The sequence below is a fragment of the Helianthus annuus genome, chromosome 16 (assembly GCF_002127325.2).
Source record: "Helianthus annuus cultivar XRQ/B chromosome 16, HanXRQr2.0-SUNRISE, whole genome shotgun sequence".
Classification (NCBI taxonomy): Eukaryota; Viridiplantae; Streptophyta; class Magnoliopsida; order Asterales; family Asteraceae; genus Helianthus; species Helianthus annuus.
The window spans coordinates 100,561,009-100,633,097 of NC_035448.2; the positions used below are offsets into that span (position 1 = coordinate 100,561,009).

Sequence of the window (72,089 nt, forward strand, 5' to 3'; positions counted from 1 at the left end):
CACATCTTCAGCCAAAAGGAGTTGCATATGCGCCAACACCGATGGGTGGAACTTCTCAACGATTACGACTGTGTGATTCGTTATCACCCTGTCAAAGCAAATGTTGTTTCCGATACTCTAAGCAGACGAATCTATTTGCATAGCGTTCGTAATATCCAAGCGCAGCACCATCTCGAAACTCTTATCCGTGACGCTCAGCATGCTTGTTTCACTGAGCACACCTTGAAAAAGGAAAGGATTTATCATAACGGAGAGCAGTTAGTGAATAAATCGAATGGGATATTCCATTATCTGGACTGAATTTGGATTCCCAAGCATACCAACTTGCGACAAATTCTGTTGGATGAAGCCCACAAGTCCAGATATTCTATTCATCCTGGTGCCGACAAAATGTACCATGACCTCTGTCAACGGTATTGGTGGCCTGGAATGAAGAAGAATATCGCTATCTATGTTTCGAAGTGCCTGACTTGCTCGAAGGTCAAGGCCGAACAACAAAGACCCTCTGGCTTGCTTGTGCAACCCGAGATCCCGATGTGGAAATGGGAAAGCATAGCTATGGACTTTATCACGAAACACCCACGTACAACCTCAGGTCACGAAAGCATTTGGGTTATCGTTGACCGTCTGACTAAATCTGCTCATTTCCTGCCGATACGAGAAGACTTCAAGGTAGAAAAATTAGCCCGAATCTACACCGACGAAATTATCTGTCGACACGATACACCTCGTGACATCATCTCTGACCGCGATGGTCGGTTTACTTCGCGTCTTTGGGAAACGTTTCAATCTACTCTCGGTACTACGCTTAATCTAAGTACCGTTTTCCATCCCCAAACCGACGGTCAGACTGAAAGAACGATTCGTACTCTTGAAGACATGCTTCGCTCGTGTGTCATAGATTTCGGTGGTAATTGGGACGCGCACTTACCTCTGGTCGAATTCTCGTATAATAACAGTAATCATTCTAGCATACAAATGGCACCATTTGAGGCATTATACGGAAGAAAAATGTCGATCGCCGATTGTGTGGCACGAGATCGGAGATGCACAACTAACCGGTCCTGAGCTACTGCAAGAAACGACTAACAAGATCCTCCAAATTCAAGACAATTTACTGAAAGCTCGGTGTCGTCAGAAAAGTTACGCCGATAGACGCCGCAAGCCCCTTGAATTTGATGTTGGCGATCACGTACTCCTAAAGGTATCACCTTGGAAGGGTGTGATCAGATTCGGCAAGAAAGGAAAGCTCGCGCCTCGATATGTTGGACCCTTTAAAATTCTAGAAAGGATTGGAAAAGTGGCCTACAAACTCAAACTATCGGAGGAACTTAGCAATGTCCACCTGACTTTCCATGTTTCGAACCTCAAAAAGTGTCTAGCTGAGCAGGATTTACACGTTCCACTCGAGGATCTGTAAGTGAACGAAACATTACACTTCGTGGAGAAGCCTGTCGAGATCATGTACCGACAAACCAAGAAGCTCAGACGCTCACGCATTCCCATTTTCAACCTAAATCTTGTACTTCTATGATCTACACACACTTCTTCGTCATTTTCACCTTTGAATCTTAACTTTTAACCGTGAAATCAACGGATTTGAGGTGTTCTAGGGTGATGTCATCATGGAGTTCTTATGAACTTCAATTTTTGACCTCATTCCACCAAGAATAACTCAGATCTAAAGGATTTCCACATGATTTCACAACGATTCTGCATAGATCTAAACATTTCAAGGTTAAAAGGATTGAAAGAAACTTTTTCAACTTTCTTTCAACTCTTTTACTCTCAATGCACTCAAAACCGATAGAATCGGAGCTCATGCAGGCCTTCTACTCTTCTCTAGTGATGTGTCGGTTTGAGATCTGGATCCTATCAACGAGACAACCGGTTTCGGGATAAACATGAACAACCGACAAGGAACAGTCAACTGATCAGAGTAGGGTAATTCCTGTTCGATCGAACGACTTGGGACTTGCCGAGGTTCCGTTGCTTAGAACGTTGTCATACCGTCTCAAACCGCAAAACTTTCAAAGTAATCAAGTTCAAGACGATCAGATTCGTTGGGACGGATTGTTGTCCGATCGGATAGCCATCCGATCAAACTGCAATCCGATCGGATTGTACTTGGTTCCACACTTAAACTTTTCTTCAAACCTTGCAAAGCTCTGAACGTCGAGCGGATAGCCATTCGATCGGATAGCCATCCAATCGAACGACCATCCGATCAGTGACATGTGGAACTTCGACCCTTAATCATTTTCATAATTTTCAAAGAACATCAGTTTCCAACGGATTGCCACCCGATCGGATAGCTATCCGATCGAGTAACCATCCTGTTGTGAACTTGTTCTCACTAACTGTCCAGCCAATCGGATCGCTATCCGATCGAGCGACCGTTCGATCGACGACCTGAAAGGTAGAGATACTTCTCTGTTTTCAAAATGCTACAACGAAAACATCAAAGCCATCATACACAAACACATCCTTACCAAACGAATGTCAATCCGACCGAATGGCCATCCGATCGGATGACCATTCGACACTTGGTCACTTTTCATCGTTTTACGCGTCGTTCTTCGCTTATGTTATCGTTAACTGTTTAGGCTAATCTCTCAGCGCTCCCTTCAATCCAAGAGAGTGTTTATTAACTTAAACACAATCTGTGTGTATACTCGAACCCTTTTTTTGCTTTATGCATTTTTGGGTGTTACATACGTTACTTATTCTAAAAATCATGATCGACACACAAGGCAAACACTATTTATACATTGACCATTATTGCATGCTACGTGTTATTCGATGAATGCTTGTATGTTATGTTAACACAGTGATTGTTGCCTGACACCTTAGCAACGATAGTACTAAAGTTTGGACTCAGCACCTGTCGTGGACAGGGGTTGTTAAAGGCTTTACTTCACGTGTCCCAGTGGGGATATGTGTTGTGCATTCTACGACTCGCAGTCACGTCTGTGCATATTTCTCTGTCGATAACCTACTTGCCTTCACTTTGTATATGTTACATGCTGGTTATGCGTAAACGATTTCGAACTCTATTATAGTATCAAACTTGTATGCTCACCTTTATACTATGTGTATTGACCTATGTGTATTGACCTCTATTTTAACACATGTGACAGGTGTTTGAGATGCTAGGATGTTGTTTGCTTTTCACGGAATCAAGTAGGAGAGTCTAGAAACAAAGACAATTTATTATTTGAATCTGAGTTGTCTGAACAATGTTTTGTTTTGAGATATCTATGTCTGTAATAATTGGTTACTTGATGGGTTATGGTATGGAATATAATATTAACTATCCGATAATTTAGTTGTTATGGAATTTCTCTTGACAATCTGTTTCGCTCAGTGCCATGCCCCGATGTTTCCGTCATTGTTTGGGGTGTGACACCAAGAATAACTGCAATATTTTATAATTTCAGCTTGACTATATCTAACTGCAATATCCATTTATTGCAACATTGTAACACCCCAAAAACGTAAACCCGTATATTATAAAGTTCAAGGAATTAATAAACAAGAAATTACCAATTAAGAACTTAACCTAGTTAAGTTCTAGTCTAGAAATAACTCATATTATGGTTAAAATACTTGAAACTAGAGAAAATGGTAGTCAAGGGACTAAACTTGTCAAAAATGAAACTCTTATTACTAATAGTAACAAAATCAAAACCAAACACACCAAAAATTGGTGGTCTGGTCGACAGAAGCAGAGAAAAGGGGCGAACCCCATATCCAAAACCCTAACATCACCATTTCTTGCAAATTGAAGGCTCAAATCCTAACCAAAACAAAATCCGAGCTTAGAATCGTGTTCCTCATCGCGAGAGGGTCTAGAGGTATGTAAAATTTTGTGAGAATTCACTACTTGAAATTCTCATGAATCTAGCAAAATCTGAAATTTATTTGATGCATGATAGTAATTAGTTAGATTAAAGATGAAATAGTGTCTAGGGTTAAAACCTAGACAACTATAGGTGAAATCATGCCCTAATTCAAGAAAATTCCATGAATCCATAAATGTTAAGTTATGGGTTTTGTATGTTGATGATGAATATTAGGATTTTGAGTGTAATCCTAGTATAAATTTCATTATAAGAAGTAATTTCAGTGATATTGATACTAATTGTATGCAAAATTGCTATTATAGTGAAATTTGATGGCAGATCTTAAAGTCACGAACTTGTTTATGAAGGTGGAAAAATCTGACCCGCTAGGTGTTTGTAGAAATGCCTAAGTGAGGACTTAAATGTTAAAATTTGGATAAAAACGCAGATTTGATAATGGTCCATAATGATGTGATTATGGTCATGAAAAGAGTTCTAAACATGTTGTGAAAACTGAATTTTCTAGGCAAAGAGTCCGGTTCCTCTAGCGGACAAGCCGAGGGGAAATCACGAGGAAAAGGCGCGCTCTAAAGGTACGAAATTTATCGTTTCGTTACATTATACCTTATTGTTAGTTTTATGTAGTCAATTTTGAAACACGACGACCAAGATTTACCAATACGTCACGAATATGATTAGTGCCTTAAACAAGTAAATGGGTCAAAACCAGTGAAAATGCATGAAATCTTACATATCCGAAATGGTGTGTAAGTTTAACACCCAAACGGGTCAAACAAGTTATGGTAATAAGCATGAAGCATGACCTTATTACACAATGCGTGAATTACATGATAAGTATGCCGTGTAACGAACACCATACCCAAATTAAGAAATCTTGTTCTTAATATAGGAGCTAAGGTGTATATCCGATGCATGAAAATAGTATAAACAACCAAATATTATGTCTTGTAATCTAGGGTGTAAGTTGATTTCGTAAGCATGCCCGCTCAAGAATAGTTGAGTAATGTTATAAACCAAAACAAGTATGAAGTACTAGCCCAGCCGCGCATCAATTTATGCGAATTTGTGTTGTTTCGACTCATAGCGAATCAGCAAGAAAACTGCATTTTAAACAAGGAAGAGATGTGCAGAGTCTACCGTAAATTACGGTAGTACCGTAATTTACGGTGGCCTGAAATTATTTACGGTGAGTCTCTACTGTGTTACGGTAGATCCCAAATGACCAGAAGCCACCGTAATTTACGGTGACACCGTAAATTACGGTGGAGCCCTGTTTGACAAAAGTTGTTTTGATCATTTTCTCGAATCCGTGTTCGGACCTGATTCGAATACGTAATTACCAAGAGTGTTAGTACTAATGCTTGTTTTAAATGTTAGTTCTCAGGTACCAAGAAAAAGGATGAAGATCAAGCAAATGAATCGAACCGAACACACACATTTTTAGAACGCTTCCGCATCCAAACTTTGTGTTAGAAACTATGTAAATTAATGGTAGTTACTGTCTTGTATGTGGTTTGTAACAACAATACACGAAGGTTGTGTTAATTTTGGGTTAAACTATGAAAGTTTTTGTAAAGTCGTCATTTTGGCGTTAAATGCAAGGTTTTTAGGTTATTAAATTTAGTAAAATAAGCTGGGTCTTACAAGTTGGTAATCAGAGCTTAAGGTTGCCAATAAGTGTTCGGTTCAAGCTTGATCAACATCCGGTAAGAGTTATTGCTTAAGTAGAATTTAGAAGTATAGAAATAATTCACAAACGAATATACATGGAAAAGAGTGTGTAAGCACACTCAAACACGAGAAAAGCATGAAACAAGAATAATAGAATCAAGAGTGTGTAAGCACACTCAAACACGAGAAAAGCATGAAACAAGAATAATAGAATCAAGAGTGTGTAAGCACACTCAAACACGAGAAAAGCATGAAACAAGAATAATAGAATCAAGAGTGTGTAAGCACACTCAAACACGAGAAAAGCATGAGACAAGAATGATTGAGTCAAGTTGCGAACTTGATCAAATCAAAACAAGTAAAACATGTATTACAAATGAAATGTTTAACGATATATGTAAACATTTCAGTATCAAAGATGGCAAGCGGAGGTGACGGAGATGCGGTGCCAAGAGTCACCGAACAGATGAGAATAGTGATTGCCGAAGAAGTTGGAAAGGCGATCGAAAACAGCTTGTCGAATTTCATTGATAAAATCCAAAATACGGTTTTATCAGTGGTAGAAGAAAGAATCAAGAAGCTGGAAGATAATTCAAATCTAGCAAAGGAAAAATCCGGGGAACGAAAACCTTGTTCATACAAGGAATTCATAGCTTGTAAACCGCCTATCTATAATGGGGAAGTTGATCCAATCGTGTGTCAGCGATGGATAGGCGATATCGAGGGAGTGTTCGAGAGAACACATTGTGATGAAAATGACTACGTAGCTTATGGTACGGGTCAATTAAGAGGTCAAGCGAAGGATTGGTGGGATAACAAGAAGAAAGAGATTGGAAACGAAGCGGCTAAGGCCATGACGTGGGAGGAGTTTAAGACGCCGTTCCTTAAACACCATAGCCCCAAAGCGGTTATAAACAAGACTAAGGAAGAGTTCATGCAACTCAGACACAAGGGTGAATCCATAGACAAGATCACGGGGGTGTTTATGGACAAAATGAAGTTCTGTGATGATCTGATCACGAACGAAGAACAGAAAGTCTATTACTACCATAACATGCTGAGCGCTGAATATAGGGAGTTCATAACCCCTTCAAAGTATGAGACCCTTACCGAGATTGTCAATGCTGCTCGGGAAAGGGAGATTGAGTTGAAGAAGAGTATAGAGCGGGGTGAACGAAGGGCACAGGATATAAATCCAAGCCCTACCAAGAAGGCAAGAACGAATGAAACATCAAAGAAATCAGACGCAAAGAGCGGTACGCCAAGTTGCAAAATCTGCGGCAAGAATCACAAAGGTGAATGTCGCTTCAAGGATAAGCCATGTCCTATATGTCGAAAAACGGGACATATGGCTATATCATGCCCGGAAAAAGTGACCGTTTGTTATAACTGTTACCGAACGGGTCACAAAAGATCAGAGTGCCCAGAATTGGCGGGAAAGAATGAAGGGCAAGATTCAAAAGGTGAAGCCGCAAAAGCCAAAGCAAGATCCTTTCAATTGACCGCTGCTGAAGCAAAGGTCGAACCTGACGTGGTCTCAGGTATATTCACTATAAATTCAATTCCCGCACGTGTGTTATTTGATACTGGTGCGAATAAATCCTTTGTTTCATATGGGTTTATTCGACACCCCTCATTTGTTCTAACAAAATTGCCTATGCCTTTAGAGGTAGAGATAGGTAATAATAAAAGCTTTATTGTCTGTGATGTATGTAAAAACTACACGATGAATATTGATGACGAGGAATATGCAATAGACTTGATCCCGATGTCGATGGGAGAATTCCAAGTGGTAGTGGGAATGGATTGGCTATCCCGTTACCACGCAAAAGTGGTTTGTTTCCGAAAGGAAATAAAACTAACTTCTCCTAGCGGAAAGCAAGTTACAATATATGGAGAAAAGGGAGGTAACCCGGTGATATGCTCAATGCTAGAAGCTCGCAAACTCATGAAACATGGATGCAAGGCCTTTATGGTATATGCGAGCGAAACGGAAAAGGAACTCCTCAAAATTGGGGATGTACCAGTCGTGCGAGATTATGAAGACGTGTTTCCGGAAGAACTACCGGGGATACCGCCAGAACGGGAGGTAGAGTTCGGAATCGAGTTGATTCCGGGCGCGAAACCCGTGGCCAAGGCGCCATACCGACTTGCACCGTCGGAGTTACAAGAATTGATGTCTCAAATTCAGGAATTTCTTGACAAGGGATTTATCCGACCGAGTGTGTCTCCGTGGGGCGCACCAGTCTTATTCGTGAAAAAGAAAGATGGCAGTATGCGCATGTGTATCGATTACCGGGAGTTAAACAAACTCACGGTGAAGAATCGATACCCACTTCCAAGAATCGACGATTTATTCGACCAACTGCAAGGAGCAAGTTGGTTTTCCAAAATTGATCTCTGATCCGGTTATCACCAATTGAAAGTCAAGGAGGAGGACGTACCCAAAACGGCTTTCCGTACGAGGTACGGGCATTATGAATTCCTCGTAATGCCTTTCGGATTGACCAATGCGCCCGCGGCTTTCATGGACCTCATGAACCGGGTTTGCAAACCCATGCTAGATAAGTCGGTAATTGTATTTATCGACGACATTCTGGTATATTCAAAGAGTGAAGCCGAGCACGTGTGTCATTTGCGGGAGATATTAGACACACTTAGATGAGAGAAGCTGTATGCAAAATTCACGAAGTGTGCTTTCTGGTTACGGGAAGTACAGTTTCTTGGGCATCTTATTAGTGCTGATGGAGTACTAGTAGATCCGTCAAAGATAGAAGCTGTGACAAAATGGAGCCCTCCAAGAAATCCCTCGGAAATCCGAAGCTTTTTAGGGCTTGCGGGATATTATCGGAGATTCATACAGGATTTCTCCAAAATTGCCTTACCCTTGACCAAATTAACTCGTAAGGAGGAAAAGTTTGTGTGGGGCATTAAGCAAGAGGAAGCTTTCCAAACACTCAAGGAAAAGTTGACCCACGCTCCGGTACTGACCTTACCGGAAGGGACTGAAGACATGGTGGTTTACTCGGACGCTTCTCAATTGGGGCTCGGATGCGTGTTAATGCAACGAGGCAAGGTTATCGCCTATGCCTCGAGGCAATTGAAGATTCATGAAAATAAATATCCGGTTCACGACTTAGAATTGGCGGCGGTGGTGTTTGCCTTAAAGATATGGAGACATTACTTGTACGGAGTAAAGTTTACAATCTTTACCGACCATAAAAGCTTGAAATATTTCTTCGACCAGAAGGAATTAAACATGCGGCAAAGGCGGTGGTTAGAAACCGTCAAGGACTATGACTGCGAAATACATTACCACCCCGGTAAGGCCAATGTAGTTGCCGATGCGCTGAGTCGCAAAACAGATTATGCCCCGATACGGGTACGATCAATGCAACTGGTTGTGACTTCAAGTTTACTAGAACGAATTCGAGAAGCACAAGATGAAGCTGTAAAGGCGGAAAACTGGAAAAAGGAAAGAATTATTGGTCAAGTTAAAGACCTTGAAGTGGGCAGTCACGGCCTAAGAACTCGTTTTAATAGAATCTGGGTCCCCAACACATGTGGTGTTAAGAAGCTTCTCCTTGATGAAGCTCATAAATCCCGTTATTCCATTCACCCGGGGGCGACCAAAATGTATCATGACTTGAAGCAAAACTATTGGTGGCCCGGAATGAAGCGAGACACTGTGAAATATGTGGAAAAATGCTTGACATGCCTACAAGTCAAAGCGGAACACCAAAAGCCGTATGGTAAGCTCCAACCGTTAGAAATTCCGGTTTGGAAATGGGAGCAAATCACGATGGACCTATTGACTAAACTACCTAAAACAAGTCGTGGTTTTGACGCTATTTGGGTGGTCGTGGATAGGTTAACTAAAAGCGCCCACTTTATTCCGATTCGTGAAACCTATACATCTGAGAAAATGTCGGAGGTATACACCAATGAAATCATAGCAAGGCATGGGGTACCGATATCCATTGTATCAGACAGAGATACTCGGTTTACCTCGAAATTCTGGCGTGAATTCCAAGAACAGATGGGAACCAAATTGTTCCTTAGCACTGCTTACCATCCACAAACGGATGGGCAGAGAGAAAGAACAATACAAACATTGGGTGATATGCTACGGGCTTGCATTATTGACTTTGGGGGTAGTTGGGATGTCCATTTACCCTTGGTCGAATTCGCGTATAATAATAGCTATCACGCGAGCATTAAAATGGCCCCGTATGAGCTATTATATGGCAGAAAGTGTCGGACTCCGGTATGTTGGGGAGAGGTGGGCCCGCGAGGGCTAGCACCAACTGACGTAATCCGAGCTACAAATGCGAAAATTGACATAGTTCGGACACATTTAAAGGCGGCTCAAGACCGACAAAAGGCATACGCAGACAAAAGAAATAGGCCAATCGAGTTCCAAGTTGGCGAAATGGTCATGCTAAAGGTTTCCCCATGGAAGGGTATTATTAGATTCCGAAAAAGGGGAAAGTTAAGCCCGAGATTCATTGGGCCATTTAGAATCATTGAACGAGTTGGTAAGGTAGCTTATCGACTTGAATTACCCGAAGAATTGAGTGGGATTCATAACACATTTCACGTATCACATCTCCGGAAATGTTTGGCCGACGAGACCACTCATGTCCACTACGATGATATCGAGGTGGATAACAGTCTCAACTATGCAGTGAAACCGATTGTGATTTTAGATCGTAAAGAGAAAAGCTTGAGGAACAAAGTGATAAATCAAGTCAAGGTTAAGTGGGACCACAGAAAAGGGTCAGACACTACTTGGGAATCCGAAGAGGAGATGCGGCGTCTCTACCCTACATTATTTGGTACGTAATTCGGTTTCGGGGACGAAACCCCTTTTAAGGGGGGGTGGACTTGTAACACCCCAAAAACGTAAACCCGTATATTATAAAGTTCAAGGAATTAATAAACAAGAAATTACCAATTAAGAACTTAACCTAGTTAAGTTCTAGTCTAGAAATAACTCATATTATGGTTAAAATACTTGAAACTGGAGAAAATGGTAGTCAAGGGACTAAACTTGTCAAAAATGAAACTCTTATTACTAATAGTAACAAAATCAAAACCAAACACACCAAAAATTGGTGGTCTGGTCGACAGAAGCAGAGAAAAGGGGCGAACCCCATATCCAAAACCCTAACATCACCATTTCTTGCAAATTGAAGGCTCAAATCCTAACCAAAACAAAATCCGAGCTTAGAATCGTGTTCCTCATCGCGAGAGGGTCTAGAGGTATGTAAAATTTTGTGAGAATTCACTACTTGAAATTCTCATGAATCTAGCAAAATCTGAAATTTATTTGATGCATGATAGTAATTAGTTAGATTAAAGATGAAATAGTGTCTAGGGTTAAAACCTAGACAACTATAGGTGAAATCATGCCCTAATTCAAGAAAATTCCATGAATCCATAAATGTTAAGTTATGGGTTTTGTATGTTGATGATGAATATTAGGATTTTGAGTGTAATCCTAGTATAAATTTCATTATAAGAAGTAATTTCAGTGATATTGATACTAATTGTATGCAAAATTGCTATTATAGTGAAATTTGATGGCAGATCTTAAAGTCACGAACTTGTTTATGAAGGTGGAAAAATCTGACCCGCTAGGTGTTTGTAGAAATGCCTAAGTGAGGACTTAAATGTTAAAATTTGGATAAAAACGCAGATTTGATAATGGTCCATAATGATGTGATTATGGTCATGAAAAGAGTTCTAAACATGTTGTGAAAACTGAATTTTCTAGGCAAAGAGTCCGGTTCCTCTAGCGGACAAGCCGAGGGGAAATCACGAGGAAAAGGCGCGCTCTAAAGGTACGAAATTTATCGTTTCGTTACATTATACCTTATTGTTAGTTTTATGTAGTCAATTTTGAAACACGACGACCAAGATTTACCAATACGTCACGAATATGATTAGTGCCTTAAACAAGTAAATGGGTCAAAACCAGTGAAAATGCATGAAATCTTACATATCCGAAATGGTGTGTAAGTTTAACACCCAAACGGGTCAAACAAGTTATGGTAATAAGCATGAAGCATGACCTTATTACACAATGCGTGAATTACATGATAAGTATGCCGTGTAACGAACACCATACCCAAATTAAGAAATCTTGTTCTTAATATAGGAGCTAAGGTGTATATCCGATGCATGAAAATAGTATAAACAACCAAATATTATGTCTTGTAATCTAGGGTGTAAGTTGATTTCGTAAGCATGCCCGCTCAAGAATAGTTGAGTAATGTTATAAACCAAAACAAGTATGAAGTACTAGCCCAGCCGCGCATCAATTTATGCGAATTTGTGTTGTTTCGACTCATAGCGAATCAGCAAGAAAACTGCATTTTAAACAAGGAAGAGATGTGCAGAGTCTACCGTAAATTACGGTAGTACCGTAATTTACGGTGGCCTGAAATTATTTACGGTGAGTCTCTACTGTGTTACGGTAGATCCCAAATGACCAGAAGCCACCGTAATTTACGGTGACACCGTAAATTACGGTGGAGCCCTGTTTGACAAAAGTTGTTTTGATCATTTTCTCGAATCCGTGTTCGGACCTGATTCGAATACGTAATTACCAAGAGTGTTAGTACTAATGCTTGTTTTAAATGTTAGTTCTCAGGTACCAAGAAAAAGGATGAAGATCAAGCAAATGAATCGAACCGAACACACACATTTTTAGAACGCTTCCGCATCCAAACTTTGTGTTAGAAACTATGTAAATTAATGGTAGTTACTGTCTTGTATGTGGTTTGTAACAAAAATACACGAAGGTTGTGTTAATTTTGGGTTAAACTATGAAAGTTTTTGTAAAGTCGTCATTTTGGCGTTAAATGCAAGGTTTTTAGGTTATTAAATTTAGTAAAATAAGCTGGGTCTTACAAACATTAGGATATTAACTTATATAAGTTCAGTTGACTTGTAAATTTATGATACCAGCTTTATTTTGAACTTTATTAATATGGTCAATAAATGCATTATATTAACACAAAAAATAAAGTTCAAATATAAAATAAACTTTATTAATACGTCTAGATCAAACATAACAACTGAAAATGAAAAAAAAACATAAAAATACTTGATATATTTCATATAGGCTGCATGAATATGTTCCGCTTCTGAATTGACACTCGAGGTATTTTTAATCCGATTTTCTGGTTTGTGCTTGAATCGGCAGTATCTTCTAATTCCTCTTCTTTGTCATTGTCCTCGGAATCGTCTAAATTAATAACCTCACTCCATTTCCATTAACAGAGTCTCTTGGATCTCTCCCTTTGAGTCTCAAACTTCTAATCCTTAAAAAGGACAAAAATTGAATACAAAAGTTAGAAAAGATTAAATAAACCTTAAAATTACCTCTTCACTAAATTCACATTGAAGATTAGACTTTTATGGACTAAACATTGTACCATAAGAAATAATATCAACACTTTTATCACCATCATCTTGCAATAAAACACACATATAATAACATAACAAACATGTTAATATGAAAGATATACGCAAAAATAATACTTAAAAACCAGCAAAATCAATACCTTAGAAGTTTGTTTGACAACTGGGTTGTTTAAATTGGCATGTTCATCTTGCAACTGAATTTGAAAAATCAAATAAGTTAACATTCACATAAAAGTAAATAAAAGAAAACAATTATTCACTTGCAACTGAATTTGAAAAATCAAACAAGTTAACATTCACATAAAAGTAAATAAAAGAAAACAATTATTCACTGCTACGATATAACAGAACTGACCTTAGAATTTTCAATCTCGCATGCTTGGTTTTTCGCAACAATTGAATTCAGAAGTGAATCCATTTTTTAACTTTGTTTAGCAATAGATATAGGGGTGTCCTGCTATGTATTTATAGTAGTAGCTATAAAAGTGTATTAGGGTTTAATTTTAGATTTGGCACCCTTTTATTTAGGAAGTTTGTTTTGGTTAGTTTTAAGTTTTTATAAGATATATCTAAGTATAGATATTAGTCAGTTTTAATAAAATAAAATGTGACACACAATATCTTCATTTTATGTTACGGTACTTTTAATGCTTTTTGTTTGAATAGATGGAGCCATCTTTGTAGATTAGGCGCATTAGATCATAAGTATTAATTACTTGTACATTAAAGCATTATGGACTTGTGTCTTTTAATCTGTGCGTTGATATTGGACAAGACAGCTACCGAAACGTTGACAAAAATGTGTAGGCCGTCATGCTATCTTTGGATTTTTTTTTTTTTTTTTTTTGTGAACAGTATAGTTTATAAGATATGTCAAGAACACGTAAAACAATTACAAGTTTGTTGCGGAGGGGTGAATTGTAACTAATTATTTATAATTTTGTTAAAACCTCAAGGATTTAAGTGTAATAAGTTTAGGGGCTAAAAAATAAATAGTGTTTAAAGGACCAAACTACCCTTATTTTAGGGGTCTTTCTATAAATAAAGGGGGGAGGGGGATTTCTTATTTTTTTTGGTATCTTAAAATACCACTCCCTCATTCATTATAATATAGTATAGATAAAAGTTAATAAGTTATTTTTGTAGTGTTTGGATTAACTTATTTAAGAAGGTTTTGTATTTTAAAAAGTTATTTTTGAGTCTAACTTCTCACTTATGACTTATATAAGTTAATAAGTCCTTATTGAGAAGGAATCCCAAACACCCCCTTATTGGCATAGACTACTCTTTTCATCTATGCATTTTAGTATATTCTATATACATTTTGTTATTTTATTTATGTACATTGTGGTTATTTGGTATATTTTTATAGTGATAATGTTAAATTTAGTTGATTAGTCCTTACTAGATAGATACCCATCAGGTTTTGGTTAGGTATGCCTCACGGGTAATATTTTTTTTAATTTAATGAGTTTATTTGAAACCCGCGGGCAATTACCCAATAGAAACTCCACGGGTTTTGGGATGGGTTTGGGACAAGCTTATCTCTTTGGGTTTGGGGTTGGATTGCCTAAACCTGTCTGAAACCCGACCCGTTGCCATCCCTAATTCTTACTTATTACACTATTTGTTGGTGATTTTACTTTAATTATAATATAGAATATGTATTGATGATCACACTACATATGTATTCTTAATATAGCGTATGTATTGATAATAACACGACATGTTTTGCTGAATACTTTGGTGTATTCGTTAATTCAGGGCCAGCCCGTATGGGGTGAGGGGTGAACGACGGCACAAGGCCCAAATTCTCCTAGGGTCCAAATCTTTTTAGTTTTGTATAGAATTCGCATTGTATAAGATAGAATATATATATGCACTGAATATATATAAGATAGAATATATATGCACTGAATCGAGAGATAACACAAATGAGCTCTTGTACTAGTGGTTACTGTCTTGCTTAAACAACAAGGAGACATGGGTTCTAATCCTTGCGTCTCCAAATTCTTTATTTTAGCTTATTTTTTTGTTTTTTAGTGACATTTAAATAACTATTTAAATTACATCAACATAAATTTTAGAGATTGATAAGTTTATATTAAATTGAGATTTTCGAATTGGACCCAATTTTTTTTATCTCGCATAGGGCTAAATTTGTTTTTAGGGAATATTACACTTTTCGTCCTTTATGTTTGTGTCGGATTGCAATGGATAGCCTTTAACTTCAATAATTACAGTCACAATCCTTTATTTGTAAAACTCGTTACACCTTAGGTCCTTTGACCCTAACCTAGTTAAATTTTTTAGTTAAATATATGATGTGCTTTGCACATGAGGGTAGATTGGTAATTCTCCCTATTTGTTTACAAAATTATAAAACCTTATCTCTTCTTCCGCTTTCTCCCCCAATCTCTGTCTCTCTCCCTCTACATATTTGTGATTTGGTGTTAGGGTCAAATTTGGTATCTGACGATCTGAGATTCGGTAGTGGGTCAGATGTGGCCGGACTTGTGGTTAGACAACGGCGGTGGTGATTTCCCCTAAATGGCTCAGACTGTCGTGCTCGTTAGGGTTTATCTTTCTCCCAAATTACACCTATTCAATAAAGACAACAATGGTAGAAGTAGGTGGGTTTAAGTTTCAGACATACACCACCATGACAAAAGAGAGATGGTGGTAATGATTGTTGGGGGTGGTTTGGAATCGGAGGTTTTTTACGCAATAATGATGGCGATGGTTTAAAATTGGAGGTGATTAGCTTATTTAATAGTGATTCACAGACTGAATTTTGTTTTTTAAGTAGATTGAATTTCGTAATTAATTTTTTTTTGTTTAAGTCAATTAAGTTTTTTGTAGTTTAAGTCGAGATCAGTTTTTTTTTAGTTTCAGTCGACCAAATTTTGTAGTTCCTAATGATTGAATCTTGTTGTTTAAGTGGATTGATTTTTTTTGTAGTTTATGTCGGTTGAATCTTGTTATTTAAGTCGATTAGAGGGTTGGGTTGCTACACAAGTGGTGGGTGGTGATGGTGGCTGGTGGTTGTTATTTAAGTCGATTAGTGTTAAAAAATATAAACCAAGTTCCAATTTAATTTTCTTTATTATTAATTCTTTGTTTGATTGTTGTGGTTGTTTTATATTTGGTAATGTGCTGGGCTGCGGATACATGTTTGGGCTTGTCAAGATTCTTCTACATGTGCTGGGCTGGTACATACATGTTTGGGCTTCGACTGGACATCAGTTGCTGTTTGGGCTTGGAAGTGGGCCTCTTGTGGACACTAGCAGACATCAAGTGGGGCTGATAAAAGAACGCCTGTGTTGACATCAGAAGTAGTTGCACGCACCTAATTTTCTTCTCTCTTAGGGTTTGCTAGGTCTTGTTGTTCTAGTGATCTTGTGTTAAGATCATCGTTTGTAGTATAGATCAGAGTGTGCAGGTCATCGTGTTGATGATCTGTGTGTGAGTTGAGAAGTTATTTTTCGTGTATCTCTTCAGTACATTTCTTGTTCTTTGTATTGAAGTTGTAGAGAGAAATATAAAGTTACTGGTTATGAATTCATGTTCTTTTGACATGGTATCAGAGCCATAAGAGTGCTCGTGGGGTTATTTATTGAAGATCTAGGTTCTTTTCTGGTCTTCGTTCACTGTGTCGTTGAAGATCTGTTGGAGATCTAGGGTTTCTCTGGTCTTCTTTCCGCTGGGTTCTTTGTAGATCTGTTTCAAATCTATTTTAGTTGTGTAGATTTGAATCAACACCGACGCTATCCGCAACATCGATCAACGATACACGCCCTAATTTCTTAATATCTCAATACAATCTCTTTTCGTAATTGTTCCGGAGTGATGTATTCTTTGCCGGAAACGGTGTGAAGAAGAACCCGTAAACGTCTGCCACCGGTGGTCAACGCATGGCCGGTTTTCAGTGGGCTTTTCCGGTTCTTGAAAGGCCCAATTGTTATGCTGAGACAAGAGTACCCTAAATTGGGGAGTGTGTTTACACTTAATCTGTTGAACAAGAACATTACGTTCTTGATTGGGCCGGAGGTTTCAGCCCATTTCTTTAAGGCTTCTGAATCGGATCTGAGTCAGCAGTAGGTGTATCAATTTAATGTGCCTACTTTTAGGCCTGGGGTTGTGTTTGATGTGGATTATTCGGTTAGGCAGGAGCTGTTTAGGTTTTTTACTGAGGCTCTTGGGTTAATAAGCTTAAAGGGCATGTGGATCTGATGGTGTTTGGAGCTCAGGAATATTTCTCCAAATGGGGTGACAGTGGTGAAATGGATCTAAACAAGAACTAGAAAGGTTAATCATTCTTACAGCCAGTAGATGTCTACTGGGCGAAGAAGTCCGCAACAAGCTGTTTGATGACGTGTCAGCTCTCTTCCATGATCTTGATAACGGCATGTAACCCGTCAGTCCGCAACAAGCTGTTTGATGTGGAGATGCTGCAGCTTTTGGACCAATTCGATGACGTTTCGTTCGGATAATCGGATGCTTGATTTGGCATGTTGAGCGGATTTGATTGGCGTTGAAGTTCGAGGAGTTTTTTTCTGATCTGATCTTTGTAACCCTTAAAGGTTACAGGATTGATCTTGCTTGGAGCCTACTCTGTGAGTTTGTTCCGATCTGTTTTCTCCTTTATTTTTGTATTGTTATTGGTGTAGTTGTTGATGCCGGGGTAGTGAGGACCGGTTATTGATATTGGGGATACAGAGAGGGTTCACTCTGTGAGTCTGTGCTTGTTTGAGTATTGATTGTCTTCTGGCGGTTTTGTAACTGTTACTTCAAGAAGCATAGCCAATCTGTTTGTTTTATTCAGGATGTTTGTGGTGAAGGTTTCCTGTCATCAATCTTCTCATAACCTGTTTTACATGTAGTTTTTTTGTAAATGACGGTTTTTAGTTGAAAGTTTCTTCTTGAACCATCTTTCTTAAAAAAATTGTAAAATAAATGTCATGTAATTTGGTTTTGATGGTCATTGTGGATATCCTGTTGGATCTTTTGCATGTTTAGGTTTAAGGTTGTTTTTTCTTGACTTTTGTGCTGTAATGTCTATGCTCTTGTTTCTTGGATAGTTGAACCGTGGTGTTCATATATAGGAACCTGTATTGTTGACTAGGATATCTTGTTTCAATCATTGTGATTGTTGGTTAGGAGTTCTTATCTGATATAGCATGTTTTAACCTATTTGCTATCAGTTTTATGTCTTGAACTGTGCTATTCTGTTTTGTTTAAACTGGTATATTGTTTTACATCACGTGACATCATCCTTAGTGTATAGGCTATATGCTGCTTTGTTTGTTTTGACTGTGATTTAAGTTTGTAACTCATCTTCATATTTCAGATATTCCTCTCGGTTTGGTGTTTTTTCTCATAAATTTATTTCAAGTATCCCTAAGTTCTTGTCAGATTTTTTATCCGATTGCAAGCTTATTTGTAGGTCTTGTAGGATGCTGTTGTCCTGATGATAGTTTGATTAGGAGATGTGTATACTTGGATGTTTGAGAGGTTTTGTCCAGTTGGGATAGTGTTATAGAATCTTGTGATTCTTTGTTAAACATTCAGATTGGTTTCAATATTTGTTGCTGATATATTTTGGGTGTTTAGTTTAAACTTGTTAGTAGAATTGTGCGGTTCGTTTTCATGTTGAAAGATTTATTTTTTGTCTTATGATATGTTCTCTTAAAAATTTATCATTATAGGATTAGTTGAGGTGATAACGTTTGTATAGCAATTTGTGAGTGTTGAGTTGGGTTATACATTGTGAGCTTCTTGTTGTCACTTTGTTATAGTGCAGAGGTTCATTATTGTGTTAATGCACAAGTTGTTTCACAAAACGTGATGAATCAAAGTGGTATATATTTGATGGCACATGGTCTTTGACATTGAATGTCGATTTAAAGCCTATAACAGGTTCTTTATGTGATTGAATTGGTTTTATTAAAACTACTGTATACTTCTTGAAAAATACGTTTCCATGGTTCGGATAGTTTTCTGTGATAAAGGAGTAGTTAGTGAGATGGGATGTAAAATTTTTCAATCAATTAGGTTATATGGTTCAGGTGTTCTTAGTCTCATGTGACTGTTTTTTGTTGTTATCAGTTTGATTGTGCTGCAGGATCGTGTGGTTCTGTCTTTCTAAGTCTGTTGTTAGACTTGTATGTCTTGTGACATATTGTTTGCCTTAAAGTTGTGTGGCTTTTCGGTGTGATCACATGTGTGGCTTTTGTGACAGTCATGTATTCCTTTGGTTATTGGAATCGTTGTATGATTGTGTTTCTTGTAAAGGTTATGCTTTCTTGAAGATGTATTCTTCAACAGTGTTTGCCTTTATCTCACTGGTCTTGGGGTTTTCATGTTTTGAGTCCGACCGTGGTGAGGTTATGTAGGATCCCGGTGTTGTGGTCTTATGTGTTTGTTGTTTATCGCCGATCGTAGTGATATTAGGTCATTGGTCTAGGTGATGTTTGTTTTCTTCCACACTGGTCTAGGGTAGTTTCTTGATTCTTCGTTTTGTTGAGTCTTGTCCCGATTAGATCGTAGTGTTGGTTTCTATCTGTTCTTCGTATTGTTTAAAATCTTCTTATTTGGTTAGTCGAACTGTGTGGTTCATGTGTCTTAACCAGTAATGTTGTGAAGATTATTCTCGGATATGTGTTACAGCCCTGTTTGTTTCTCTGGTTGGTGGGATGTTTTTTTTTTTGGTTGAAAACGTTCTTTGTTTTTATTCTACCGAGTGTTTTTAGCTGTAATTTGTTATCTGATGTGTAGAATCGTGTGATTCTAGGTTTCGCCAAAAGGTTCAGACTTGGTTCTGATTTAAAAAAGGGTCATGTGACTTTTCATGGTGTTGAATCATGTGATTCAAGTTTTCAGACATTGTTCTGAGTTGTATAGAGTTTTGTAACTCTTGGTTTTTTATCAGATATGTGTTATATATGGTTGTTTCTGAATCATATGTTTTTGTCTTAATTAGAACGTTTTTCTCAGATTTTTGTCTGTGATGTTATAGTTACTTAGTGAGTTTCATGACTTGTTAGTGAGTTTAAAGTCAATTTGCTATATTTGAATTCATGTGACTTTATCATATGTTGTTGATATATGGTACGGTGCTTGTGATTATATGAGTTAGCTGTTTATGTTTCTTTCTATTGCTACATCAAATTTGGTGGCCCATGCAGGTCTCGAACCTGTGTTTTTCTGGAGCTAAGAATGCACATATGTTATCAGCATCAAACACATATGTTCAGATTCGAGGCTTGGCATGACCCTCAATTCTTGTTGGATGGGTTGCTCAGAATGCAAATCTGGGAATGTAGGATTCATGGGGACCTTTAAAGGCTTTGGTAGTTGCAAGTGTTATCAACAGCATCGGTGAGGTCATCCTCTGCTTATTTGTCGGTTACGGTATTGCTGGTGCAGCGTGGGCAACAATGGCGTCTCAGGTGGTTTCAGGATTTATGATGGTTGAAGCTCTTAAAGATAAAGGGTATAACGGTTACGCCGTTGCGGTTCCATCCGCTAACGAACTGCTTCAAATATTCAAGCTTGCGGCTCCGGTATTTATAATGATGATGTCAAAGGGGGCGAGCCTTTATCGCAAACCGCACAATCGTTTATGCCAGAATTTTAACTTTTATATGATGTTAAACGAAGTCTATCAAAGGCAAGAAGACTGTTAAAGTCGCTGATGATAATTGGTGCTGCTGGTACAGTTGTTCCGTGGTTATTTCCTAAAGTTTTTTTACCTGATCCTCGATCCTCAAGTTATAAAGGAGATGTACAAAGTGCTACTTCCATTCTTCCTTCCTTTATATGTGGTAACAAGTACTCATAGCCTTGAAGGAACACGATCTTTTCTTTCGGTGCTCTCCTTATGCTTTTTAGCAATTTAGGTTTTTTGGTTCGGCTGCTAGTGGTCGAAGTGCTCTACATTGGTTGGTTCAAATTTTTACATTAACAAAAACTTATGTCTGCTCTACTGCCACGTTGCCATTATCAGTCTTACAATAACATTAGGAGCGTTTCTTATTTGCGTTACAGCGATGTTTTACTGAACTGCACAACTCGAAGGTCAGGTGTTTTACTATTGTTTTTAGCTATCTGTTTAAAAGTTTTTTTGTGTTTTTTATAAGGAAAATTAAATTGTGGGGGGTGTTAAAAAATATAAACCAAGTTCCAATTTAATTTTCTTTATTATTAATTCTTTGTTTGATTGTTGTGGTTGTTTCATATTTGGTAATGTGCTGGGCTGCGGATACATGTTTGGGCTTGTCAAGATTCTTCTACATGTGCTGGGCTGGTACATACATGTTTGGGCTTCGGCTGGACATCAGTTGCTGTTTGGGCTTGGAAGTGGGCCTCTTGTGGACACTAGCAGACATCAAGTGGGGCTGATAAAAGAACGCCTGTGTTGACATCAGAAGTAGTTGCACGCACCTAATTTTCTTCTCTCTTAGGGTTTGCTAGGTCTTGCTGTTCTAGTGATCTTGTGTTAAGATCATCGTTTGTAGTATAGATCAGAGTGTGCAGGTCATCGTGTTGATGATCTGTGTGTGAGTTGAGAAGTTATTTTTCGTGTATCTCTTCAGTACATTTCTTGTTCTTTGTATTGAAGTTGTAGAGAGAAATATAAAGTTACTGGTTATGAATTCATGTTCTTTTGACAATTAGAGGGTTGGGTTGCTACACAGGTGGTGGGTGGTGTGTGGTGATGGTGGCTGGTGGGTTGTTAGTGGTGGTGCACGGTAGTGGTTGTGGAGGTGAACCTTGTCGGAAACGGTGGTGGTGGTAGCTCTCAAAGTGATGGTGGGGGTGGGAATTCGTTGGGGAGAGATAGAGATGGAAGAGAGATCTGAAACAAAGAAATTTGTTTTGTTTATTTGTTTAATTAAAATATATTAGTAAATTACTAATCTACTCTTATGTGCTTTCATGACATATTTAGCTAAAAAAAATTAACCAGGTTAGTGTCAAAATACCTAAGGTGTAACGAGTTTTATAAATAAAGGATTGTGACTGTAATTACTAAAGTTAAAGGCTATCCATTGCAATCCGATACAAACATAAAGGACGAAAAGTGTAATTTACCCTTGTTTTTATGATTTTCGGAGGCGGCCATCTATTAATTCATACACTGTCGACTACTAATGATACTTGGTGCCAATGATCTCTAGATCAAGTGGTGGAAGGCTTGCATTTCTCTTGAGAGGTACAGGTTCAACTCCCACCTGGTGCAGAGTGAGGCACTGGTGGGCAATGATAGGAGACCCAGGGAAACCTGGGTTGGATCCTTGAGCCAAACGGGTTTTACTGGTAATTTCACCGCCGTGCCTACAGGCGGGTGAGTTACTAGGTTTTCCCCGGAATTGGTTGTGGACTCGGGTTACTCTCGGAGTACTCCGTTTGTCAAGTGGGTACCCCGATTCGTTAGTCGTTCAAAAAGGAAAAAAAAAAAAAAAAACTAATGATACTTGGTAGTTTAGTGTATGCATAGACTACATGGGTTATCATTGCATGTGTTCGTTATTTCTCCTTTATTTCGTTATCTTTTAACATGTCCCCGGTCAACTTGTTTTCAATCTAAATTAAATTAATAGCTTTAAAAGTGTGAGGCTACAAGTCAATTCACATATACAAGTTAGATACATTGGTCGTCACTCGATTTTGTTTTAGTTCTCGTTCAAATTTAATTTGGATTTCGGTTTGTTCTCTATAAATTGGTTTACACAAGTAAAAAAAAAAAAAAAAAAAAAAAAAAAAAAAAAAAAAAAAAAAAAAAAAAACCTCTTCAGATTAGTTGGGTGATTGACTATTGATTATCAAATCTCAAAACGACAAATCTACCTTACTGTGAACTGAAGAATTGTTGATTGCAATGTTGCTTCACATATGTTCACAAAAACAATCAATATATCATGACATTTAACCAATGTTAACAAAAACAAACAATATCATGACAGATGTTCAAAAAAAAACATTCAACATATCCTGACAATCAACAAATGTTCACAAAAACAATCAATATATCATGAGAATCAATAGATGTTCACAAAAACAATCAATATATTATGAGAATCAACAAATGTTCATAAAAACAATGAATAGTGCACACTTTACAGCCATATTTGCTCACCATTAGCAAACACAAGCTGCCCTAACAATGAATGTTTTACACCTACATTTTCTTTTTATCTGAAACAAACTATGCATCAAAACCTTTGTATAGTCTCTGGTACTCCCAAAACCAAAAAATGATATCACTATGAATAAGTGGCTTCTTGCCAATACAAAACACACCTCGTGCTCCAGATAAACAACGACAAACTCTTCTATTCTTTCACCTCCAATGGTGGAAAAAAAGAAAACTAAGTTGAAGACGACAATCTACATAAAAACCTGCAAAATACATCAATGGTCTCATTTCAATCTTCCTTTTAATTCACATAGTTTATATCAAGACTAAAAAAAAACATGCAAACAATAACTATATATAAGAAAATTTTAAGTACTTAAAATGAATTAATTGCCACATAGCTCCATAGGATATTTATTTTATTATTTTTTTATTTTTTATTACATTTATTACTATAATCACTTACCGGCGATTGATAAATTAAAGCACACAACTATACAAGTGTAAGATTTGAATGATCAACATGTACCCTTGACAATATGAAGTCAATAACTATATAAAGACCAATCATACCAAGTACTGCACAAACTCTCTGATGCAATTAGAAGACAAAACAGCATGTGGCAACTACTAATTAATATGATATAGAAAGCAGAATCAAAGATAAAGGATTTCCAATCTTACTTGACAAATATATAGCTCTAGCAATGATAAAATCAGATGATGGATTTCGTAATCATTTTCAAAGATGTTCCATGAAAGTTTGTAGTTTTGAGACCCGACGCCGGAACAGTGGTTCCAGCCTGAAAGATGGAACACCAGTCTGCCACCGCTTAACATCATACATGTCATTCCATGCCTGAACTATTTCATCAATTTTGAAACCAAGACCTGCATTGAATAAATTGTGTAAATACATTGTCAAATTTAGGAGTTTTAGTTACCTTTTTCTACAATTTCCTGGATTAAAATGAAGTGAAGTGCATTGTTAAATAAGTGCAAATTTCGGATTATTAAAGACTTTATTATCTATATGTATGATTACATTACCTTCAGATGACGTTCCATTAGAGCAATGGTTCTTTACTATTACTGCTAGATCTGTCGGTGATACTCCTGCAAGCTCGAACTTCTCAACTGAAGCTGCCAAAGATTCTTCCCATGCTGACAGGCCCATCTTAAATTCCACAACAGATCGCTCATAAAGCAAAGTACCCCATAAAATGTACATCTGAGACTTCAAATGTGCAGCTTGCTCTGCAGCTTCATCAGCAGGCACGTCTTTTAAATACCCTTCCAGCCCCAAATTTACCAAATCGTCCCTGTACTTATCATATAAACTCAATCCATTTAACCTTTGTTCCTCCAATTCTTCCCAAATCTGCATCCCATGTTCCATGCTATCTTCAGCCTTATTATACAAATCCAAAACTTGTGCAGAAAGATCTGAGTCTAAGTTATTCTTGGTTCCAACTGCATAGCACCATGAAAGCTTTGCGAGCTCGAACTGTTGCTGCCCAAGTGCAAGAAAACCTTCATAAAAATCAGGTTTTATTTTTAAAGCTTCTTCGTATTGTAACCCTGCTTTTACATATTCCTTTTCTGCCCATTCACGTCCTTTTTTCACCTGCTCTTCTATTGATTCTTTGGTTCCATCTTCTGCAAACACCACCCATTTTCTCGCTTTGTTCATATGAACATTTCCTAAATTAAACAATCCTAAAGCAGCCATTTCTTGAAACTTCCCACCAGCTATGTCAAAAAGCTTTTGAGCGTTTTCGGTTGTAACAGTTTCTTCAATTGCTTCTGAATACAACTCCAATCCTAGATCATGTAGATCCAGATATGAATCGGATTCAAATCCCACGTGCTCTTTAAACAGCCTTGCAAACTGAACAATCCAGTCCTCTACGCATGTTGTAACTTTCTCTTCTTCCCGGACTTTTCCCACATTTCCGTTCTCTGAAACACTAGATATTAAGCTATTGGCTTTCGGAAAACCGTCACTTGTGAAACCCTCATAAGATGGTTCTTTATCTGGACTAACTTCTACCAAATATAGTCTCAAAGAACCTTGAGGATGACTAGCACTTTCAGCCATTCTCAGCTCAGCAGTAGTTGTGATGGTAATCAAATCTCCTTCTTGATCTTTATACTTAATAAGCACACCCTCTAAGCCTGGAAAACGGTCCCATACTACCTCCCTCACTAAACCAATACTGCAATCAACCGGTAGCTGCGCCAACCTTATGTCATCATTAATCACCAATTTCACCGGCCTCGTGGCAACTGTTTCTTCTTTGATGCTATTTTTATCCTCAACGACAACTTTATCCTCTGTTTTTTTACCAACCCTCTTGTCCTTAACTCTCTTAACCTTGTTGTCCTTCACTTTGTCAACCTTTACGTCCTTACTCTCTTCAACCTTTTTCTCTTTGACTTGTTCAGTTTCAACCCTACTTAGGTTGACTTTTTCAACACCCTTTTTCTCAACCCTATTATTCTTCCTCTTCTTAGTCTTCTCTTTCACAGCTTTGACCGCCTTCAACGGAGAAGGCTCGTCAGGCGGCAAAGCAGCTTCAATCTCCTCAACTTTCAAACCCTTCCCTTCAATCGCCTTCTTCACCGACTCCTCAATCTCCAACGCCGTCACATTACCCGGCTCCATACTCAACACACTCCTCACATCTCTCCACGCCCATTCCAACTTACCCAACGCCTCATAACATCTCGCCCTCTTCAACAGGGCCTTACTATACTTAGGAGCAACCTCAAGCGCCAAATTACACTCATGTATCGCCCTCGGGTACTCCCCAATCCCCATCTGCATATAACACCCCGCCATATTACTTCGCAACGACGCAACATCTATATGATTCCCTGGTAACAGCTTAAGCGCCTTCTCATACTTCAACATGGCCCCCTCGTTATCGCGCTTTTGAAACAACCTGTTTCCTTCCTCCTTCAACTCCTGTGACATCTGAATAAAGACAGCAGTGTCCTCATCGACATGTTTCGAACTTCTTTCCGCTTTATTCGGTTTCGTAAGTTTCTCAACCACAGGCTCCAACTTCTTCTTACCAGTAGGTTTCCCCATTTCTACTCCAAATAACTATAACTATTAACCGTTTTGATCAACAAATCTATAAGAGTGATGATTTGTGTATAACAACTAACTGTGAGTTCAATTGAATAACAATTAATATACAAATTCTGAAAAGAATATGGATAAACTGAATAAGAGGAATTTCGAACCTGAATTTGTTTATATATGGAGCGAAACCCTAATTGATGGCGGTTTTTGGGGGAAGAATGTTTTAGAGAAGAAATAGGGTATGTATGACCAGAAAGAGTAAAAACTAAAACGACACCGTGTGAAGTCGTCGAATTTGAATGGAGTGTAAGACCCAACCTCACCACAACAGCGTGTGAGAACCACTCAACATTTATTAATTGTTAGATTCTAGAATTAATGATGCTTTATTTATTGAGGACCAATTGGCATTTCCTTTCTTCCACTCAGCTGCTTGGTTTATGGAATTGTTATTTATCTTGTTTTTGTTTGGTTTTTATAAGATGGATGAGGATAGATGACTTACACGGAGGAAAAAGAAAAGAGATGAAAATATAAAAAAATCATGTTCTTAAGTTTTTTAAGGATGTGAGAGGACTGAGGAGGGAAAAGGAAAGAAAATTTGTCCATATATTCATCCTTCCAAATTGGAGAGATTAGAAGAGAAACAAGGGATTAAGGAACATATACATAATACGAGAAAGGGGAGGGAGTGCGGTGGATTGTGGACTTATGGTGGTTGCAGAGGCATGGTGGTGCTACAAAAGAAGAGGAAACGAGCAGCAGAAGAAACAAGGAGCGGTGGTGCCAAACGGGAAAAAAATATTTTGTCGCCTGTAAAGAGAGATAAGAGTTTCCTTACTAGCGATGTTTAACCAATGATTTGTGAAACGGACAGTCTAGTGTAAGCTGGTTAATAAGAATGGTAATCTTAGTCTCGTACTACAATTGTAAACCGTGTCCCATACTCAATCCTATACATGTCGGATATCCAAATATTTTTACTCATCGGGTATCGAGTATACCCAATAGACTGGTAGTTTGTTAAATAAAAACTACTAGGACTTTAGGATTAGGTTTGGGCTTCGTAGTTAAGCTAAAAAATTAACATAAATATAATTATTAAACTTTACTTGAGCTCAATTCAAAACTTAAATGTGTCCAGCTTCATTTGGCTCCAAAACATTACAAGCTATCAAATTACTTAATATTTTATTTTAGCAAGATTTAAAACACGAGCTATATAGATTTTTGTTTTATTTTAACGGCGTCATTAAAATAAAATCAATTAAACTATAAGCATATTAGCTGTTCAAGTTGTTGGGTGAACTAATGCATTAAAACCTATTGTTCTGGATTTGCATAATTCTGATCTGGAAAATGAAAAGCATCTCCTTTAAAAAAAACACATGGGTAAAGTTATTTTAAATGCACAATCTTGCCACTAGGGGAGGTCAACCGAAAGTACGGTAGCTGAGGGGCGTGAGGATCACGCGCTACCTACCACGTAAAGCTGTCAGACAGATCACAGTGCGACACGTGGATGGAGTTCATTGGATGTAATTACGATAAGTATCCGCTCGAAGACTTTCAGACCAAAGGCATTGTCAGCTCAACTTTTACAGTTTACTTGGGTGTAAGGTTAAACTTTCCTTTTTCCTTTCAAAAAAAAAGTTATAACTTAACTTTTTAACGTTTGCAACGTACAGTTTATTTTTGGATTATATTAAAAATTCTAAGAAACAACAAATGTAGAGTTATTTCAGTTTATATGATTGGTTTCAGGTTTCAACATAACATATCATGAACCGACTTTTAAACAGTTAAAGTTAACCATATAAATATCAAACCACCTGATCTGCTTTACTTGGCCAATTTTGGCGATTTATAGACACTCCTAATGTTTGTTATGTGTTATTTATTATATATTATTTGTTAATACTAGTATTAATAATTGTTTGTATTGCATGTAATATTTAATAAGAGAAAAATGCTCGGATAGTCCCTGTGGTTTGCCCCCACTCGTTAACAGAAATAATGGATGGAGTTAACCAAGTGGACTAAAATAGCAACGGTGAAACCTTTTTGGACCCACAGGCGAAAATGAAACCTTTGGACTAAACTGGCAAAATGACCCAAACCATTGGGGCTAAAATAGCATTCAACTCTAAAACAAAACTATTGTGTGCCAGGTACCACCAACGATCCAATTTCATGAACAAGTGATACTAAAACTAAACTTTAAAACAGTAAATAAAATGAACCCATAACAATGTTTAAAATGCATAACTAACTTCAATAATACAATGCAAGGATTTATATTATATTATATTAGTAGAACAGTAGTAAAAGAACCTTAAATCTTTTAAAGACCACGAGTTGACCCGATTAAACCGTGGTGTCGCCTTCTCCGCTCAAAAGCTCACCAACACAAAACTGATGCAGATTTTCATACATCTTCTTCCACTGCTGAATCATTTGCATTGACCTTTCGTTGTCTGCTTTCAATCTTTCTATCTCCATTTCAGAAGCTCCACAAGAACCGCGTTGCTGATGGAAAAAAAAAGACACAATCATGTTTCTTTCGAGTAAAGCTGCTTTTAAACATTTGAATTTGGGTAGAGCTAAAAACGAAACGGGTCAAACAGTCAACTGCTTGCAACATCCATGCTGATTTCTTTCAAAAGTAGTCGGGTCATTATTGAGTAAAAGCTTCTATAACTAAAACCCAACCCATTTCAACTGGCACGCTTGTAAAAATAATTAAAAATTAAAAAATAAAGAATAAACGAACCACGCTTGTAAAACTAAATCACGAGCTGAGCTCGAACTCGCTTAAGTAAATTGAACCGTACTCGAGGTTAGTCGAGCTCGGGCTCGGCTCTTTTAAACTCTTACGTATTAATGTAAAAAGCACGGACCTGAAGTTCATTGATCTGCTTGTTCATGGTGTCAACAGTGGCATAGGTCGCGTCACAAGGCCTTTGATAATCAGGCTGAGGAGGGATGTATATACTAAAATCCGAGTGTTCATCTATTGATGTAAACTTTTCAAGTGGTGGTGGCAACGACACCTGCTTTCTTGCCATTAAACCTTGATTATTTGCTGATGTTCGAGGGTAAAGAGCCGGTGGTTGTCGGATAACAAGAATATTGTTAACAGGACCTGGTGACACAAACCAGAAAAGTATATATATAATGAGCACGTAGTGAAAAAAGTAGGCTGCATACAAACACGTGTATCGAGTATTCGTAATAAAACCCAAAAGGGGCAAGTCTGGCCGGTTAGTCTTTATTATTTAATTACAATGCTAGTCAACTCTTTAAATAAATATACTTACAAGATTTCATGTGTTAAAAGTAGACTATGGGCGACTTTCACCCCGTTCCCCGTTCCTTTTTTAGCTAAATTAATATTTAACCAATGAAATCATTGGGGATAAAAGACAACCTAAATCTACCAATAAATAAGGAGATGAGTCCGAAGTTTACTTGGGTAAGTTCACTGAACCACAGCAGAAATTATAAGGCTAAATAAAGCCGACACTTGGGTCAGGGGCAGACATAGATTATTAGTAGGGTAGCACCGGCACCCCTCATTTTTTTACAACGTAGTGCAATTTTTTTTTTTTTACGTTTTTTGTATTTTATTGCCTGTGAAAAGAAAATGTGTTACCCCTGATATTATTTTAGGTTACCCCTCAAAAAGTACCGCAAATTTATGATTAAATAATAAATGATTAAAAGGCCATTATAATTAAAGCTCAATAGCCCTCATAATTAAAACACCAAAGCCCACATGGTTGGTCAAAAGCCCAAATGATTGCAGCGGCACACAGAATCATCATGTCAGCGACCATGGTTTAAAAAAACGGCCGAGGCGGTCGTATTGAGGCGCGCCTCAGTTTGAAACGGAGAAAAAACGTATATGAGGCGGCGCCTCAGGGTCAGAAATTATACGCACGCCTCAGTGGAGTGAGACGTAAGCTTCAGATCTGAGGCGGAACGATTTTGGAGAGGCGTACGTATATATTTTGGGTTGGATAAAGACGTAGACGCTTGTGGCTATGCGCAATCAAGAAAAAATAGGGTAGAATAGAGATGGAGACATACCTTACAGCGATGGATTACCAAGAAAATTAGGGTAAAAGTAGAACAGAGGAGTTGATGTTGATGACGGCGATAAAAGAATAAAAGAGTGATGTAACTTATTAGGGTTACTGAAGAAAATAACTAGAGCTTTATTTATTTCATTTACAAAAACTTACATAAACACCCTTAAACATTAAACTTTTATCATAGTCAACCCAAAACTATCTCACAAGTCTATTTACATTAGGAAAGTTATGTATTTTATGTTTAGTATTTTATTTTTTAAAAGATATATAATTTTTATATTAATTTTTTAATTCCGCCTCGGGCTTACGCCTCGGTTCGTCTCGAGGCTTACGCCTCGTGAGGCGAAGGGAAAACGCCTCGAAACTCGTTTCCGTTTTTTTAAACCTTGTCAGCGACCTCACCACAGACCGCCTCCCATCTTCGCTCTCCAACCTCCACAACTCCGCCTCCCACTGCCGATTACCGAGAACGACGGCATTCCGCCTCCATCTGATCCATTGCCGATTGTCGAACGCCTCCAAATCTCCAATCTCAAATCTCCATTGTAATTTGTAAAGAAGGTATGTGCAATTGATTATGTGCAAATTCTAATTGATTATATGAAAGTTGCAATTGTTTATAATTTTCAATGATGCTTTATAATTTTATATGGAACAGACAGGGGTTTATGTGAAATTGGTTTTAGAGTTTGTGTAATCGAGACGGATTGACGCAATCGAATGGGTGAGGAGTATTTAACAATGCTCTAATTTGTGAGGTCAAAAGAGAAACTTTCCATAAAGTAAAAGAAGATGATGTAATGGCTCGATTTCATGCTTTCAAAAACCGAAGAAGAGAAATCTATTAAGTATGTGTTTAACTTTATTTATTATTGTGTTTTTATTTTTGTTTCGTTTACATTGTATAAAAGTGTAAAAATAAAATTTTATAACGACACCCCTGCAATTTTGGTCTAGATCCGCCACAAACTTGGGCTAAACTCTAAAGAAAGCCGACACTTGGACTTTGTAAAAACCTTTTTCCCGAAAGCATGGGATTAATGTAATGAACAACGTAAAATATAAGGATTAAAAAAAGGGATAATTGATGCAATTAGATTATACCTTTTGCATGCTTGAAAACACGTATAATATTATGAGTTTTAGTGTCCCAGACTCGAACGAAGCCATCCTCTGATCCAGCAACCAATTGAAGTCCATCTAGTGCAAAAGCCAAAGAGCATATAGCCTTACTGTTACAACAACCATTGAAGACATTCACACGATAGCTTAATCACACGCAAAAGAAGCAATTCTTGATGTTTGATAATAAAGGAATGCTACGCTTGCATGTTAAAGAGTTGGCTAACCTTTGATCAGACAATGTACCAATGATATGCAACCCATAGTTACTGTTGGATTTGCCTAGAGAATTGAGTTCCGCAATGTATATCTTGCCATCTCTACCACCAGCATAAAAAACATGCTCACCGGGATCCAATGCAACTGCATCAATCACTGACGGGAACACAATATTTCTCAACAAAGTTCCCCTAGCAAGACTCCATACCTGCAATGATGAATGTTATGCTAAAACAAAAAACATAAACGTCAACAACCATTTGTAAGTTGCAATACCCTTTTGGATTGAATAAACAACCATACTAAGGGATTTAACAAAGTTAAAACTCTAATGGATGATACAGAATAATCATCAACAATACCAATTACTAGAAGGTCGAAAGACAACTTCACTAACATTTTCATTGTGAAAATATAGCGTCTTATGAAAAAAAAAAAAAAAACATAATAGTTGATATGAGAAGTGAGAGATATAAACCTTGCAAGTACGATCCTGTGAAGCGGACACTATAATTGCATTAGATCCCCCATAGCCTGTAACGATATCGGTTACAGGCAAAGCATGCTCAGTGAAACTATACTCATAAAGATGCCCTGATCTTTGCTGTCGTTCTTCATCAAATATCCTATTATGCAGAAGATTAGATAACTGTTCATCATCGCACACCCTAACAAATGCATTTTATGCCTACATATAAGGCCAAAAAGGTAGATGAATAGTACATAAGAAGCGACCAGACTCGAACAGATCCATCCTCAGCCCCAGAAATCAGAAGCGACTGATCCATAGAAAACACCAAGCATGTAACAGCCCTATAGTGACCATGCCACTTCTTCAGTAATCTACCGGTTGCAACCTAAAAACAGATCAATAAAAATGGTAAGGGCAGATCAAATAACAAAAAATGTAAAAAAAAACATGTAGAAAAGAAAAAGATTATTAAAACAATTACGAAGAATACATTTCACACATATGCAGCCTTAAAATAAAAGATGTGGTTTCCAATCCAATTAACATTCTCTTAATTTTAAATCTTAAAACTGTTCTTTTTACCTTTTTCTTACAATAAAAGTGTATACCAAACATAAAAATAAGTAAAATTTTAGAATAATGTGAAAATAAAATCAGATAAACTGAAAGAAAAATACAAAATGAGAAAGGAAACATAACTTTCTGATTCTCTTAGCAAATATTTATAACACAACATCATGAAAATGAAATGAAATTATTAATCACCTCCCACAGATATATATCACCAGAAACTCCACCCCCAACTATGTAACTGCCCTCACTATTACAAGCAAGAGGATTGATTGCTTCAGCTGGAAAACTCTTCACTTCTACCTGAGGCTGCAACGACAATTGATAATATAAGTGGTTATCCTACTTTTCAGGTTCTAATATTCAAATTCGATACATAGTTGTAATTCAAGCGTCGTCATCAATATCAAGAAAGAGCACTATAATCTTTTCGGATGAAAATTACAGAGCCTGATATCCAAATATCAGATCTTTACTTAGCAGAAGGGCAGATTGCAACAAATAGCACCACACCTTCAATTCATTTCTTATTTGGTCAATGGACATTCTGAAATCATTCAACTTCCATTACATTTACAAACACCCTTCAACTTTTTTTAATCGTGTAAAAATCATTAAACTCTGTCTGCATCTATACGCATTACAGTAAAAGCTACCAAAATAAATAAATTTCGAAAAGAATGGTTTTAGTAACGCTTAGACGTCAAATACTAAAAGTCTAAAACTAGAAATGAAGTGAAAGCATGTTGCTATCCATTGCAATGTGACCTATATTATGTATATTGTGTGCTACTAGACCATACTGAACATCAAGAGTTTAGATACACATCAATCTGAAGCTAAAACATAGGCCTTTTAACATCAAATTCATAAACAGTTAGTTTTCTCCAAAATTACAACAAAACAATTTGCAATGCGAAAGTAATTCTCCTAAAACAGTTGCAAACAACTTATTAGAATCCAAACAGCAGCGAGTAATTAAGCTATAGTATTGCCACTAATACCTATTGTAACCGTTCAATACCTAAAAGTAGAAAATAAAGAACCACAATCACAGAGTACTGTGGTTGAGCAATTACCTTATTCCACGACCAGAAGAGAACAGAACCAGAAGACGAATCACGAAGCTGAGAAGAGGCGAGGAACCTTCCGGCGACGGATACAAGGCCGTGAGAAGGAGAGGCGCATGAGCGATAACGGAGGTGTTCGGCGCCGGAACGAAGGTCCCAGCAACCGATTCCGACGTCGGTGGACGAAGACGCGATGACTACTTCGTCCTCCATTGTAAGAGAATTGATATTTGGCGGTGGAAAGGCGGTTCGGCGGTGGTGGCACCGGCGGCGGAGATGACGGCCGGAGGAATTTCCACGGATGAGGGTTTATGCGAGGGTTTTAGGTTTTAAGTTTTATCCCAGGTGTGTGAGCAGAGGTGCAACCCTAGTCCCTAGTTAAGTTTGAGAATAGAAACCAAAACCAAAACCGAAACCAAAAACAAAACCGACAGTCAAACTGGTACTCGATGGCGGATTTAAGATTTTTTGTTAAAGGTTGTCTAAATTGGTTAGCTTAAAACAAGACCGGTCAAAATGGCTCAGGGTAAAACTAAATGAAAGGTGAAAAATCATATTCTAAACCTCCCAAATACGTTGAAGTGAATACTCTTCCTTCGGATCTTGCTCATTTCATCATAAGTTAATCAACGAGATGGGATTAGAAGAACATACATACTTAGAAGACCATGTCACACCCCGACCACGTGGAACAATCAAATGTGACGGAAACGTCGGGGAGTGTTGTAACAGAATTAATTGTTTCACAACCATGGCATGCAAAATTACGTTTTATTTATCAACAATAGAGTAACATTGTCTTAAACATGAAAACCAAGAGTACATAACATAGTTAAACTAAGTCTATCTTCATTTTATGTCTCTAAGGCACAGGTCCGCCCTAGTGTCATGATCATCGTCCTACGCAAAAGCTCCTGAAAACACATGTGAAAAATAGGTACGTCAGCATAAAAATGCCTGTGAGATACATAAGTTTTGTGAAAATAGGATTCATGACTTAAGATTTAAGAACTGTTTAATGAAATTCAGTCATGAACCTTGTAAATTGTTTTGTTTTGTAAATCGTTTAAAAGCGATAAGATCATATGATATGTATAGATAAAAGAATAATGTATGGTTAAATGAATAACCAAGTAAAATGAGTTGTATAAAATAAACTGTATTGCAAACCAAAGCCTTGTGAAAACGTGCTACTTGTGTAAAATGTATAAGTCAAAAATGAATAATTTAAGTAACGCTATGATATGTAATATAATACAAACACTTATATATAAAAAGTACCAGCGGCGTATTTACCATGTTTGTATTATACTACTCACATCTCGTTACTTAAGTCATTCAAACCAACCAATCAATGTATAATGTCTATGTTTAAACCAATTTGTCAAAAGTCCTTGTGTAAACCTTGGCAAATGTTACAAAGTCCAAATGTAGTCATGTTATGTGTAACAAATGTTATGTATTGTAAGCAAAGTATTGTCACATAACCAAATGTAGAAAAATGTACAAAACAGAGTATTTTGAATATATCAAAAAGTTATGTTTTGCAAAGTAAAAGCATGTTACATTGATACATACATTTATGTGGTAAGTTAACGCATACATTCAAGCCTTGAGACAGTCGGATAACCCTAAGTCAAGGTTATCAAGAGAAATGTTTTCGGATTCAGTCATTCCTCACATCCAAACAAACCCAGGATGTTAGGAATGGGATTTGTCAAGTCCTATGGTACCACTACTTACTACCGAGCGGCGTAGCTAATGTTAATGAACGTATATAAGTCCCGTTTGTGCAAACCAAATGTTATAGCAAATGTAGACATGTTATATGAAAACAATGTACTAAGTATGCTAAGTTAACATACAAAGCAGAAAACTCATGTAAATCAATGTGCTAGCATGCTATCAGTCAACATACATAGCAGAAATGTAAAGTAAAACAATGTACTAAGTATGCTAAGTAAACATACATAGCGAAACAATGTAATGTAAATCATGTTCTAATAGTGTACTAATGAGCATAGCAAGTATATGATGTGAAAACTGGAAAGCACGAAAGTAACAAGTAGGCACATGTGTTTCACCCCAAAACAGTTTGGAAAAAAAAAGTAAAAGAGGGGACTATGTACTCACTTGAGATTGCTTAGGAGTCCTTGTGTAACAACCAAACAATGCTAGAGATCACGGATATCAAACGGCACCTAATATAGGTAACTATGTTAATATACCGGACCTAAAATCGGAGGATTGGATAGAATGAGGGTTCGTAAACCAAGTGAGTATGGAAACTCATGTAATATGGTTTAACAAAGCCCACATACTAAAATGAAACCTAACCTGAGTGCTTACGACCCATTACGACCCGTTTAGATAGCTTATGCTACTTTAACGCGTCGTTCGCGTAAAACGCGTTCGGAATGCCTAACTAGTCCTATGATAAGTAAAATATGCCTTAACATGTCTAATATTGTTGCCAAATCAGTTTAGATATCAAAAGTTATGTTACATATGCTTAATATGAATTTTGGCGTAAAAAGGGCATTTTGGTAATTTTACCTAAGGCATATATACTACATATCATACAACTACTCAAATGATGTGACCATAAGGTATAACCTCGGAAGGTTATTCCCTATACAACTATGGTCACCTAATGCGTTTAGTCGGATCCTAAAGATCGACCAAATGGGTCGGGTTCGAAAGTATAAGCGATTGTTTAGATCGCTTACCTTACGACCCTATATAAGCACTAAACTAAAAGTGACGAGCTAAGCATGTTAAAACATGCTTAACTAAGTTTAGAAAACAGGTTTGGTATCAAAACAAAAGGTTTTGATACCTATGGGTAGTTTGGTTACAAAATACGCAAGGACACGCATTTTGGCCGAAACTACGACTCGTCACTAAGCCTAGATAACGTGGTAATCAGTAGGTATAGTCGTTATGGACTATAACCATCGTGATCACGCTCACGTTATGAAGTTCAAACGAACTTCGCATTGACCATAAACTGGTCAATGCAGAAAGTCAAACAAAGTTTGACTTTCGGACTCGAAAAGCGATAAAAGAACGAAAGAACACTTACGAAGGGTCCCCGAAAGCTAATCTTGATCCAGGAGCTCAGGTATGAAGCAATGGCTTCAACTTAGAGCTTTTAGATAAGATTTTATGGGTTTTGCAAGAATGGGGGGGGTATTTATAGGATATGCAAGACCGTTGGATCGTTTATCGATTTACGTGCTTGAATCTCATCCGTACAAGTGTCAAAATGTTATGGTATCACAATATGACCCCAACCCCAGAGATTTGCAAGAGGCATTGCCCTTTGGAGTGTTGAAAGGCTGCTAACAGCTGTGAAAACGAGTTTCTGCATATCTGGGGGGGCCTAGCGGCCCGCGTAAGGTTCAGACAGGGCTTACGCGCCCCGCCTAGGTGTCCTGATCTGCAGCCAACTTTGGAAAATGGCAGTTTCAGTCCCTGTTGGTGTTTAAAGCCTTTTCCGACACGTTTAAGGCCCGTTAAGCCAACTTTAAGGCCCTAAAATGATGCTTAAACATTGTGGACATGAAACATGCTCAAAAATATGCCGGATGTCGGTTCGTTTGGTCGTACGATCGCGATGTTCGGTTAATTACGACGGAATGCGCATAAGCGCGAAAAACAATCCAAATTGCGCGACGAATGGATTTTTCTCATGCCAAACACTAAATTAAAATATTTTAGTGCTTACATAAATTTTTGGATGTCCGGATGTATTCAGAACGTAAGTTATGCGCGAAAGTGCAAACTTATGCACTTTTTGACACTTTTAGTCCCTGAATGATCCAAAAGTTTATTTTAGCATACCGAACCCCTCAAAGCCTATTTCTAAGCCATGTAAAGGATATTTATGGTATGTTTAACTTATGGTCATGTTCCGGAATGTCTGTTACAGTTCAAATTGGCATACTTTTGCAGTTCGTCAAATTTAGTCCCTGTAGGCGAATTAATTTGTTTTTGCCATACCAAAGCCTTCAAAACTTATTTCTAAGTTATGTAAAGGTTATTTAAGGTATGTCAAGTATATGATGATGTTCCGGAGTATTTGTCGCGTTAAACTGAGTACGTTTACGCACTAGTTTGCGTATAATTCTCCAGAAAGCGATGAAGAGTTTAAAATTAAACAAAAGTCAAAACATGAAAAATGTAAAACATAACCAAACAAACATTGGGATCAAATAACATTGTTTTATTGATAACTGAACTGTTCACAATGATTTCAAGCACAAATGTTACAGTCTGCCCTACTTGCGGAAATTTCGTCCCGAAATTTATTTAGAGGAAACTCGTGGAAAAAGATGCGGATATTTTGCCTTCATTTGATCTTCGCGTTCCCAAGTAAACTCGGGTCCACGTTTAGATTCCCAGCGAACCTTGACCAAAGGAATGCGCTTGCGTTTAAGCCACTTGACTTCACGTTCCATGATTTCCACCGGTTTCTCAACAAATTTCAGTATTTTATCAACACGAATTTCGTCAAGCGGTATGTCGAGGTTCTCATCAGCTAAACACCTCTTGAGATTGGACACGTGAAAGGTTGGATGAACATTTCCAAGTTCAGGAGGTAGCTCAAGTCTGTAGGCTACCTTACCGATTCTTTCGACGATCTTGAATGGTCCAACGTATCTAGGTGCAAGTTTTCCTTTCTTTCCAAATCTGATCACACCTTTCCAAGGTGAGACCTTAAGTAATACACGATCACCGACTTGAAAATCCAAGGGCTTGCGTTTTAGGTCCGCGTAACTCTTTTGACGGCTTCTAGCTGTCTGAAGGTTATCACGAACTTTCTTAACCTTATCTGTTGTCTCTAAGATGAGGGCAGGTCCAGTAAGCTGAGCCTCGCCGATCTCATTCCAGCAGACTGGTGAACGACATTTTCGACCATAGAGAGCCTCGAAGGGAGCCATGTTGATGCTGGAGTGATAACTGTTGTTGTAGGAGAATTCAATCAACGGAAGATGTGAATCCCAACTACCATCAAAATCGATTACACAAGCTCTAAGCATATCCTCCAGAGTCTGGATTGTTCTTTCAGACTGACCATCCGTTTGCGGATGATAAGCTGTGCTCAGATTAAGTTGGGTCCCCATAGCAGATTGCATGGTTCTCCAAAAATGAGAAGTGAAACGAGCATCTCTGTCAGAAATGATGTTCAAAGGAACACCATGTCGAGCTACAATTTCATCCACATAGATTTTAGCAAGTTTGTCAGCGGAAAAATCCTCACGGATTGGCAAGAAATGTGCTGATTTAGTAAGACGATCAACAACTACCCAGATGGCATCGTGACCTTTCTTAATGCGCGGGAGTTTAGTAATGAGATCCATAGTAATGTTTTCCCATTTCTAAACTGGGATCTCTGGTTGCTCCAATAAACCAGAAGGACGCTGATGTTCAGCCTTAACCTTAAGACAAGTAAGGCATTTTGATACATATTAGGCAATGTCTTTCTTCATACCAGGCCACCAATACTGAATACGAAGATCCTTATACATCTTATCTGAGCCAGGATGAACAGAATAACGAGACTTATGGGCTTCATCCATAAGCAAGGTGCGGAGGTTATCTTGGCTCGGACCCACAAACGGTCCATGAAGTAATATGATCCTTTGTCCTTCAGTTCAAGAGCAGGTGTTATGTGATAAGGAAATTCCTTATCCATCAAACCTTGTGAAACACAAGCGTGTTGAGCCTGAGAAATGCGGGTTTGGATATCGGATTGAGCTTGAATATCAGATTGAACACGAACGCAATGAAGCTTAGTACGTTCCTTGCGACTCAAAGCATCGGCTACGACGTTCGCCTTACCAGGATGGTAGCGAATTTCGCAGTCATAGTCGTTTAGAAGCTCCAGCCAACGTCGTTGCCTCATGTTGAGTTCTTTCTGATTAAAGATATGCTGAAGACTTTTGTGGTCAGTAAAAACCACACATTTTGTACCGTACAAATAGTGTCTCCAAATTTTAAGAGCGAAGACAACTGCACCCAACTCAAGATCATGAGTGGTGTAGCTCTTCTCATGTATCTTCAACTGCCTCGATGCATATGCTATGACTTTGTTTCTTTGCATCAGGACGCAACCAAGACCTAATTTAGATGCATCGCAATAAACGACGAAATCATCATTGCCCTCGGGCAAAGTTAGAACAGGCGCGTCGCAAAGTTTTTGTTTCAAAGTCAGAAACGCTTCCTCTTGCTTGAATCCCCAATCAAATAGCTTGTTCTTCTGAGTTAGAACAGTTAGAGGAACTGCAATCTTTGAGAAATTTTCAATGAAGCAGCGATAATAACCCGCAAGACCAAGAAAAGAACGAACTTTAGTAGGAGTAGTAGGCGTATCCCAGTCCTTAATCGCACTGATCTTGGAGGGATCTACATGAATACCTTTTTCATTGACAATATGTCCTAGGAATTGAACTTCTTTAAGCCAGAATTCACACTTGGAGAATTTGGCGAAAAGTTGCTCTTTCTTTAGGAGTTCCAAAGTAAGACGAAGATGTTGCTCATGATCAGCTCGCGTCTTAGAATATATCAAAATGTCATCAATGAAAACGATGATGAACTTATCCAAATAAGGCTTGCAGACCCTATTCATCAAGTCCATGAAAACAGCAGGAGCATTAGTCAAACCGAATGGCATGACTGTGAACTCATAATGCCCATAACGAGTGCGGAACGCTGTCTTGGGAATATCTTCTTCATGCATACGAAGTTGATGATATCCAGATCGCAGATCAATCTTTGAAAAATAAGAAGCACCCTGTAACTGATCAAAAGATCATCGATGCGAGGTAGGGGATATCGATTCTTGATGGTAAGCTTGTTAAGCTCACGATAATCGATACACATCCTAAAAGATCCATCCTTCTTTTTGACAAAAAGAATAGGAGCACCCCAAGGTGAAAAGCTAGGACGGATAAAATCTTTTTCAGAGAGCTCCTGCAGCTGCTTAGACAACTCTTGCATCTCGGACGGTGCAAGACGATATGGAGCTCTGGCAATGGGATTTGCACCAGGTATGAGATCAATACGGAACTCGACTTGGCGTGCTGGGGGTAGACCAGGTAAATCCTCAGGGAATACCTCAGAATAATCCCGAACAACAGGAATATCTTGAATAGATTTACCTTTGCCCTTATCTGCTGCAACATGTGCCAGAAAGGCCACATAGTTCTTTCGTAGATACTTCCGAGCTTTAAAACAAGACATGAGTTTGAGACCACCAGCAGGTTTCTCACCACAAACTTGTAGGATCTCACCTGTCGAAAGCGCATACGAATGATCTTCTCGAAACAAACTACCTCTGCATGATGCTTGGCTAACCAATCCATACCTACAATAACGTCAAAGCTTCCAAGTTGCATAGGCGTGAGGTCAATAGGAAAAAGATGGTTGTTAAGGTTCAACTGGCAGTTGCGGAGAACAGAATCAAGAACAATGGGTTCACCACTAGCCACTTCCACTGTCAATGGTTTACTTAGTTTTGTTCTAGACATGCAAAGCAATGGTTCAAAAGATAATGACACAAAACTCTTATCGGCACCCGAATAAAAAAGAACAGATGCTGGCTGATTATTAATAAAGAACGTACCATTCACCACATTATCATCTGCTTGTGCCTCTTGTGCGTTCATGTTGAAGACTCGACCTCGAGCCTGAGCCTGATTCTGATTTGGAATCTGATTCTGATTCTGGTTGGCTAGCCTTGGGCACCGGTTTCTGTAGTGGGTCAGATCCCCACAATTGTAGCACGGACCAGGAGGAAAATGAGGTCGTGCCGCTTGACCTTGTTGCTGAGCAAGAGGCTGAGCAATTTGTTGGGCTGGGTTCTGGACTGCCTGATTCTGGTTAGCAGGAATGCGGCAGGTGGCAGCAAGATGACCATTTCTTCCACAGTTGGTGCATTGACGACACTGAAGATGTGGTGGGTGACGGCCTTTACACCTGTTGCACAAAGGTGCATTGCCAAGATAAGGCTTCTTGGCTGCAGGCTGATTTGGTGCAGCTTGAGCTTGTGTAGTAACGACATAGTTTTGGGAAGCCTTTCGCTTCCTAGACCCCCTTGGAGAACCAGAATCCTTTCCCTTCTTGTTTTGACCTTTCTTGCTATCCTCTTTGTCAGATGCCTGCTTCTTACCCTTGTCACCCTTTTTGTGCAGCTTTCCCTTTCGAACCTGCGACTCAGTCAATGTCGCTGCTAACTCGATCGCCTGACAGAGTGTGGTAGGGTTACTACCAGTAATGATGTCTTGTACCGAGTCAGGTAGGCCGTCGGTATACCTTTCGATAGCCTTATCGAGTGGGGCAACCATTGTTGGGCAAAGCAGACTCAACTCCTCAAACCTATCAGTATATGCCCAGTGCTCGCCACTGTATTGTTTTAAGTCATCAAACTCTTTCTCCAAAGCTCGCTGTTCATGACAAGGACAGAACTCCCTCATCATAAGGGCCCTAAGTTCAGCCCATGTCTGTGCTAGAGCAACTTCTGCACCACGGTCTCTCATTACCCCATTCCACCACGTAAGAGCCCTCTTCTGAAACACACTTGCGGAAAACTCGACCTTGCGATTGTCAGGACACTGCACGTGACGGAAAGTATTCTCAATGCTCTCGAACCATTGAAGAAGCCCAGTTGCTCCCTCAGAACCACTAAACTAGAGTGGTTTAGCCGAGTCAAAATTCTTGAAATTGCATGGAGCATTGTTGTTGTTGTTGGCTTGGTTCCATTGAGCAAAGAGGTTTGGGAATTGAGCAGCTATTTGCTGAGCAATAATTTCTGCCAGTTCGGCAGTTGCTATCTGGTTTTTGCGTCGAGGAGGCATTCTAAAAGAGGAAAACATGAAAGGAAACGAGTGAGATGATTGGATGAAGAGAATGAGATGAAACAATTTCAACAAAAGTAAAGATGGTGGTCATTCGTCAGCATCGCAAAGCAAACAAGCGACACACAGTGTCCAATCAAAGTAAATGGGTCAAAAATAATGTATCGCGAAGACATGCTCGCCTATAAGCGAACACTCACCCTAAGAGTTCCCAGGTAAGAGCGACTGGTCCGATTATGTGGATTTGTACGAACACTCTAGCCTTAGACAGAAAACCCAGGGTACAGGCATTCACTCTTCCAGTTTGCACGTGTTCACACTATTAAAACCCAAAACATTGACGAGATTTTTGAAAATTCAAAGGGGTTCAAAACCATATAACAGAGGGTTCAAAACCTAGTAATCAATCATCCTAGAACAGATGATTAATTTTCAAAGCGGATTCGGAAATGATGTTCTCGTTGTGGTTATCACCTAAGGATAGGTGAAGTGCATGTTTTAAAAATCTAAACACAAGATAACTTGTGTTAGGGTCCTAGAAAGTTATAGTCTAGGTCAAAGTATTACTAATAACCTAATTCCCTATAACCATTGGCTCTGATAACTCTTCTGTCACACCCCGACCACGTGGAACAATCAAACGTGGCGGAAACGTCGGGGAGTATTGTAACAGAATTAATTGTTTCACAACCATGGCATGCAAAGTTACGTTTTATTTATCAACAATAGAGTAACATTGTCTTAAACATGAAAACCAAGAGTACATAACATAGTTAAACTAAGTCTATCTTCATTTTATGTCTCTAAGGCACAGGTCCGCCCTAGTGTCATGATCATCGTCCTACGCAAAAGCTCCTGAAAACACATGTGAAAAATAGGTACGTCAGCATAAAAATGCCTGTAAGATACATAGGTTTTGTGAAAATAGGATTCATGACTTAAGATTTAAGAACTGTTTAATGAAATTCAGTCATGAACCTTGTAAATTGTTTTGTTTTGTAAATCGTTTAAAAGCGATAAGATCATATGATATGTATAGATAAAAGAATAATGTATGGTTAAATGAATAACCAAGTAAAATGAGTTGTATAAAATAAACTGTATTGCAAACCAAAGCCTTGTGAAAACATGCTACTTGTGTAAAATGTATAAGTCAAAAATGAATAATTTAAGTAACGCTATGATATGTAATATAATACAAACACTTATATATAAAAAGTACCAGCGGCGTATTTACCATGTTTGTATTATACTACTCACATCTCGTTACTTAAGTCATTCAAACCAACCAATCAATGTATAATGTCTATGTTTAAACCAATTTGTCAAAAGTCCTTGCGTAAACCTTGGCAAATGTTACAAAGTCCAAATGTAGTCATGTTATGTGTAACAAATGTTATGTATTGTAAGCAAAGTATTGTCACATAACCAAATGTAGAAAAATGTACAAAACAGAGTATTTTGAATATATCAAAAAGTTATGTTTTGCAAAGTAAAAGCATGTTACATTGATACATACATTTATGTGGTAAGTTCACGCATACATTCAAACCTTGAGACAGTCGGATAACCCTAAGTCAAGGTTATCAAGAGAAATGTTTTCGGATTCAGTCATTCCTTACATCCAAACAAACCCGGGATGTCAGGAATGGGATTTGTCAAGTCCTATGGTACCACTACTTGCTACCGAGCGGCGTAGCTAATGTTAATGAACGTATATAAGTCCCGTTTGTGCAAACCAAATGTTATAGCAAATGTAGACATGTTATATGAAAACAATGTCCTAAGTATGCTAAGTTAACATACAAAGCAGAAAAGTCATGTAAATCAATGTGCTAGCATGCTATCAGTCAACATACATAGCAGAAATGTAAAGTAAAACAATGTACTAAGTATGCTAAGTAAACATACATAGCGAAACAATGTAATGTAAATCATGTTCTAATAGTGTACCAATGAGCATAGCAAGTATATGATGTGAAAATAGGAAAGCACGAAAGTAACAAGTAGGCACATGTGTTTCACCCCAAAACAGTTTGGAAAAAAAAAGTAAAAGAGGGGACTATGTACTACTTGAGATTGCTTAGGAGTCCTTGTGTAACAACCAAACAATGCTAGAGATCACGGATATCAAACGGCACCTAATATAGGTAACTATGTTAATATACCGGACCTAAAATCGGAGGATTGGATAGAATGAGGGTTCGTAAACCAAGTGAGTATGGAAACTCATGTAATATGGTTTAACAAAGCCCACATACTAAAATGAAACCTAACCTAAGTGCTTACGACCCGTTACGACCCGTTTAGGTAGCTTATGCTACTTTAACGCGTCGTTCGCGTAAAACGCGTTCGGAATGCCTAACTAGTCCTATGATAAGTAAAATATGCCTTAACATGTCTAATATTGTTGCCAAATCAGTTTAGATATCAAAAGTTATGTTACATATGCTTAATATGAATTTTGGCGTAAAAAGGGCATTTTGGTAATTTTACCTAAGGCATATATACTACCTATCATACAACTACTCAAATGATGTGACCATAAGGTATAACCTCGGAAGGTTATTCCCTATACAACTATGGTCACCTAATGCGTTTAGTCGGATCCTAAAGATCGACCAAATGGGTCGGGTTCAAAAGTATAAGCGATTGTTTAGATCGCTTACCTTAAGACCCTATATAAGCACTAAACTAAAAGTGACGAGCTAAGCATGTTAAAACATGCTTAACTAAGTTTAGAAAACAGGTTTGGTATCAAAACAAAAGGTTTTGATACCTATGGGTAGTTTGGTTACAAAATACGTAAGAACACGCATTTTGGCCGAAACTACGACTCGTCACTGAGCCTAGATAACATGGTAATCAGTAGGTATAGTCGCTATGGACTATAACCATCGTGATCACGCTCACGTTATGAAGTTCAAACGAACTTCGCATTGACCATAAACTGGTCAATGCAGAAAGTCAAACAAAGTTTGACTTTCGGACTCGAAAAGCGATAAAAGAACGAAAGAACACTTACGAAGGGTCCCCGAAAGCTAATCTTGATCCAGGAGCTCAGGTATGAAGCAATGGCTTCAACTTAGAGCTTTTAGATAAGATTTTGTGGGTTTTGCAAGAATGGGGGGGGGTATTTATAGGATATGCAAGACCGTTAGGATCATTTATCGATTTACGTGCTTGAATCTCATCCGTACAAGTGTCAAAATGTTATGGTATCACAATATGACCCCAACCCCAGAGATTTGCAAGAGGCATTGCCCTTTGGAGTGTTGAAAGGCTGCTAACAGCTGTGAAAACGAGTTTCTGCATATCTGGGGGGGCCTAGCGGCCCGCGTAAGGTTCAGACAGGGCTTACGCGCCCCGCCTGGGTGTCCTGATCTGCAGCCAACTTTGGAAAATGGCAGTTTTAGTCCCTGTTGGTGTTTAAAGCCTTTTCCGACATGTTTAAGGCCCGTTAAGCCAACTTTAAGGCCCTAAAATGATGCTTAAACATTGTGGACATGAAACATGCTCAAAAATATGCCGGATTTCGGTTCGTTTGGTCGTACGATCGCGATGTTCGGTTAATTACGACGGAATGCGCATAAGCGCGAAAAAACGATCCAAATTGCGCGACGAATGGATTTTTCTCATGCCAAACACTAAAATAAAATATTTTAGTGCTTACATAAATTTTTGGATGTCCGGATGTATTCAGAACGTAAGTTATGCGCGAAAGGGCAAACTTGTGCACTTTTTGACACTTTTAGTCCCTGAATGATCCAAAAGTTTATTTTAGCATACCGAACCCCTTAAAGCCTATTTCTAAGCCATGTAAAGGATATTTTTGGTATGTTTAACTTATGGTCATGTTCCAGAATGTCTGTTACAGTTCAAATCGGCATACTTTCGCAGTTTGTCAAATTTAGTCCTTGTAGGCGAATTAACTTGTTTTTGCCATACCAAAGCCTTCAAAACTTATTTCTAAGTTATGTAAAGGTTATTTAAGGTATGTCAAGTATATGATGATGTTCCGGAGTATTTATCGCATTAAACTGAGTACGTTTACGCACCAGTTTGCGTATAATTCTCCAGAAAGCGATGAAGAGTTTAAAATTAAACAAAAGTCAAAACATGAAAAATGTAAAACATAACCAAACAAACATTGGGATCAAATAACATTGTTTTATTGATAACTGAATTGTTCACAATGATTTCAAGCACAAATGTTACAGACCATGTCAAGCAAAAGGTCAAGACTTCCCACAATCTATGTATCACGATAATGAGTTAAGATGATTTATAGAAAGTCGATATGATACATATGAGTATAAGGGATGATTAGAGTATAGTGTAAAATCAGACCGTGTGTTTTGCTTATGTTACTACTTGTTTAGGGGAACCTTTGGAGATCATAGAGACACATTTGTTTCACAGAGGTGTAACGGTTGGAAAATAAGTACATGTGACCCCATGAAAACATATAGGCTTAGTTAATAACTCCCACACATATGTTTGAAAAGGTGTGCCAATTTGATTAACGTAAATCAATCAGTACGAGCAAAATTAGACAAAAAGACTGCTAAGGAAAAACATGAAAACCGACTTAAATTAGGTGTTTCAACTAGACTTGGAAAAAGCTTGTTGAATCAAGGATTTTTGTTTCGTGATCATGATGAATCAAAAGATTCATTAAATAAAGGAAACTAGGGTATTTCTCCGCGCGTTGCGGCGGCACGTTACCACGAGTATTTGGTGGGTATTGATTCGATTTGTTATAGTACAGGTATAGAAAGCAACACATGTTTTACATCACCCAAAAACAATAAAAGGGTTCAATATAGAAATCAACACATGTTTTTACATCGCTCGAAAACAATAAAAGGGCTCAGTATAGAAATCAACACATGTTTTACATCGACGGAAAACAATAATAACCACACGGTTACCACACTGATGATCGAACAGTATCGATCGGTTTAGATCATCACGGTACTAGTACCAATATTCACTTATTGTCGTAGACAGAAATACAGGTACATGTATCGATTTTCGATATGGTACGATAACAATATCATTGTTTACGTTATTTTACTTTGGTTTACTAACTGCCTTATTCTTGTCTGGGGTTAAGTAACATTAAAGAATATCTATAGTGATATACAATTATCTCATGTTATATAATATAAAAAAATACAAAACAAAATTATGAATTATAAATATATTTTGAAAGAAACTAGAAATAAAATACTATTATAGTGATATACATTTATCTCATGTCATATAATACAAAAAAAATATGAATTATAAATATATTTTGAAAGAAAACTAAGAATAAAATACTATTAAAATATTGTTATGAGAACTTTGTATTAATATATATAAAATTGTTTGGAATTTTAAAATTAATGGGTGAAATAAACGAAGACCTTGGTAAGGTTATCTTTTTAACTATTCGCATTTCATACTTTCTTTTTTTAGCAAGCTTGTATTCGTATTTCAATGCAATCTTTATAATCTCGAGACTTTAATCCTAATGGAAATACATTTTTAATCATACTTGCTTGTTCATACATACATGATACTTAATCAATCTCGAATACACGTTACATATGTAAAAACGAACCATACTTGGTGTTTATTTTATGTCCATACACATCCATGCCATACACATACTTATACTTACCCTAAAAATGCATACAACACTAAATGCATCGCCTTAATGGACAAGTGATCAAGCATCAAGGCCCAAAAACAAAAACAAAAATTGGAAGGCCTTACGGTCCGTAAGCCATGTCTGGCGGGCAGAAACTCGTTAAACTCGCGAATTGGACCTCTTTTTTCACCTCTTTTCTTCTTCAATCACCTTCTAACCTCTTTTAAACCCAAACCCAAGCCCAAGCCCAAACCCAAACCCTAATCCCTCTTTACAAAACCAAGCCGCCTCTTACATATTTTCAGTTTCCACAATCTCATTTCACTCTCAAACATCCCAAATCTTCAAGGAATTCTCCAAGTTTGATCAAAAAGTTTCAAGTGTTCAAGTGAGCTTTCAAGCCACTTCCTTCTTCATTTTTTTCTTGTTTTTCTTCTCCAAACCACTTGGATAACCTCTAGGGATGTTACCCAATGTTAACCAAGGTAAACAAAGGTGGTACATCACCATTGTTGAGGTCCAAAGTGAGATTAAAATTATTTTTTGTTAAACTCTCAAGTTACTTCAACTTTAACTTGTCTTTCTTGAATGAACATGTCCCAAACCTTGTCCCCAACTAATCTACAGGTTGAGGGGCTTGAGTTAAGGTATTCTTCCAGAAAGTATGAGGTTCAAACACATCCTTACTTTATGTTTCAAAGCCCCCAAGAGGTCTCTATGTGAGTTTAAACCAGACCAAGACTTCAACCTTCAATGTTGAAGGATTTGTGTTATAGTTAAAGGTGTGAAAATGGGACTTAGTTTCTACAACTATGAGTTTACCTACCTCGTGTCATACCCCGACTTTTGCGGAAGCGTATTATGTGTGACTTGCTTAATATCATTGCATTCAATTATAACAAACAACTATATGATAGAAACCATGGTGTTCATCCATTACCAAGTTTCAAAATAATACAAACCACATTGTTTTAGTACCAACCAAAGACTTCAAGTTTAGATTACAAACCAACCAAATGTTTGAAGTTCCATAAAGGACTTTGACATAAGACATAAATAAAACCAAGGCTTTGACTTGTATGTCTTATCTAAGATAAAACATCCAAGTCAAACCCTACAAAAGTGCATCATTTATTGTAGACACATCTTGAAAACTTTCAACCTTCGCCAGATCCATCAATTCCCTGAAATACATGTAGTTTGGAAACATTAACAAAAGTTGAGCGAGTTCATATGTTTGTATATGTGCACGAATAACCTTGTAAACATTTGTAAGTATGCATTTGTAAACCGGTATGAAAGCGTCTATGAACAGATCAATTAATGATTTGCAAGGTCATTAATATGTGTGCAACGGCGTAGGAAGGCTCAAACCTAGCAGATTTTGTACCGGGCTTCCGGCTGGAAGACATAGTCACCTCCTTCGGCCACTTCCGTCCCAGGGGTGGGGCTCACAACACCCAAATAGATCTATCACTCATGTCCCTCGGCCCTTATACGAGGATTAATGGTCTTAAGTGTGCGCCTACCCATTCACATGATCTAACAGTTCATTCCTTAGCTAACCATACCATTTGAAATCATTGAAATATTTATAACATGCATTTCACCCCCGAAGTTATAAAACCGAAAACAGTTAAAAGAAAAAAGGGGGACATGAAATCACTATCTTGCGTTCTTCAACCAAGTAACTCAAAGCTTCTCCTCGGGTCGTACGACTACCTACACACGTGCTATGGTTTATTAGACGGCTAGGTCGTGCCACAACTTGTAGTCTTAATTGTTTTGACTTAGTGCCTTTGAGTTACGTTTTTTGTGTACATTATATTATTCCAAAGTATATTATTATTTGTTAAAATAATAATATTTTAACTTAAATTATTTTTGTCAATTATTTGGAATATTTGTTAAATAATATATTTTAACTTGGTATATTATGTATTTATACATGTGTATTTTCCCAAGGATGGGTATAATTATACTTGTGTATTTTTGGTCTTGTGTATTTTGCTAAGTATTGGTGGCGTATTCCGGTGTGTATTTGTACGTACGAGGATACGTATTTTCTTGTATTTATTAAGTATTCTAATACTAAATTTTGTATTTAATTTTCCGGAATATTATTTTTAATCAAATAAAAACCACCAATCTATATCCTCAAAATATATGTATTTTAAGAAAAACTGTTATAGAAAATTATCTATAAATCTTTCTTGGCAAAAATAGTTATATTTTCATATAAACCTCAAAATAATATATTTTCAAGATTAACTTAGAAAATATTTATAAATCCATTTTTCCACTCAAAATAATATATTCTTAATTTGTTTAAGAAAAAAATATATATTTTCTTCAAAAATAATATAACTTCTAATCGTTCAAGAAAATATATTTATTTTTCTCCATTTAAAATAATATATTTTCTACTTGGTAAAAATATGATATATTTTTGTAATACTTGTAAAAATCATACTTTCCGTTTCTATGGTTTTCAAAATACCGTTTAACTCGTTTGTCAAATTATATGTGAGTTTAATTCCGGAATATATATAAGTGTAGTCCATATGTCCGTTTGTCCGATTGTCCAATATTCGGGTATAAATTATATATTTGTTTTCTTGGAATTTTGGTATTATTTTGTATTATAATTCTTGGTATTTTGGTGAGTTATATTAATTTCAAGTCCTAAAATAATATAACTAATACACATAATATACAAGTAGCACACAAATTGTGACTTCTAAATATATTTTCCTAAATATATACTTAGTCACTTTTATTTATCAAAAACCAACCTCCAATTTTTGTAATTTTTGTAACAAAAATTATGGCAATTTTTATATGAAAAACCATGATTAAATTCACTGGTAAACACTTGTTTAAAAATATTTTTCTAAGTGTTTAAATTCTAGAAAACAATTGCCATAGTTTCCCCTTAAAAATGGAGGTTTCCATGCTTTAAAAGCATATCATTTTCTTGTAAAATCATCATCAATCATCAACAAATCATTCAAGACTTACCATGAGCCAAAATCATGCAATTTACACTACATCATGAACTTGAAGTTTTGTAAAAACTTGTAGTAACTTACTATGTTATTTAGTACGTTTAGTTACCCTTTAAAACATGGTTCTTTGTTCATAATTCCCTTTCTTGTAAAATTTAGTCTTTTTACAACTTACAAGATGATTTTTCAAAAAATAATTCTTTTGTATTTTTCTTGTTACAAACATGTTTCTAGCTTTGATAAAACACTTAAAACATGTTTAACTTCTTTAAAAATCATGGTCTTGTAAATCTTGCAAATAACTTTTGTTTCTTGAGAAAATCATTTTTGAAATCATCCATTTATAAGTCTTATAACATGTATCCATCATCATCATACACAAAAACAACTTCATCTTTCAAGTTCATGTTCACATAAAGGATGATCATTTTGATTTTCACAAGATCCATCCTCTCACTTGCTAGATCATGTGTTTAATCACAATCTTTCAAGATTCTTATGATGGTCAACATCATAATCACAAGAAATCAATCATCAAGTATCACACATACACTAAAACAACATAGATTCTTATGATTTTAAGCTTTATGTGAAGGATTATCTTCTTGTTTCTTCATGATCTTTATGTTTAACCATTTACATAATCTTTTAACCATCAAAATAAGAAGTAAAATCAAGTTACAAGAGGCTTACTACTAGCACAAGGGTTAGGGAAGAATCAAAGATGAAGAAGATGATGAGCAAGGTGGATAAAAGCTCTAGAGAGTGGTCCTTCAAGCTCCAATGCCTCAAAGCTCCTTTACTTAGCTCCTAGCACCTTAGAATCACCTTGGATTGCAAGATTTTGAAGTGAAAATGGTGGTGGTGTGGGTGGTGGTCACGGTCGTGAGCAAGAAGAGAGGGGAGAGGAGAAGTGTGTTGGTTTGAAGTGTGAAATGAAAGAGAATGGTTAACCTTTAGGTGTTTATAAAATCATCTTCCAACATAACATTAACTAATGGGTCTTGTGTTTCAAAAGGTTTAAGTAAATCACATAAACAATTCGAGAAAATCATGGGGTGGGCCCCATGTTCATAACCGTCGCCAGGGGGGTACTAGTTAGGATGTAATGGTTAGTTGATTAAGTTAGTTAGTTTCTAAGTGTAAATTTTAGTGTTTATATGTGTTATGCAATTATAAAATGTATTTTGATGTTCGGTGACCATAACTAGCTCGGAAATGTTAAAACAATGCTTCTAGTGTAAATTTGGTGTTTCGGGTAGTGTCCGGTTGTTCAGTTGGTTACCGATTTGTTAAGGTGCTAAATTACGCAGTTTAGTGTGCTTTATGTTCCCTTTTGTGACAGTTTTGATTCTCAACACCTAGGAAGGTATTCTGGACCATTTAATCATAATTCTGCATTATATTATGTTGTTAAAATGCTGATTTTTGCTGAAAATGCATAATTCTGCAGTTTGTGTAAGTTTTAGGCACTTTCCGGCACTTAAACTATCATTAGGAAGGCAGTTTTATGATCCCTACTTTCCTACACACTATACTAGTGTAACTCTTGGTTTCTGGCTCATTATGTGTCTTAACATCATGTCTGTATGAGTACTGAACTCCCGTCAGTATTTCTAGTTTGTCTGATGACTGTGATAATTTTGTTTCGTGCACTAATTTAATCATAATGTGTTGCATGCAATAATGAGAAATAATTGTGCAACATGTAATGCACTTGTATGTATATAATGATAATCAGAAATCATTCATGCCACTAATTCAAATCAAGAACATTTATTAAGCACAAATTATTGTTTAACATGTACGGAATTACATGGAAAATTGACGATTGTCACATTCTCCCCCCATTAAGAAAATTTCGTCCCGAAATTTTAAGCTGCACTATCAGTTGCAGGGGAGTTAGGGAACAAATGTGGATACTTCGATTTTATTCGATCTTCAAGCTCCCAAGTAAACTCTGGGCCGTGACGTGAGTTCCAGCGAACCTTGATAAGCTTAACGCGACTCCTCCGAGTCTTTTTAACTTTCCAGTCTGTAACCTCAACGGGTTCCTCAGTGAATTGGAGAGTGTCGTTGATATGCACTTCATCTGCAGGGATGATAACTGTCTCCTGAGTTAGGCTTTTCTTCAAGTTTAACACATGAAATGTATCGTGAACACCATTTAGTTCTTCTGGTAATTCTAGTTTATACGCGACGGTACCAACCCTTTCCAATATCTTGAATGGCCCAGTGTAACGTGGATTCAACTTACCACGCTTTCTGAATCGTGCTACACCTTTCCAAGGTGAGACTTTCAACAAAACCATGTCTCCTACTTCGAATTCCAAAGGTTTTCGTGTTTGATATGCGTAGCTCTTTTGTCGATCATGAGCTACCTTGATGCGCTCTCGGATCTGCACGATCTTGTCGGTTGTTTCTTGAACCAGTTCGGGACCAACCATCTGTCTATCTCCAGCATCTGCCCAACATAACGGTGAGCGGCACTTACGACCATAAAGAGCTTCGAACGGTGCGGCTTGAATACTCGTATGGTAGCTGTTGTTATAGGAAAACTCAACCAAAGGTAGGTGAGTATCCCAACTACCACCTAAATCCATTACATGCACGAAGCATGTCTTCCAGTGTCTGTATAGTTCGCTCGCTCTGACCGTCTGTCTACGGGTGAAAGGCCGTACTCAGATTCAACTGAGATCCAAAGGCCTCTTGAAAGGATTGCCAAATCCTTGATACAAATCATCCATCTCAATCTGATATTATCGAGATAGGCACTCCGTGACGTGCTACTATCTCCTTGGGGTAAATCTCAGCTAGTTTCCCAGTGCTATCTTTCTCTCAAATCGGTAGGAAGTGTGCAGACTTTGTCAAGCGGTCCACTATTACCCATATCATATCATGTCCTCTAGGTGTCCTGGGTAATTTCGTTATGAAATCCATAGAAATTTGTTCCCACTTCCACATGGGTATTTCCGGTTGCTGCAGAAGACCTGAAGGTTTCTGATACTCGGCCTTAACCTTAGCACATGTTAGGCAGCTTCCAACATAAATAGCAACATCACTCTTGAGCTTTGGCCACCAGTAATAATCTTTCAGATCTTGGTACATCTTGTCCGATCCTGGGTGGATAGAGTACCTCGACTTATGAGCTTCATCAAAAATAACCTCTCTCATACCGCCATAAAGCGGAACCCAAACGCGTCCCATGAAGTATAAGGTTCCTTCCTCATTTGGCACTAACTTCTTCTCCATTCCTCGGAGATATTCAGCCTTAAGGTTTTCTTTCTTAAGCGCTTCTTGCTGTACATCACGTATTCGTGAAGTGAGATCCGTCTGAATAGTCATTTCTAAAGCTCGAACCCTTATGGGCTTAACCCTTTCCTTTCGACTTAAGGCGTCTGCTACCACATTTGCCTTTCCAGGATGATACTTGATCTCGCAGTCATAATCATTCAGCAACTCAACCCATCGTCGCTGTCGCATATTAAGCTCTTTTTGATCAAATATGTGCTCTAGACTCTTGTGATCCGTGAAGATAGTACATCGAGTACCATACAAATAGTGTCGCCAAATCTTCAAGGCAAATACCACTGCGCCTAGCTCCAGGTTGTGAGTGGTATAATTCTTCTCATGGACTTTCAGTTGGCGTGAAGCATAAGCGATGACTTTTTGGCGTTGCATGAGTACGCAACCCAATCCTTGTCGCGAAGCGTCACAATATACCACGAAGTCTTCCGTGCCTTCGGGTAGGGATAGTATCGGTGCGTCGCATAACTTGTTCTTGAGCAGTTGAAAGGCTTCTTCTTGCTTGTCTCCCCAGTCATACTTCCTGTCCTTCTGAGTAAGGGATGTCAGCGGTTGAGCTATCTTGGAGAAATTCTCGATGAACCTGCGGTAGTAGCCCGCTAATCCCAAAAACTGTCGAATCTCAGTTGGTGTCTTCGGAGTTTCCCAGTTCTTTATCGCTTCAATCTTTGTGGGATCCACATGAATACCATTCTCGTTTACCACATGACCAAGGAACTGTACCTCGCGAATCCAAAATTCACACTTTGAGAAATTAGCGTAGAGCTTTTCCTTCTTTAGTAGTTCCAGAATGGCTCTGAGATGTTTCTCGTGCTCTTCCTTTGTCTGCGAATAAATCAGAATATCATCGATAAATACAATCACAAATTTATCGAGATATGGCTTGCATACACGATTAATCAAATCTATAAACACTGTCGGTGCGTTAGTCAATCCGAACGGTATCACGAGGAACTCTTAGTGTCCATAACGAGTTCTGAACGCGGTCTTAGATATGCTCTCCTCTTGAATTCGCAACTGATGATAGCCTGATCGAAGGTCGATCTTGGAGTAGTAGCTTGATCCTTGCATGTGACACTCTAGGTTTTCCCAAACAAACATCTTGTAATATCATTTTGTATATACATTATTAAATGAAAAAGTGACCTTCTTACATGCTACGTGTTGTATGTATGTGTATATATATATATATATATATATATATATATATATATTTGTGTGTTTGTGCTAGTGAGTCGAGACCATGACTCGAGACCACTCGGTCTCGAGTGGGCCGTAACCGGTTGGGCCGAAAACCCCCCCTTTTTATCCATTCGAAACCTTACATAAAACCCCAAACTCTCCCCATTTCCATCATTTTTACACAAACACACACTCCTTTTCTCTCTCACTAAAAACCCTCAACAACACCACCTTCTCTCCCAAATTCTCGGTTCAAGCTCGGATCTAACCGGCAACAACAAAGAATCTCGGTCAAGAAACTCGGTCAAGCTCGTCATCATCACCCGGACACTTCACTTTCTCGGTTTCTCCTTGATTCGGTGCCTTTTCACAACCGGTTAGTGTTCTAATGTGTGTGTAGGATATATGTGTGTTTTATGAACTAGAAGGTGTTTAGTTAGAAGTGTTATGCATGATTTTCGCATGATTTGTGAGTATTATCAATATGTGTAAACCATTATATGTTAATGCTTGATAAAATGTTTAAAAATGGCTAATGAATGGTAGTTTAAGAGTGTTTATGGCCAACCGAACTATGTTCAAGGTTACAAAATGAATGTTTCGTTTGTTTCTTGCAAAATGATCTTGTTAAACATGTGATTTTGGTTCAAAGAATGCGTGGTTATATTTAATATGAAAACCCTAAAATGATGAACTTATGATGAACATGTTGAATATGGGTTGAAGATTTGAAAAAGGTAATGTTTGATCCATTTTAATTAATTGTCAGTTTAGAAAACTTGTTAGTTAACCCTCATTGGTTATTTCTTAAAATGGGCCTGATGCATAGTACAAATTGGCCTGATATATCTGAATCAGCACGTGAACAAGTCAAGACCAGCATTGCGACTTGAGACCACGCCGTGACAACTCGAGACCGCAACGGTTGCGACTCGAGACCTCCTCGTGACAACTCGAGACCAGACTCGGAACCTCTGAGGTTGCGAGTCAAGCCTGCACCACTCGAAACCAGCCAGTACAACTCGAGACCTCTTGGTTGCGACTCGAGACCGCAAGTTCTCGAGTCGAGACCCCCTTGTCTCGACTGGGCTGCTCACTTAGTTATTGAGCCATAACTTGAATTGGTTTGGGCCACCTGATTGTTTGGACTATGTGCTTTGCTGGACTAATTGTCAACTGTGTGAATCTTTAGGGCCGACCCAATAACTTATATGTTAAACTGCATGTATTGTGTTAGAATCTTATAAGATATACGTGATTACTTGTACACCAAACCTGACCTATACTGGTGACCATGTTAGGACGTGGTGACTAGCGTGTTTGACAAGTAACCTAATCTGCCGAGCAACCCAAGGTGAGTTCACACACTAAAAGCATGCGTCCCAAGGAGGGACACGGACAAACTGCCAACTTTGGGAAAAATACTTTTGAACTATTATTTCCGGGGGAAATCCGAATGGGTATTTACTATCTCCGGGGGAGATACGTTTGGATATTATTTATAAATCACAACTAGCCAAGCTAAACAAAACTCTATCACCTTAAGTCCCTGCTTACAGTACCGATTAATCGCCGGGGGCGAACGGGTTATTAGTTGATAGCGCTATTAGGTTTGACAACCTCACACCGTGACCGGGGGAGATCGGGCGTGAACTAGTAGACCTTGCATCTTGGTCAATGACGATAGACATTGACTCGGGGCACAACAACTTTCCGTCAACAGTTTTGGTATCTAAAGTTTAGTGAGCTTACAGATGGGGTAGCTCCCCACAACGTGATTATAAATGCTTTATCTAAATAACTTATGTTTTTCGAAAACTAAAACTGGACAACTAGTGAACTCGCTCAACTTTATGTTGACACCTTACTGCATGCTTTGCAGGTACCCAGTGACTCAGGAGCTTGCAGCTTGCGGATGTGTAGTGGTCGTCTAACCCGTGTGTTGGGTTCTAAACAAACTTGAACTAAGAATCTTGTTCTAAACTATTTTGTCTATGCTTCCGCTACTTATCTGAACTATTACTTAACCTTAAATACTTTTGAACTTTGATTACGATATTTGCCAACCTTGTGGTTGGTGAGTATTACTTATGTTATTAATTAAATTGCTCAGTATAATTGGTGGCTGGATCCTGGTCAGTCACGCCTCCAAGCGGTGGTGTTCCGCATGTGGATTTTGGGGGTGTGACAGATTGGTATCAGAGCCATTGGTTATAGTGAACTTGGTTTTAAAAAGGGGGAAAAATCTTTTTGAGAAAAACCAGACTATAACCCGTGACTCGTGACGACACTATACTCCAAGTGCAAGGCTCAACACATCGACCTCATAGCTCGGACTAGTGTCTACTTGCTTGCTTACTTTATGTTTTCTGTTTTGCTATACGTACTAGTGTGCCTAGTTAGATAAATACACCTCTCTCTCCTATCTCATTCTCGCTACATTACGACACCACACTCATACTATGTTTTCTGTTTATGAAGACAATGAGTGGACGTGGAAGAGGAAACATTAACATGACTCAGGCTCAATTCACTAACCTGCTTAACACGGTGGCTGCAGCTTTCGCAGCTCACCCTGGAGGTCAGCATGCACCTGCGCAACCACACGTGTGTACTTTCAAAACTTTCATGGATTGCAAGCCTCTCCCATTCAATGGCACTGAGGGTGCCATAGGTCTTCTGCACTGGATTGAGAAAGTCGAAGCCGTCTTTGCTGTCTGTGAGTGTCCCCCTGCAAATTGGGTGAAGTTTGCTACTGGTACGCTTGAAGGAAACGCGCTTTCCTGGTGGAAGGCACAAATTCAGATGTTTGGATTGGAAACTGCTAATGCTACTGCGTCGGAGGATTTCAAGGACATGATTAAGGAGGAGTACTGTCACCGGGATGACATCCACAAACTCGAGAACGAGTACTTTGTGCTTAAGATGGTTGGGTCAGAGATTGAGACCTACACCAAACTGTCCAACGACTATGCTGCTCTTTGCCCAAACATGTCTCGACCTATGTATCGAAGAATCAAATTGTACATCAAGGGTTTGGCTCCAGAAATCCGAAGCCATGTGACTGCAGCCAACCTCAATACCATTCAGCCGGTCGTCCATCTTGCTCACAAACTCACTGATCAGGCCGTAGAAGAGGGCAAGCTGCCTAAAAGGATCAGTGCTACTGCCGGAACTTCTAATGACAACAAGCGTAAGTGGGAAGGAAATCAAAGCAAGGATGCTAACCCCACTCAGGCCCCAGCACAGCAAAGGAAAACTGAAAACAACAAGGGCACTCAACAACAGGGTGGCTATCGCAGGAACCACCCCAAATGCAACAAGTGCAATCGACACCACAGCGGGCCTTGTGGGAAAAGTCAGTGTCAGCGATGTAACAAGATGGGGCATGAGGCCAAGGACTGTAGGAGCCCACGTCCTGCGGGGCAGAACCAGCAGCAGCATCATGGGAACGTCAAGGGTTGTTTCCAGTGTGGAGCTGAGGGGCACTTTAAGAAGAATTGCCCTGAACTGAACCAGAACCGCAACAACGATCAGGGAGCTGGAAACAACGATCAAAACAACAATGCTGGGAATGGTGCAAGGGGAAGGGCTTTTGTGATTGGAGCTGGAGAAGCGAGGAATGACCCCAACGTCATGGCGGGTAAGTTCCTACTCGATGATCGTTATGTTTCTGTATTATTTGATTCTGGAGCCGATGCTAGTTATGTGTCCCTACGTATTAGTAAGAAGCTTAAGCACCCGCCTTCGTTACTAAGTTCTAATCATATCGTCGAGCTAGCTAATGGTAGAAACATCGAGGCCTCACATGTTATCAAAGGCTGCAAACTAGTACTGTCTGGTCAGACCTATAGCATCGATCTTTTCCCTATTACTCTTGGAAGCTTCGACGTCGTTATCGGTATGGATTGGTTATCCAAACATCGCGCGGAAATCCTCTGTCAAGAGAAAATGGTTCGCATTCCCCGCCGTTCTGGCAAACCCCTCATTGTACAAGGTGACAAAGGCGGAGAAGTCTCAGGCATTATCTCATTCTTGAAGGCCCAGAAGTGTTTACGAAAGGGGCACACCGTTATCTTAGCACTTGTCACCAACACGCAGGAAAAGGAAAAGAGGATTGAAGATTTTCCAGTAGTACATGACTACCCCGAGGTATTTCCTGAAGAACTACCTGGACTCCCTCCCCACCGTCAGGTTGAATTCCAAATCGAGCTAGCTCCTGGAGCAGCGCCTATAGCTCGTGCGCCTTATCGACTAGCCCCCGCAGAACTGAAGGAACTTTCTACGCAACTACAGGAACTATTGGATAAAGGATTTATCCGCCCTAGTTCATCACCCTGGGGAGCACCAGTACTCTTTGTTAAGAAGAAGGATGGCACATTCCGAATGTGCATCGACTATCGTGAGCTGAACAAGGTTACCATCAAGAACCGTTACCCTCTCCCGCGTATAGACGACCTATTCGATCAGTTGCAAGGATCGAGCTACTACTCAAAGATTGACCTACGATCGGGCTATCATCAGCTAAGAGTCCGTAATGAAGACATCTCCAAAACAGCATTCAGAACTCGTTATGGTCATTATGAATTCCTCGTCATGCCCTTTGGAATGACTAACGCGCCTGCGGTTTTCATGGACCTCATGAACCGAGTGTGCAAGCCTTACCTCGACAAATTCGTGATTGTGTTTATCGACGACATCCTGATCTACTCGAAAAGTCAAGAAGAGCATGAACAGCACCTACGCCTTATCCTCGAACTCCTTCGCAATGAGCAACTGTACGCCAAGTTCTCGAAATGCGACTTCTGGCTTCGAGAAGTCCATTTCCTTGGGCACGTGGTCAATAAGGACGGGATTCACGTCGACCCAGCTAAGATCGACTCTATAAAGAATTGGCCTACACCTAAGACTCCGACCGAAGTTGTAGGATCGTTTCGCGACCTAAATGAGTCTTTCAGAGGCGTTTTCGTCAATTACAGGTGCGGAAAACAAGTAATCAACGTAGGAATAGCTTGTAATTCACTTTAAACTCTTTCTGTATTGATTTGACAATGATTACAATCAGTTCTCGATCCGGCAGCACTTCGGTACGAGTTTTAACACACTCTCCTTACTGATTCGCTCATGAGGTCCTATTTATAGAGGTTTGGGTTCGCTTATGTGGCACAAGCCCAATAAGCGAACCACAATGTCATTCGAGCGAACCACCCTAAATGACATACGAGCGGACCACCATAGTGTCACTCGAGCGAACCTGACCATTGACATTCGAGCGGACCTACTATACAATTGGACTAATAAGCGAACCTCTTAACCTAATTCTGTACAATTCCATATGTTCTCGTATTTCGTGCCCAGATCTAACATTCTAAGACTATGATTTGATCCAAGACGAAGTCAACAGATGAAATGCACCAACAGACTCCCCCTCAGATGTTGACGGAGTCGTCCATCGATCACTGTAGAATCTTCACGTCTTCGGTCTTGATCAATCTTTGGGCTTCTCTCTCTTTAACATCTTCTCTCTGTTTTCATCACCAACAGACTCTCTCACTTTGAAATTTGACAGCTTTTAAGTTTCTCCAATCCATCATGAGCTCCCCCTCAAATGTTGAATCTGTCTGCATATTAACTCAACCACACCATGAGTTTCATGATAAACGATTTAAGACTATAACCATCACCAATTAACAAATTAACCCGTCAATCAGATACTGATGAACCACTAGGAATTGTGACGAATTTCTTATCAATTTTAAAAACACAATTTCCCAAACCAATTTGTTCATCATGTTTAGCGCTTAGAATTTTGAAAATCAGTTTTTCAATATCAGTTGTCGAAAATCTTTTTGACTTTTCAAAAATTTATGCTAAAACACATCAAAAATCTTTTTGGATTTTTCTGAAAGAAAATGAAAATGCAGAAATAAACTATTTACAGACAATATTTTTGTGAGCTCGTGCAAGAGGATCATATCAGTATATGAGACATATCACTAACACCGTTAAGCTTTAAACATTTTCAGTTCTAAACAATTTACCTAGATTGTCAGTATGTTTGACCACTTAAATTTTCACACAGACTTCAATCGATTCGAGATATGATATTAATGTTTTAGAGACTTAACCTTAATTGTGTATCACTCCACTTGAATATACTCCTGTATCCACATCCCAAATATTCAGTCTTACAGGTGAGTATACCACAGATGATATCTGTAAAGGGGTAGATGCGAAACCGTGAGAGCTCAGGTCAGAACTTCCGTTCAGCAGACAGATGACGGCTCGACTTTTGGTGGGTCCCCTTTAGAGGATCTTTTTTACAACAGCAGTGACTATCAATTTTATTGTTTAATCAGATTGCTGAGGGCGAGCTTGTTTTAAGCATTTGCTGAAAGTATTATCCGGGTACTAGGTCATAACTTCCATTCAGTAGAAGTCCCGGGATAATACCCCAGATATCACTGAGTATAAAGACCTAGTATCTCAGAATACGGGACCTTTCAAACAAGATTTCGGGGGTTACCCATATATTCAAGAATAGTTACCCACGAATCAAGCAAGTTTGAATTAGGTTTATATCTCGTTTCAATTTACTAAATGTGCGAAAATCTACTGACACATCCGCAGTAAGATTGTTTATCACATTTAAACTTTCCAATTCTTTAGCATGTTGTGATAGTCCACTGATGTACTATCATTTCCTCTTTTATGCAACAAAAACTCATTTTACAATTTTATCATGTTTTTGACTTTTTCAAATTTTCTGATGTTTTTGGATTTTCTGAAAATTTTCTACTCCCCCTAAAATTCAAATACATCCAAAGAAAATTAAAACCAAACTGTACAGAAACATGACAACCAATATCGAATTACATCAATTCCCCATTCACAAGTGCATAAACAATCAGAACTCCCCCTATCAACAAACTATTTTCCCATTTAGATTTCAAAACACTTAAGTTTGTTTTAATCAAAATGGTTTTTCCGGAAAATAAGTTTGATTGATTTTACCAATTGTAGGTTACCATTTGTAGGTTTAACAAACAAGTGTTCGGGGTTGTGATTCATCATCTTGTCTATTGACCAATGTAGGAAAATACAAGTACAAATTAATGTCCTTGATTATCCACATGCAATCAAAGTATCTCATCACTTGCAAAAAATAATCACCAAACATAAACAAACCTCGTTTACCCTTTGTATGAATGACGTTACCGAATTAAATTCAAGAAAGATGCCGATTCATGATCCACGATACCAACTTGGGATCTCCGGCAAGTCCTGAGACTTATTGTTCAAAGTATGTACCATCCCAGTCACAAACCAGGGATGGTTCAACTTTTTCCTTCTTTATTTTCTTCGCATAGAATTCTTTAACTCCATTGACCTTTTGATCAATCATCTTTCCAAAGATATGCTTGACTTTGGAGTTAAAGATTTTATCAGCATCAAAATCCTGTTCATCATGATAAAATTGATTAGAAATCTCAACTTTACCATTCTTCTTCTTGTAATTCTCAGCCCGAAGTAATGGAAACTCTTCATCATTAACAATCGGAACTGAGTTCTCAATTTTTACATCAGCTTCACATTTTGAAATAACTTGTGGCTCAACTGACTTTGTGGAATCAGTTTCATCGCCTGAAGATAGCTCCTCTGATTTCAACCTATCAGAATCATCGCTAGAGCTTTCACCACCCTTCTTCACAACCCATTTTTGTTTATCAGATTTTACATTTTTTTTTGTAAAACTTGTTCGAACTCTCACCCTCTTCAAAAATAGAATTCTTAAACAATTTAGTTCTATCCAGTGGTGATTCGAACGCAAACACCTTTTCTGAGATTTTTCGAAAAACTCCCTGTTTTGATTGTATCGCCTGAGAACAATCTTTGGCGATATGTCCAACGTTGTTGCACTTGAAACAGATTCTCGAGTCCTTCTTTTGTTCAGCTACCTTCTTCAACTCGACTTGTTTCTTTTTCAGAAACTCACTGTTTGTTTCCCTCCAGAAACTTGTCTTTTCTTCTTCATCAGTTGATGTACCTGAAACAAATGACATTTTGGATTTAAAATCACGAACATATTTTTCATTTTTCTGTTTTTCTGTAGGAGTAAAGCCTAAACCTTTCTTTTTGAAATTACCATTATGGTTTGATTTCTTTTGGAAACCTGAACCAGAACTATAATTCCTTTTCTTGTTTAATCTTTGTTGAACCCTTGAGGTGTAATATTTAGGTTTTTCATTAAGACATAAGCCTTTTATTTCAGAAATATTGATTTCTGTGAGTATAAAAACCTTTTTTATCAAATCAGTTTTGACACCTCTTATTGGAAATTCATCATCAGAATATAATTTGTCAGAATCATTCAAAGTGTAGGCAACTTTAAACAATCCGTCATCCAAATTAGATTTTGACAACAAAAACTTTCTATCATAAACTAATTTTCCCTGTTTTTCTGTTTGACTCTGTGTGCATGACCCTGACTTTGACTCTTCCACATCATCACTCTCTAACACATGATCCACGACTTTCTTCATTAATTGAGATTGTTGATCAGTGTCAGATGATGTAAACACAACATCAATACTTTCTGGAAGATTAACCGACGACTCTGACTCCCACTGTAAATTTGTAGCCTTTTTGACTCTTTCATCGTTTGGATATCTAGGCAAATATCCATTTTCCAGCGGGGGTGGACACTTGTTGTAACTGACACTTTTCTTCTTACCAGATGAAGACTTTTCAGTGTCCTTTTTCTTGCTGTTCTCCTTCTTGTCAGCAATCTTTTCATCAGCACCTTTTCCAGCTGCTTTTTCTTTAGTTACATCATCCTCTTCCCATACCTTCATGCTCTCAACCGTCGGATAAATCCTGTCAATCACATATGAAGTACATGAGTAACTTTTTAATAAACGATTAACTCTTTCCGTTTCAATTCGTTGCAACTCAAGCTTCTGTTCTAACGCGGCACACTTTTCAATGTAATTGTTTACAACTTTTTGTTTTGTCATAAACGCTCCCTGAAGTGTCTTCATAGCAACAGCTTGTTCTTCACTAGTTTGATTGTACTGATTCATTGTCTTGTTCAGCACATCATAAGACTCCTTCAGACTGTTCAAGTTGTAAATTAAAGTGCTATTCTGCTTCTTCACAGCTTCACAGTTTTCACACTTCACTGGAACCTCTTTCGCATCAACACCTTCTTCAACCTTGAACTTAAGCACTTCTGTCACCTTTTGCCTTCTCACCACCGGCACCCCTTCATCATTACTACTCACCGGTGTCTTGATCTTTTTCTTTTTCTTCTCCTTCTTGACTTTTTCGTCTTCGCTATCACTCTCAGCAAGCAGCTTCATGTCAGCTCTGTACTTTCTCGCCCAATACTCAGTATCATCATCACTATCATCTACAATCTTTGCTGTAAAAGCAGTGTAAGCTGTAGTTTGATCAGGAATATAATCATCCCAAGTAAAATTTGCCCAGCTAAAACCCTTTGGTAATTTTTCATCTTCTTGATCAATCAAACAAGCTTTTCTATTATCTGGAATATATTTATTCCAGTTAAACGACTGCTTTTCATCTTGATTAACCACACAAGCTCTCTTTCCTGAATCTTCAATCACATCTCTTCCATGTGCAGTTTGAGCTTGATGTTTTTGTTGAGATGATTGACCAACTTGGTGATAGATGGCTTTTCGATAATAATCATTGTTGTTGTTGAACGGATTTTGAGCTCCACTTGCTTCTCGGTTAGTGCACTCCCTCTTGAAGTGTCCTTTTTCCCTGCACCGAAAACAAGTGACTTTAGATTTGTCAAAACCTAAAGTAGAAACATTCGCATCACGAAGATCATCTCTCCCCGTGATTTGTTTGAACTTCTCAGCTCTCCGTAAAACACTAGCCAGACACCACTTTATGTCCATTAGCTCCATTTCTTCAGCATCTATCTGGTCGTAATATTCTTTGGTTAACATTGGATTGCCGATACGACCTGCAACAAAACATGTGTAAGATTCCAAAACCATTCCTAATAAAGACATTTGGTTTTTGGCAACTTCCTCAGAATAATCTTGATCATTTTCAAGATTTTTACACTATGTTGCACTGTAATTTTCTTCCATTTTTAGTTGCAGAGATGTTTGGATCAATTGATGAAAATGAAGTAAAACTGGTTTTGCTGTTGGACCCAGATGATGGACTTTCAGATGAACTTTTGGCACTCAAACCAGTCACAACCTTTGGAGATAGATTTGATGATTTCTCATTTACCCCGGCCTTATAGTATAATCGGATGTCTTGTTCACCATTGAAATCTTTCATCCTAATCACTTTCCGTTGTTCCATTTCCTGAGCTTCAATCTTTTCGATGAACTTGCTGAGTGTCAAACTGTTAAAACCTTTCTTGTTTCTAAGCATCATAAGATATGTACCCCAAGTTTCATATGGCAAAGCATCAGCAAGTTTTTCGATCAACTCTTCATTGCTTTTCTTAATACTCAATCTTTTCATACTAGCCAGCAAATTGCAATAACGTTCAATGAGCTCTCTTGTGCTTTCATTCTTTCTCTGATGAAACAGATCAAACTCTTTCTTTAGAAGTGATTTCTTGCTTTTATTCACTTCCTCTAAACTTTGAACTTAATGCTTTCCAAATTGAATAAGATGTTCCATTGTGTTGTAGAAGAACCATGATATCTTCTTTCACTGCCTGTTGAAGAAGACTAAGCATCATCTTCTCGTCTTTGTACTTTTTCCTAGCATCAGCTGTAAGATCTTTGATTGGAACGGGTTCTTCATCGTCATTCAAAGGTCGAATATACTTTGTCTCGACGCATTCCCAAGCATCAAGATAATTAGCTTGCACCCAATTCTCAAACCGACCTTCCCAATTTTTAAATTCCTCAATATTCATTAGTTTGGGAGGTTTTTGCATCGTGCCCGTTTCGTTCTCGAGCATCGTATTTTGTGCGAAGGTAATCGGAGTCACCGGCGTAGCGAACGCGTTGAAAAATTCCTCGTCCATCTTCAAAATTTTTCAAAAGTTCAATAATCAGCCTCAAATGCGAACCGGGATGCCAAATGGACACAAAAGCGGACCAATCAGATCAATAAGCGGACCAGACTGCAATTCGGACACAAAAGCGGACCGGATGTGTCTTTGGAGCGAACCGGATCGGTCTTTGAGGCGGACCAGATGGACAAATGAGCGGACCGGATGGACAGATGAGCGAACCGGATTGATCAGATGAGCGGACCGGATGGGTCAGAAAAGCGGACCGGATTGTAACTCGGTCGAATAAGCGAACCTCAATCGACCGAATAAGCTGACCTCCAATCGGACATAACTTTTCTTCGAATTTTTGCACCAAACTTTCAAGGGTTTGTCTCTGTAGTATTGCGCACAATCCTTGAAATTTTCAGCAATTTTCGACCGTTGGAAGTGTCTGAAATGAAAAAAGAACGTGTAGAAGTAAGAAATCTTGATGTTTTTCAGCTATTCTCTGCAGAACTCCTCCTCCTGAAGCTCTGATACCAATTGTAGGATCGTTTCGCGACCTAAACGAGTCTTTCAGAGGCGTTTTCGTCAATTACAGGTGCGGAAAACAAGTAATCAACGTAGGAATAGCTTGTAATTCACTTTAAACTCTTTCTGTATTGATTTGACAATGATTACAATCAGTTCTCGATCCGGCAGCACTTCGGTACGAGTTTCAACACACTCTCTTTACTGATTCGCTCATGAGGTCCTATTTATCGAGGTTTGGGTTCGCTTATGTGGCACAAGCCCAATAAGCGAACCACAATGTCATTCGAGCGAACCACCCTAAATGACATACGAGCGGACCACCATAGTGTCACTCGAGCGAACCTGACCATTGACATTCGAGCGGACCTACTATACAATTGGACTAATAAGCGAACCTCTTAACCTAATTCTATACAATTCCATATTTTCTCGTATTTCGTACCCAGATCTAACATTCTAAGACTATGATTCGATCCAAGACGAAGTCAACAGATGAAATGCACCAACAGAAGTTCGTCAATTCTTGGGATTGGCCGGGTACTATCGCAGATTCATCAAGGGATTCTCGAAGATTGCTCAACCCCTCACGACACTCACCCAGAAGGGTATAGCTTACAAGTGGAATGAAGCTCAGGAGTCCGCTTTTCAAAAGCTAAAGGATAACCTCTGTAGTGCTCCTATTCTCTCGTTACCTGAAGGTACCGACGACTTTGTGGTTTACTGCGATGCGTCTATTCATGGGCTCGGTTGCGTGTTAATGCAACGCGAGAAAGTTATTGCCTACGCCTCTCGACAACTTAAGACTCACGAAAGGAACTACACTACGCACGACTTGAAACTGGGAGCAGTGATTTTTGCGCTTAAGATATGGAGACATTACCTGTACGGTACCAAGTGCACTATTTACACCGATCACAGGAGTCTCGAGCATATCTTCAAGCAAAAGGAATTAAACATGCGACAACGCCGATGGGTCGAACTCTTGAATGATTATGAATGCGCCATCAAGTACCATCTGGGCAAGGCCAATGTCGTGGCAGACGCCCTCAGCCGAAAAGACACTACACCCAAGCGTGTGCGAGCGCTACAACTCACCATCCAGTCTAACCTCCCTACTCAGATTCGAAATGCTCAAGTCGAAGCTCTGAAACCGGAAAACATCAGGGCTGAGTCCCTGCGAGGATCGAGGCAGCGATTAGAACAAAAAGAAGATGGCGCTTACTACGTGACAGGGCGCATTTGGGTTCCACTCTACGGAGATCTACGTGAACTTGTAATGGACGAAGCCCATAAGTCCCGTTACTCAGTACATCCTGGTTCGGATAAGATGTACCACGACTTAAGGACTACGTATTGGTGGCCTGGCATGAAAGCCCACATAGCAACACATGTCAGCAAATGTTTGACCTGCGCAAGAGTCAAGACTGAGTATCAGAAACCAGCAGGCCTACTCCAACAACCAGAAATCCCGAAATGGAAATGGGAGCAAATTTCCATGGATTTCGTCACTGGCCTACCTAGATCCCAACGCGGGAATGACACTATTTGGGTGATAGTAGATCGATTGACCAAGTCCGCACACTTTTTGGCCATTAAGGAAACAGACAAGTTTTCTACCTTGGCAGAGGTTTACTTAAAGGAAGTAGTTTCAAGGCACGGGGTACCAACCTCCATTATTTCCGACTGAGACGCTCGTTTTACTTCGGAGTTGTGGCAAGCTATGCGCAAATCCTTTGGCTCACGTTTGGACATGAGCACCGCTTATCACCCACAAACGGATGGGCAGTCTGAACGCACCATCCAAACCCTGGAAGACATGCTTAGAGCATGTGTGATCGATTTTGGCAAGAATTGGGAGAAGCATCTACCGCTAGTGGAGTTCTCCTATAATAACAGCTACCACACCAGCATTCAGGCAGCACCCTTCGAGGCATTGTACGGACGTAAATGCCGATCACCTCTTTGCTGGGCGGAAGTTGGTGACAGCCAGGTCACAGGCCCAGAACTGGTGGTAGACACGACGGAGAAGATTGCCCAGATCAGACAACGCATGGCGGCAACTCGTGACCGTCAGAAAAGCTACGCTGATAAGCGTAGGAAACCGCTAGAATTCCAGGTCAGGGACCAGGTTCTACTTAAAGTCTCACCCTGGAAGGGTGTGGTTCGTTTTGGTAAACGGGGCAAGCTTAATCCGCGATATGTTGGACCATTTGAAATTACCGAGAGGATCGGTAAGGTCGCTTATAGATTGAATATGCCTGAAGAGCTGAGTGCGGTGCACAATGTTTTCCACGTGTCTAATCTGAGGAAGTGTCTGTCAGATGAAACACTCATAATCCCCTTCAAGGAACTCACTATTGACGAACAGCTACACTTTACTGAGGAACCGATTGAGATCACGGATCGAGAGATCAAAACCCTCAAACGTAGCCAAATACCTCTCGCACAAGTTCGTTGGAACTTGCGACGTGGCCTAGAGCTTACCTGGGAGCGAGAAGACCAGATGAAGTGCAAGTATCCCCAGTTGTTCCCAAACGAAACCCCCAGCACTGAAGCTACAACCGAATTTCGGGACGAAATTCCAAACTAGCGGGGGGATGATGTGATACCCCGTTGAAACACTCTTACACGCACTAGCTTGGCAGTGGCTGCTTTAACTTTCGGGACGAAAGTTCTTAAAACTTGGGGATAATGTGACACTCTAGGTTTTCCCGAACAAACATCTTGTAATATCATTTTGTATATACATTATTAAATGAAAATGTGACCTTCTTACATGCTACGTGTTGTATGTATGTATGTATATATATATATATATATATATTTGTGTGTTTGTGCTAGTGAGTCGAGACCATGACTCGAGACCACTCGGTCTCGAGTGGGCCACTCGGTCTCAAGTGGGCCGTAACTGGTTGGGCCGAAACCCCCCCTTTTTATCCATTCGAAACCTTACATAAAACCCCAAACTCTCCCCATTTCCATCATTTTTACACAAACACACACTCCTTTTCTCTCTCACTAAAAACCCTCAACAACACCACCTTCTCTCCCAATTCTCGGTTCAAGCTCGGATCATCACCCGGACACTTCACTTTCTCGGTTTCTCCTTGATTCGGTGCCTTTTCACAACCGGTTAGTGTTCTAATGTGTGTAGGATATATGTGTGTTTTATGAACTAGAAGGTGTTTAGTTAGAAGTGTTATGCATGATTTTCGCATGATTTGTGAGTATTATCAATATGTGTAAACCATTATATGTTAATGCTTGATAAAATGTTTAAAAATGGCTAATGAATGGTAGTTTAAGAGTGTTTATGGCCAACCGAACTATGTTCAAGGTTACAAAATGAATGTTTCGTTTGTTTCTTGCAAAATGATCTTGTTAAACATGTGATTTTGGTTCAAAGAATGCATGGTTATGTTTAATATGAAAACCCTAAAATGATGAACTTATGATGAACATGTTGAATATGGGTTGAAGATTTGAAAAAGGTAATGTTTGATCCATTTTAATTAATTGTCAGTTTAGAAAACTTGTTAGTTAACCCTCATTGGTTATTTCTTAAATGGGCCTGATGCATAGTACAAATTGGCCTGATATATCTGAATCAGCACGTGAACAAGTCAAGACCAGCATTGCGACTCGAGACCACGGCGTGACAACTCGAGACCGCAACGGTTGCGACTCGAGACCTCCTCGTGACAACTCGAGACCAGACTCGGAAGCTCTGAGGTTGCGAGTCAAGCCTGCACCACTCGAAACCAGCCAGTACAACTCGAGACCTCTTGGTTGCGACTCGAGACCGCAAGTTCTCGAGTCGAGACCCCCTTGTCTCGACTGGGCTGCTCACTTAGTTATTGGGCCATAACTTGAATTAGTTTGGGCCACCTGATTGTTTGCACTATGTGCTTTGCTGGACTAATTGTCAACTGTGTGAATCTTTAGTGCCGGCCCAATAACTTATATGTTAGACTGCATGTATTGTGTTAGAATCTTATAAGATATACGTGATTACTTGTACACCAAACCTGACCTATACTGGTGACCATGTTAGGACGTGGTGACCAACGTGTTTGACAAGTAACCTAATCTGCCGAGCAACCCAAGGTGAGTTCACACACTAAAAGCATGCGTCCCAAGGAGGGACACGGACAAACTGCCAACTTTGGGAAAAATACTTTTGAACTATTATTTCCGGGGGAAATCCAAATGGGTATTTACTATCTCCGGGGGAGATACGTTTGGATATTATTTATAAATCACAACTAGCCAAGCTAAACACAACTCTATCACCTTAAGTCCCTGCTTACAGTACCGATTAATCGCCGGGGGCGAACGGGTTATTAGTTGATAGCGCTATTAGGTTTGACAACCTCACACCGTGACTGGGGGAGATCGGGCGTGAACTAGTAGACCTTGCATCTTGGTCAATGACGATAGATATTGACTCGGGGCACAACAACTTTCCGTCAACAGTTTCGGTATCTACAGTTTAGTGAGCTTACAGATGGGGTAGCTCCCCACAACGTGATTATAAATGCTTTATCTAAACAACTTATGTTTTTCGAAAACTAAAACTGGACAACTAGTGAACTCGCTCAACTTTATGTTGACACCTTACTGCATGCTTTGCAGGTACCCAGTGACTCAGGAGCTTGCAGCTTGCGGATGTGTAGTGGTCGTCTAACCCGTGTGTTGGGTTCTAAACAAACTTGAACTAAGAATCTTGTTCTAAACTATTTTGTCTATGCTTCCGCAACTTATCTGAACTATTACTTAACCTTAAATACTTTTAAACTTTG

General features: G+C 38.6%; 2 protein-coding genes and 1 long non-coding RNA gene across 6 annotated transcripts; 1 reads left to right on the forward strand and 2 right to left on the reverse strand.

Moving 5' to 3' along the window:
- Window positions 1–3,653: 3,653 nt before the first annotated feature.
- On the forward strand, window positions 3,654–12,252 carry LOC110916357. 3 transcript variants are annotated; one of them, XR_002579669.2, is made up of 4 exons: window positions 3,654–3,857; window positions 4,372–4,438; window positions 11,317–11,383; window positions 12,189–12,252. It is a non-coding gene; the product is annotated as an uncharacterized LOC110916357 (long non-coding RNA). The 3 variants fall into 3 exon arrangements; XR_002579670.2 differs by lacking the exons at window positions 11,317–11,383; window positions 12,189–12,252 and adding an exon at window positions 5,244–5,307 and having other exon boundaries at window positions 3,665–3,857; XR_002579671.2 differs by lacking the exons at window positions 3,654–3,857; window positions 4,372–4,438 and adding an exon at window positions 10,610–10,802.
- Window positions 12,253–22,984: 10,732 nt separating this feature from the next.
- Window positions 22,985–26,496, reverse strand: LOC110916614 (protein PHOX1). Of its 2 annotated transcripts, none has more exons than XM_035985820.1 (4): window positions 26,368–26,496; window positions 24,163–26,211; window positions 23,797–24,003; window positions 22,985–23,375 (listed from the first exon to the last, which is right to left on the reverse strand). In XM_035985820.1, exons 2-3 carry the CDS (start codon window positions 26,207–26,209, stop codon window positions 23,855–23,857), a joined length of 2,196 nt encoding a protein of 731 aa, XP_035841713.1. In that variant the 5' UTR covers window positions 26,210–26,211; window positions 26,368–26,496; the 3' UTR covers window positions 22,985–23,375; window positions 23,797–23,854. The 2 variants fall into 2 exon arrangements, with proteins under 2 accessions (XP_035841713.1, XP_022017012.1); XM_022161320.2 differs by having other exon boundaries at window positions 24,163–26,288; window positions 26,368–26,466.
- A 1,849-nt stretch (window positions 26,497–28,345) lies between these two features.
- Window positions 28,346–34,118, reverse strand: LOC110915361 (protein ROOT INITIATION DEFECTIVE 3). Its single transcript, XM_022160040.2, has 8 exons — window positions 33,766–34,118; window positions 32,882–32,995; window positions 32,368–32,501; window positions 32,123–32,270; window positions 31,653–31,852; window positions 31,408–31,535; window positions 29,107–29,351; window positions 28,346–28,735 (listed from the first exon to the last, which is right to left on the reverse strand). Exons 1-8 carry the CDS (start codon window positions 33,967–33,969, stop codon window positions 28,574–28,576), a joined length of 1,335 nt encoding a protein of 444 aa, XP_022015732.1. The 5' UTR covers window positions 33,970–34,118; the 3' UTR covers window positions 28,346–28,573.
- Window positions 34,119–72,089: the final 37,971 nt, after the last annotated feature.

What these genes read in the sequence shown, in the direction of transcription:
- LOC110916614 (XM_035985820.1), bottom strand. Translation starts at nt 26,209, where the DNA reads ATGGGGAAACCTACTGGTAAGAAGAAGTTGGAGCCTGTGGTTGAGAAA. An exon ending in TAATGGAACGTCATCTGAAG is followed by an intron (nt 24,004 to 24,162) that starts GTAATGTAATCA and finishes TATTCAATGCAG; the next exon opens with GTCTTGGTTTCAAAATTGAT.
- LOC110915361 (XM_022160040.2), bottom strand. Translation starts at nt 33,969, where the DNA reads ATGGAGGACGAAGTAGTCATCGCGTCTTCGTCCACCGACGTCGGAATC. An exon ending in CGAGTCTGGTCGCTTCTTAT is followed by an intron (nt 32,271 to 32,367) that starts GTACTATTCATC and finishes TCTGCATAATAG; the next exon opens with GATATTTGATGAAGAACGAC. An exon ending in AGCAGATCAATGAACTTCAG is followed by an intron (nt 28,736 to 29,106) that starts GTCCGTGCTTTT and finishes TTTTTCCATCAG; the next exon opens with CAACGCGGTTCTTGTGGAGC.